The sequence below is a fragment of the Echeneis naucrates genome, chromosome 5, assembly GCF_900963305.1.
Source record: "Echeneis naucrates chromosome 5, fEcheNa1.1, whole genome shotgun sequence".
NCBI lineage: Eukaryota > Metazoa > Chordata > Actinopteri > Carangiformes > Echeneidae > Echeneis > Echeneis naucrates.
The window spans coordinates 21,804,176-21,876,264 of NC_042515.1; the positions used below are offsets into that span (position 1 = coordinate 21,804,176).

General features: G+C 40.7%; 1 protein-coding gene across 1 annotated transcript; it reads left to right on the forward strand.

Moving 5' to 3' along the window:
• Positions 1-3,311: 3,311 nt before the first annotated feature.
• On the forward strand, positions 3,312-40,185 carry chl1b (cell adhesion molecule L1-like b). The gene is made up of 25 exons (XM_029501552.1): positions 3,312-3,446; positions 11,506-11,696; positions 14,070-14,178; positions 14,400-14,590; positions 15,189-15,311; positions 17,672-17,842; positions 18,266-18,377; positions 18,542-18,723; positions 19,503-19,634; positions 20,274-20,414; positions 21,373-21,484; positions 21,780-21,946; positions 22,025-22,190; positions 22,318-22,442; positions 22,770-22,871; positions 23,100-23,297; positions 23,513-23,583; positions 24,780-25,002; positions 26,126-26,241; positions 26,505-26,709; positions 26,842-26,964; positions 29,856-30,035; positions 34,877-35,008; positions 35,975-36,047; positions 37,979-40,185. The coding sequence occupies exons 2-25, from the start codon at positions 11,597-11,599 to the stop codon at positions 38,181-38,183; spliced, it is 3,459 nt and encodes a 1,152-aa protein (XP_029357412.1). The 5' UTR covers positions 3,312-3,446; positions 11,506-11,596; the 3' UTR covers positions 38,184-40,185.
• The last annotated feature ends 31,904 nt before the right edge of the window (positions 40,186-72,089 follow it).

Genomic DNA, 72,089 nt, shown 5'->3' on the forward strand with positions numbered 1-72,089 from the left:
AGTACCATCTGTGATGCTCTGAGGGCCGGCAGCCTGACTGTGAGAGAGCTGGATAACACACTCCTGTTCTCAGAGTGCTGCAATCGCTGCTGCCTTCTGCAAACTGTATTTCTGCACTTGAAGGACCTGGTACCACTTAATACTTGCTTGCAGACACTTTTAAAGTTACACCACCACTTTATAATATTAAGCATTTCGTGTAGTTTATATAAAATACATGGGGGGCGGCACGCATTTTGTTTTGTCTGTATGCTGTTTGATCAGTTTCTTTGTAGTGTGCTGCGCTGAATAAATCAGCTGTCAACAAAGATCTGGAAATAATTGAAGGGGCTATTAAAATGCCGTGGATAATGGAGAACTGCACATAAATGTGGGCAATTTCTTTGCCGGAATTTTGTCTGTTTTTCATTTGCAGTCACAGGTCGTAAACTGCACAAATCCCAATAATAATGGAAATAATTACAATAATGTGCAGGTCTTGGTTCGGTTCAAACAGGGTTACAACTTGTTTGTGAAGAAAATTCCTCAACTGTGACCTGAAATATATGGAGGAATATGTCATCATGTTGGATGTAGCTGCGAACAACTACATTATGCATCATGCCCAGAAAACTTTTCATCAGTGCATGAGTGATCAGTTTGAAGATTGGGCTTGTTACCATGGCAACTCAGAAGACAGCCATACACAGAAATGCCCTGGTGTTCATATTGATCGAGCATAGAAAATAAAGCACATAGTATCAGCCAAAGGCGGGTTGTCTTCCTTCTGTCTGCCAGTGCCAGGTTAGAGGCTTATTGACTCTTTCTGACAGACTGAGTAACAGACGACTTGTTGGTAAAATGGGCTGAATGCCTAAAGTTCAATTAAAAGCTTCACACTGTGTGTAGCCAGCATATTTGCCAAATGGTGAGAAAAGGGTAAATCAGTCTACGTGCTTCCTCAGCAGTCTGATTTGTCCTCCAGGAATATTGATAGCTCTACTCTAACTAATTTTTTAAAATTTCCTTGAATCCCATCAGCGTTTGTCTTCACTTGACAGATTGAAGGATGTTTGTCAGCGTCACAAGAGCACATGCTTTGGAAACACTCGGCTGCTACATTTTGATGTTTTACCATAGCCATAAATTATGGGTGCAACCATCTAAATTTTTCTTTTTTCTAGTTGTCAAAGCTGTCAGTGGGGGAATGGCATGGCTGAAGTATTGAATGTGATTCCGTTTGTGGATCTATCAGTCTGACTTGCCCGTAGGGGCCAGTGGATCAAGAAAGCATTATTTTAATTCTAATGATACAATATGGCTACAGAACCCTATCTTGCAGTGGCCAGATAACGTTTGAAAGAGTTAGTTACAAATTAAATATGTTGCACAGACTTTCTATGGTTGCAAGGATTGTCTTGCTTTAAATTGAATGTCTGAATGACTTGTATCTTAATGAAGAAGATAGATTGTATGCTCAAAATCGCATCCGATGAGAGACATGAAAAATTACTCATCAGGTGAACCAGTTGAATCATTGTGGAATCACCAGTTAAATTTATGATCAAGTAACCTTGATCCACATACAGTTTTCCCCCTCACTTGATGACATTTTAACAATTGGTTCAAAGTGTGAATAAATGTTTGTCTCTCTAAATCATGACCAAATCAGCGAATCAACCGGGTTGGACATGTGAATGAGCCAGAGTAGCAGAGAGAAAAGGGAAGAGGCTTTCCCCGGGGCAGTGCCCAGGACAATGTCAGGTTTGTCTGGCCTGAGTGCATAACACTAAGCCTTTCGGAACTGGCAGCCCGCCCCGGTACCTACCCATCTCCCCTGGCTTCCAGAGCTGTCCAGCCCCGGAGCACTAAGCATTTGTGCAAAGTTCATAAGGCTTCCCTCTGTTTGTGTGGTCATAATGGCAGCTCCATCCTGTTGTAGCTCAAAGAGTGCTTGTGGGCTCTGAGGGCCTGGCGCTGACGCTGCAGAGGCGTGAGTGCTCTCGGTTACCGACTTTGGCTGACTGCTCTCATTAAGAAAAGAGCAGTGTAACCCCCCATCCCCCTCCATCCCACCACCCCCTGATTCCACATATCAGCCTAGAATATCACTACTCTGCTCATCATGTCCTTAGTCTGCCTCTTAAACCTAATTTGTTAAATGGAAACCTTGAACTGGATGAAATGAACAGCCAGTCCGTTCACTTCAATCTATTTATTTGAGCAACAAAATTGAATCTATATTATATCAAGACACTTAAAATTCAGGGGAACACAAAAAAAAAATATATTTAAATTAGCTACAAAACCTGATATATAGGAAGATACATCCATCCAGTCTAAGGTACAGAACCACCTATATGGCATTTCCTGACTGTCAGCATTTGTGAGGTCTGAGTGATAATAGCCTTATTATTCCTGGATGGTAGTTTTTGCCTTTGGTTGTTTTTTTTTTTTTTTTACTACGCCACTGACCCGCATCAGCATAATTCAACCATGACCCTCCTCCCCTCTTTCATTTTCTGCCTTTCTCCCTGTTAAAACCCAGAGCCTCAGACTAGGGTCCACACCATACATCATCCAGACTAGGAGGACTTCCTCCCACCATCCCATCCCCCCTCCCTCTTGTGTCGTGGGAGAGAGAGTGCATTTTTTTCCTTTCTCTTATCGACAGCCTCAGCAGTCTCAGCATACTGAGCTTTCCCCTGACATGTCATCCAGCCTCCACTGAAGTCCCTCTACATAGACATGGTGTTGGGTCACTGCTCACCAGTAAGGAACAATCAAGTCCACTTGAATTGAGAAACACAAAAATCTTATATTTTTCAAGGAAACATTCGTGTTTCAACCAAATATCGTTCTCCATAAGGAACATAAAAGAGGGGAGCGTGCTTCAAAAGCTCCATCAATGTTGGACTAATGCTGGGCGACAGTCTTTAGCTGTATTAGCAATTAAGGAGATTGTTACTGGCTGACAGAAGAAGATTTCAGCAGGAGCAAAACTAAACAGATTTTCACACAGCAGGTTGTCTGTGCTCCCACCCTACTCACTGCACACATTTTTCCAATTGATCATTGCAAATAAACACTTTGCATTCATACTTCAGGTGCAACAAACGTCTTTCACCACACCGAACGCAGGGCAAGATGGAACTTGCATTCCACCACTCTCCTTTGTACATGCCCGCTGAATAGCCTTTAGATCGGGCTTTGTTGGAATGATTGTCAGTGGCTTAATGAGCATCTTTGCCAAGCTAGAGGCTTTGGCAACATATGTGACTACAGTGGCTCAGCTCTTGTCCATCTCCTGCCTGTATAACACAACGCACAACGGGACTCAACGCTTTATTACTGCAGAAATCTGATTTCACTTAATTTGCGGTTTCCTTCTATTCTGGATTTTATTACCTGGAAAGGAACAGCTTCTCCTCACATGGGGAGCAGGGCTGAGAGTGAAGTAAAATCCTGTAAGTATTCAACAGTTTTAAAGGATGTCTATACAGCTGCGGCAGCACATTTGCGTACAGCACGCTTTTGATCTGTTCACACAGAGGAGCCACTCAGAGAGGCCCTCAGTAGATTCTCATCTTGTAAAAGCTTAAAGGAAAATCATTGGTTGATATCCATTTTGAAGTAATTAAAATGTTGTTTTCTTTCATAGTTTTTTGTAGATGTAAAAAATGACATTACAGCATACTACAAAAATTGTGCCTTTTTTTTTTATCATAACTGAAAACACCAATATTTTGTCATTGTTGTTTTTCTCAGAATCACTTTTTGAGAATTTCCCACAACTGAAGCCAAAACAGCTTTAGGACAAAACAAAGTTGTTTTCAACAGCTTGCTTTTTGAAATGATTGTCACAGCAAGAACAAAAACAAGGCAGTGTCTTCATAGTTATCCTGATACCTAGTTAAAATCTGAGGCAGCTGCAAATTGAATTGAGCAACATTGAAGTGCTTGTTTTCCTTTTTCTTTTAAGATTGTAAGGTAAATAGTCTGTAGTAGAGCTTTTCTTTCTTTTTTTTTTTTTATATTTTTGGATTGAAAAAAATATTAGAAATTACACATAAATCAATAATAAAAATAATTGTTTGTTGCAAAACTTATAGCGATCATTCATATAGTTCAAAGTCCACGTATACACTAGTTGCTCAATTGGAGTGATCCAAACGGTTTAACTGTGTGTAATCTGGGGTGACCTGTTTTCAGGACAGTTCATTCATTAAACCTCAAGGGCCTTCAACTTAACTACAACTCTGCTCAGATGCAATACACTGTGTTTGGATAATTTCCAGAGCACTCACTAAACAAATACCGACTGTGTTAACATTTATTGGAGTTCATTCTGTCTCCTGCTTCTTGCCAAAGCAAATGTCCATCAAATAGAAGAGTAAGAGTGATGATTTTCAAACTGACCTCCGTTTGCATCAGTGTGAGCTTCTGGTTAGTTTGGTTTACTGTGCGTTAAAATGCGTAGTGTGAAAGTTCTTGTTCCAGATTGTGTGTAATTGTGTGTGACAGCTTTGCACGGTAGCTACAAACCATGTAACACCTGGGAGCATCTTTCTTTCATTACTGTAGTTAAAAAAATAATGGTTGATGGTACTGAAGAAAAGGAGCAAGAACAAAGCCAGTGCAGAAGAGGTGTCCCATCTCTTTTTTCTTAAATGTGTCCTACAATCTCAATCCCACATTGGAGTATCTTTTTCATACTATTTTTTATCATATTATTTTTAGCTGTGTTGCCTGTGGGTGTGACTTTGATCAGCTTCATTTCAGATGGTGTGAGTTCTTGAAAGGAAAATGTTTTATTAACAGTAAATTGAGTGATTTATTATGCCAGGCTTCTTGTTCTCGTGTCCACAGAATCCAGTGTAAACACAGAGACTGACTTGTCAAATTTGAAAATCTTAAATCTTGAGTGCCTGGTCCTGAGCTCATTCCATTCGATTGGTCTCAACACAACCTCATCTCGACCCTATTAAGTGAAGAGAGGAGCAGGAACTGGGCCACGTATCCGACAGCTGTGTCAAACAGCTTACCTAGAGTGACACTGTCCAGATTCTCTGCTCTCGCATGGAACAGGAAATTCAAATGCTGAATTACAGTCAGTGCAGAGCCTCTCATTTCACAGGCTGAAATGATGATTTTTTTACTGTGTGTAAATTGGACACCTTGAGGGATTAAAAATGGATGAAGCAGCAGAGGTTTTTCTGTAAAAAAACTGGTTTTGCTGGAGCAGTGTGTGTGCTGTAGGATGTCAGAAATTCTTGGTTGTTGGCAGAAATAAATTGCTTCGGGGTCTGATGGAGGTAAGGATTTGGGATATAAGAGCCATCGATCATGTCTGGCTGTGGCACCGTTTCGTCGAGGGAAATTGCCAGCATCAGTCAAACAAAGTGAATGAATGTGGAGAGCGGCACAATGTGTTAGTTCACACAAAATAATATTCCAGTCCCTGCAGTCTAAGTTGGGAATTCATCTTTCTGCCGGCTACTCAGCGAGGATCACACACTAATGTGATTATTGTCCTGGGCAAGGGACACTGCTGAGGCACTTCAAAGAGTGCAGATCAGAGGGAAAACGAAAGAAAGCTTGAAGCTGTGATGCAGACAGGTGCAGCACATTTCATGAAACCTTCATGTAATAACAGGTTCAAAGTGAGGACTGTGAAACATCTCTTATGTGGTTTTGTTATTGTCATGTGGCATGATGATCTCTGATGATCATTGTGTCCATTCAGCCTTTAAATTATGCAACAGATCAGATTTAAAAGTCACAATTGGGAGGCGAATTTAATTGTTAACTCTGATGTGCTGAGGCTACTGCTGGCATTATTTATTATAGTTTTCGTGCTGTGCTTAAATATCCACTGATAAATTTGATATTTTATGGAGACAAACAGCTGCACAATGCACAAAGTGCAATTTATTAGAAGCTGGGGGAGTCTGACACCTCCCTGCTCTTTTCTTGGAAAAAAAAAAAGACAACTTTCAGGAAAATCCACATTACTGACAAGATGGAAAGCTGTAGCGGCTCAAAAGTTTTATTTAAATCAAACTTAAATACTGGTGAATGTTTGGTGGGTGCGGAATGCCTTGACTTTAATTTTAGATTTTTGCCTCTGCGTCATGTGATTTTGCAGTTCTGCTGTGTCACACATGTCCCTCCGATATATAATTTTATCATCATACAAGCAACATAAAATGAACTTCTACAGTGTCAGTGTCTAGCCTCAATCTTTTTTTTACATTTTAGCAGCTACATGTGATATTCCAGGGCCATTTCATGTTAAACAAATAAGAAATGCAATAAATGCAATCCAAAATTCAAGCATCATCCTGAAACCACATGTAGCTAGATGGAGCTGGCAGGACTAGCCACAGAGCCGTCAAGCTGCTGCCATTTTCCCAATGCTTGGTTTTTCAGGGCTGGTGACACTATCGTCCTGCTGTAGTATATGGTGCACTGCAGGATCAATGAACCATATATATAGTGTAACCCACTCTCTCCCTGGTCACGAAAGGTCACATGGGGTCATAAAGGTCATTCTTCATTAGCTCACAGACAACTAAGGGGTGAAACCCTGAACTGTTCATCAGTGTCACTGCTCTGTCCGCCTGCAACCATGCCCCATTCCTCCACAGCTGATCGCTTCAACTCCTTCCTCCACCCTCTTGTCACTCAGTGTGCCCAACTCCAGATCCTGTCCCCACAGCATGCTAAAGCTGCAGACCTCTGAAATGTTAATGGCGTGATAATGGAACCGTCATGCTTTCTGAAGTGCGGTAAAATCCAGTCCAATTTCAACTAGACAAGCATATTATCTAATATTGCTCCCACTTCCTAATCTCATTTAATGTCTTGTTTCTGTTACATCTCCCACCCCAAATATTTTAATAACAGAAGACTTGCATTACCAGGCTTGAAGCAGAAAACTGCGTGTTTATCATTACCAAAGGTCAGATCAGAATCTAGTGCAGATTCAGTAGAGCTCAGGGGGGAAAACAAAGTCACTTAACAATGAGGGGACATCAAAAGAAAAAAAAAAGTTCCCCCACTTTCACAAGCTTTGTTTTTCACAGAGAGCCAGGCAGTGTGTCAGATGTAGTCACGAAATGAGCAGTTTATTGGAAAAAAAAAAAAAAAAAAAAAAAGACGACAAATAAAGAGTGCACTCATTACACACATGAGAAGCAGCACGAGTCAATTGACGCTCAGCATTAATCAGCTCGGTTGTTGTTTTAATTGTTCTTGAACGATCAAATAGAAATCCGTGTGCAGGCATTATCAGGAGCGTGAGAGGGGAGTGTGGAGCTGCTGTTTTCGCGCTGCAGGTCTTTAACGAAGAGAATATTTTAATCCGGCCTGACAAGACGAAGATCTGCTTAATCCTATTACAGGCTTGCACATTAAACTACAGTAGGCCCACACTTCTCTGCCTGTTGTCTTTGTGCAAGAAGGGAGCAGATGGTGCCAGTTCCAGAGCTCGCTGTGGTGAACTTTGAATGGTTGAGCCTGGACCCCACCCCAACAGCAAACAACACATCCACAAGTGTGGGAAACAACTTGCTGGTGTGTATGTTTGTTTTTCAGTTTTTTTGTTTGTTTGTTTTTAATTCTTACTCATAACCTCCCCAACAGTGTGTGATAGGTTTCATATATTTGTACATTTATTTATGGAGCTCAGTGAAAGTGTAAGACTAGAACAGACGGCTGAACTATAGGAGTCAAGGAACAGACAGAACTTGCCAGTTACAGTTTAGCTGTGTGCCAGGATTGTTTCCTTGAGGGGAAAAAAAGTGAAAGCTGGACAGCAATCGCAGATGCCGTAAGCAGTACCACGAAGAAGAGCTGAAAGACTTTTCGATACACTGACAGAAGAATGCAGGTGAAGCGGTGTACAGTAAAACATACAAACACAGGTTGCAATAGAAAATTTTCTCATTGGAAAATCACAAATTTACTTTTAACAAGTATCAAATATTAAGTGTCACGCAATCTGCCAGAGGTAACAGCCTTATACTTGGTGCAGAAGGCTAAACTCACCACATGCTGACAGAGATGAGCGCTCCCTCTGACGGCACTGTTGCTGTTGGCGCAGGAAGTCACGGCTCAACATGCACGGCAACCTTACATGTAAACATTAGTAAACCGTCTGGCCGCTCTGAGTTCAGTTTGCTGACTCAGAACATGTCTTATCAACAAAAACTTAAAGCCTGTGCCAGCAAATGTTAAAAGTACTGAGAACTTAATTTGTTATGAGATGAATCACGGTACCATAAAGAACACAGACTGCATAAGCCAACACTAGCAATTAGACACATTCGTGAGAATTATTAAACACATTGCACTAGAAATGAAATGTTTGGTAATCAAGCAAAATAAGGCCAAACAAATTGTGTCCTTTTGCCCTGTTTGTGATCGTTTGCTGCTTTTCTGTGTTTTACAGAATAAACTTTGTCTTTGGACTTTGGTTTGGTTGCTGAGAAAAATTTAAAGGGGTTGAGAATGGACTTTGTAATGGACATTTTTATATTTTATAAGATTTAATCAACGGATGAATCATTTATGAAAACAGAGGTTGGTTGGCGCCTTAGGTACATGATCTTGCTCTTTTGATGCCAAAAAATTGACAAAAATCCATTGACATCTACAACTAATTATTACTTTGATTGTTCCAAAATTTCAACTAAATCATTAAGATTATGAAATGAAAGTGGAAATTCCTCCCATTTAAGAAGCTCGGATCAGTAAATGTTTCACTAGTTTTGAACCACCAACAAATGACATAGTAAGTGCTTTTTGATTGTATTTTATTGACACTTTTTAGCCACATCGTTCAAGGTGAAATGTAAGAACCAGCTTGTAGCTGGGAGTTGAAAACTGTCAAAGATGCATTATATTTATTTTATTTTAGCAAACACGTTAACGATGACAAGTGAAATTAGGTTGCAGTTTCCATCAAATTGGTCGACATTCAAAAATGATTTAGTCTTGTTTACAAGGAGAAAGTTTGTCAGGAACTGCTCTGCATCTGTCACTCAGTGGGAGCTTTAAAGTATGCAGACAGATTTTTTTTTTTTTCTTGGCCCACATTGCTTCATTTCCCTCTCCAAACCCCCTTAGTGGCTAGCTTCTGTCCCCTCTGAGTCTTGGCTAAGTAAGGTTAGGGTTCATATTGGACTTCCCACAGTGAGCAGCTTTTAACCTCCTGCCAGCTTCATCAATCTCAGGCTGGTGTGATCGCTGCTGAAAGGGGCGGGGATTAAGAACAGCCTTGTGGTCTGTAAATCAGCCGAGCTGGATGGGGGCCCCCTTGGTGTGCTTCGTATAGGTCCAATACCCTCTGACTTCAGTGTAGACATTGTCAGCAGTTAAGCTCTTAGCATACCTCCCTCAGCCAGATGGCCGAGTTGGTACTCAATAAATGTTTAACGATCGGAGAACAAATTAAATCAAAAGGCAAATGATCAAGCACAGTTTGAAATGTAATCCATCTAAGGTGTTGTTGGGCTGGTAAAGGATTTCAGCCAGCACAATAGGACAATGAGAGCACATTGTCTTGTGGGAATATTTACTCCCCTCTCTCCTCTTAACCAGGCCAATCTTACCAGCAGACCACAAGCCAATTAGCACCAAGCCCTTACCTTTTGACTTTAATCTTTTTGGTTTTGTAGCATAAATCACCATGTCTGGGAAAGAATGAAACAAAGGAAAGCCTCAGGCATTTGTGTCGATGACTTATAACTCGAAGAGAGCAATAAGTCTGAATAGTGATTGAGTCAGGTGGATTTGTACTATGTGGAATTCACTCAGCATCTCAAACCTCACTGATGATTCTATCGGTGTGCGTGGCAGGGGTCACAAGCTTGTTCAGAAAGGTCAATATTGAGTCACAGTCGGTGTTAATACCATTACAATGAGGCGTAGTTGAAAAGTTCAGAGTGCGTGCTCATAGTTCACTGAGTGAATGAAATTGACTCTTTTGTTCGTTGGTCAATTATTCAATTACATCTCTGGAGGGGGGGACTCTGACCTACGTGTTTCCTGTGGAGTTTGTTAAAGTCAGTGAGAAGATTAGAAAAGAGCAAGTGTTTGATTCAAGCTCCAACATGAACAGCAAGCTCTTTTCTGGAAATCAAACAGCAGGCTGAAGATGTACTGGTTACCGCTTTAGTTCATATCTTCATTATGACTGCTTGAGAACACACAGATGCTGTCGTTGACATCAACTGGTTGCCTTGTCAACAGAAATGCAGGAGTCCCCCATCATCCCTTTTGCTAACCCTTCTACTCAATCTTTTTTTTTTTTTTTTTTTATTTAAAGACCTCTTCTCTTTAATGTACCTAATATCTGTCCTGCCTCTGTCTCTGTCTGGCCTTACCTTCTGGCTTTCTTTTTTGATAGATCCGCTTCAGCTTCTTGCATGGTATAGCTCTGTGAACTTTGTGCTTCAATGTTGATTGTAGTAATGGCGGTCCTTTGTATTCAAGTGTTAGTTGATAGTGGGCATAATTGGCTTTCTCTTGATTGTTCATGTCATGATGTAATAAAATTAATTTGTGTTTTGTGTCTTTGCAATTCAAAAGCATTATGTTTTTGAATTACTGTAAATTATCATTTTTTTTGTTATTATGGTGTATTTTAGCTGTTGAGCAAATTAGCACAGCATGACCTCCAGAGCTGGGTCACAGCCAACATGAGGAAGACTAATGAAATGACACTCCACAGGATTTCACAGAGAAGAGACACTGAAATTCCCATACACTGCTCCCCTTCCGGTCTCCTCCCTTTTCCATTTCTGCACTCTGGACTGATCATGTGCTCATTATGGCCCAGACTCTGGGCTGTTAGCTGGAAAATGATCCAGAGCTCTGTACTCCACAGCCTGTCCACAGCCAGACGGCTCACTCTGGCTGTTAACTATCTGTGCGATTTGTGGCTCACACCCCTGAGGCAGCAACACTTGCTGCAATAATAGATAAATGTGTAGCTGCATTGTTAATCTCTTTGAGTCATTGTTATCACAAGCATGCAGGCACTGATCAAAAACAGCAGGATGATTAAATCAACTCCGATGGTAATTTTGATTTTAAGTCTTGGCTATGTTTTGAATTAAATGCTTTTCCTCCCTCAGTTATGCTGAACATCTGCCATGAATTAATAAATCCACAGGCTCCTCCGTTTATTTTTTTCTTTCCACCGTTGCACGACAATTACACTTACCTTACACACTACACACTGCCACAGACATCAAACTACAAAACAATTTGAGTCCCAGGGGAGGGGGTGATAGGAGGCTGTACTGTGAATATTTCATTTTCATAGCAAAATTTAAACTAGCACAGAACAGCCCCTGTTGATGCAAATGAAAATGTTCGCGTGCCTGGCTATGCCTGGTTGAGCAGAGAGCAATCAAGCTCCAAGTCACGAGGGATTTGTTGTGTTTGGGGTTTGCCTCTGTCTGCCAGGCGCGTGGGTGGATTCATGGGGCCCTCTCCGTCTGTCTGCCCTTGCAGGTGCAGCATCTTCAGCGTGCCAGAGAGATGAATTGAGGACACAGAGGAGAGCGCTCATTTGTTGAAGACATCTGAGATTTACAGCGAAACCATGAGGTTGCAGAGGAAGCCCGGAGCAGTCGCCATGCTGGGCTTGATCACCTGTATTTGTGCCTTTTATACCAATGCCGCCATTGACATCCCACTGGAGGGTGAGTGCCGATTTTGCACTGTAGCACATCACGACTAAATCAGGTCTTCACAAACGATGTAGGACAGTGAGTACTGGAGAAAAAGGGACAGTTCAGCAAAGCTCAGGAGCATATTTCATTATTTCACTCACACTGTGCGCAGCTTTACTAAAGATTGCAATTAAATCAACATCAATTGGCTGATTTTTACTAACCTCCACCCCACAAACGGCACATTCATCCAGAGAGACAGATAGCAGACACAGTAAGGTCAGAATGAGGTCGGCCAATCTATGTCTGATACCAGTCACTTCTTTTGGGTCTTGTGGCAGCTGGTTCAACAGTTGGTCAGTCAGTTCCAGTCAGTCAACTTGGCTTTGTAGTGTACTGGGACCTCCAACTAGCAGGAGCATAACCTGATGTACGGTAGATTCCTGTTCTGTCTGCAGTGTGCTTGTCTAAACATAACATACACTTGGGTTACAAAATCTGACATAATCCACGCGGCCAGCATGTTTTGTCATCCACCAGGGCAGTATAGAGTACAAAGTGGCAGGCGAGATTACACTACACACACCTCCGGTGATTGGTTTGAAAAGGATCTTACTTTGAGGCATACATTTTGATCTAGCAGTTAATTCAGCAACCTGGTGAACTTGAACTTGAAATCATGCAAGGTAATTGTAAGATGACACGATTTGAAAACTTTATGTCAATGTTGTAATCACAACAGTTTTTGTAAGGCAACAGTGCTAACCACTATGCCACCATGCTGCCCAGCTCCCATCATATATATTGAATCTTAACCCTCTGCCAATATGCTTAACATGATTCTTTAGCTTAGGGAACACCGATTTTAAATTAAAATCATAATTTCAAGTCACCCAAAGAAAAACTTCAGTTTTCTTTAAAATGGCTCTCAAAAATGACGTGGAAATATTTTTGGATAAATTAACTAAAGCTGGTATTTAGATTCGGTTAAAGACCAAAGATTCATTGATTCCACAGTTTAAACTGTAAATGTTTTGTGATGTTTTACTGAGAGTTCTGATGAGCCAGCTAAAAAGACTTCATAAAGACATTTCCTAGATGACTCAAATACTCAGGATCAAGTGTGATATCTCAACAGGTAGAGCTTTTGTCTGAGGAGCCTCGAAGATCTTCATCCTTCTCTAAAGAGAACCTGCTTTTGGTTTAACTTGAAGTGCTTTTATCAAAGTGTTGAATAATTAATAGGAAGATAAATCGCACCATAGAGAGCTGTAACACTCATCAAGCATTCTGTGAATGGGATAACTGTATCTATTATTATCTTGTTTGAATTAGGTTACTTTTTTCCTTTCTGCTGGATCAATGTGTGCCCCTGATTCAATTGAGAACACACATCAAACCTCTCCCTCTAAATAATTCATAAAAATGTCTCTTCGATGCTTTTCTGAAAAGGCAAAAGCATCTTTGAGGCTTATTAATGTCAAAATAACTTTTTTATTCTGTCTTTTGTATGTAGTGCGCAGTACTAATATATGTTTAAACAGTTTTCTGTACAGAGAATACTTGTGACAAGTGTGTTTGTTTTGTTTATTCTCCCCTTGCTGCCATGGATTGTGTAGTTTTAGGACATGTCAACAGTAAGTTCCCTCTGCCGCACCGTTGCCGGTATTAGTGACATTGTCAGCTCTGTCACCTAATCTCCTGGTTTGCTCGCCATTGAGCTGCAGCAGCAGCTTTACTTGTAGCCATCCATATGCACTGGATCTGATTCTCATGTGTCATCAGCCATAACCTCATACGACTGGCATTTTAACTTCTGATATCCAAGTCATGTTTTTTCTTTACATTAATCATCATATAATTTCATATATTCCATACTTACTATGTGTCACAGTTCTGACATGAACATAATCATTTGTGCCTGAACGAAGAGTTGAATGCCAAAATAAAAACAAACAAAATTAATGACTTTTAGATCTCTAAATCATCCAGAATGCAAATAGAACCTTATAATATAGACAATATACAATATAAAAAAGATGATTATTTTCTATGCTTTGGGATAGAACTCAGCATATAGAAACATACGGTAATAGACATTGTAGTGCAGTGGTTTCCAATCTGTACCAAGATGCTTACAGATGTACGTTTTTCCTTTTAAAAAGTTGACAGCTTTGCCACTAAAAATCCTTCATCCTCTCCTTTCGAACAAATAAAGTTCTTCAGTTGCTTACACTTGTGTTCTCACTGAGGTGAGAAGTCACAAGAAAGCAATGCATTGCAAGGAATCACAGGCCCGGAAGGTTGGGAACCACTGTTGTAGTATCATGTTTGTTTGGATCTACTTTTGAATGTTTGAGTATTTTGCCCATCTCAACGCTTGCTTGTCTGTTTGTTGCCCAGTTGAGCAGCTGCCCACTATCACAGCTCAGTCGCCCAGCTCTCTCATCGCTTTCCCATTTGATGAGAGCTTCCCTGTGACGTGTGAGGCCAAAGGGAATCCTGAGCCAGAGTGAGTACCAAGCCTTGCATCACTTCAGATGGGAGGAGGAGAGGATGAGAGAGCTTGTTAGCAGCCGAACAAACACTAATAACAAACATCAACAGCAGCTGGCTATTAGGATGATGCACTGTGTTTTGTTGCTCTGGGTATGTGCACTGGCTTTGGAAAAAAGCTGTGCTGCAGTCTCAACTGTAGAACTTGACATTTCAATACTGGCTTTCTTTATGTAGATTCAGATGGACAAAGAATGGCCAGGAATTTGACCCCTTTCTAGACCCCCGGCTCTTGAAGGAAGAGAATTCTGGGACCTTTGTGATACCTAATAATGGGAACCTTACCGAGTACCAGGGAACCTATCGCTGTTATGCCTCAAACAACCTGGGGACTGCCATATCGAGGGAGATTGAGTTCATTGTGCCCCGTGAGTAACTTACATCTGTGTGTGTGTCTGTGTGTGTTGGGCGGGGTTGGTGGTGGCGGAGGGGAGGGGGCTCTGTTACAGTGCTTTCAAAGTGATTCAGGGCCAGCAGTCCTGTGTAATGACTGCAACTCTCCATTGTAAGCTTTTGATTGTATTGGATGTGGCAGAAAGTCGTTCTGCTCCGCCCCCCCCTCCACAGCATCTCATCTGTAGCTCTGTATTGGAGAAAGCACTGAATAGGATTCAGCCTCTCCATCTTTTCCTTCGCTTCATTTTTCACTTTGTTCTCATCTTAAAAAGGAACACACTCTGTATGGGGTACATTGACAAAATTTGACTAGGGCTCAGCCAGACTTCTCAACAGCAGTCACCAGCCACACACAATAGTCAGTGATGTCCATCTTGTTTCTGGAGGCCAAGGGAAAAAAAAAAAATATATATCATTCCAGTCTACTGAATACTCAGCTCGGGAACTGCGAGCTCATCACAGAATTTGAGAATGTTGTTACTGCCATCTGCTGGAGATGAAGACAAGTACTCTTTATTGCACTTGTTATCACTCGATGTCTATTCACTGCAGGTTTTGTCTTAAATCTAGATGTTCCGAAGTTTCCTAAAGAGACATTGGAGCCTGTCATGGTTGAGGAGGGCGAGCCTTTCACCTTAAGATGTGACCCACCTAAAGGAATACCGCCACTGCAGATCTACTGGATGACTATCAGTGAGGGATTGTGCAATGTATTTCAAAATGCAAATGTAGGCAGTCTTTATTCCTGTGGTACGCTCCATTTATGTTCATTGACAACAAGGTATTTTAGCTTCTTCAAAAGTTTTTGATCTCAAACTCATACTGAGCAAACACACATTGGGGAGAGAGACAGAGTCTAATTTGTATAGTGGAAGTTCCCAAAGGTAAGAAATATGTCCTGGTTATATAAATAAGTCCTGGTTTTGCTTAGTTTTAAAGAAGAGGCCAAATGGTTTGGAAATAAGATGATTTTTGTCAGGCACTTCACAGATGAAAGGTAAAATGAGTATTTTCCAAATTATCCCTCAGTTATCAAATTATATTGCAAAACAATAATCTAAAAAAAGTCAATTTGAAAGTAAGACTTTTCACTTACAGTAAAACAACAATAAGTTGTTTTGTGGTATTGTATTGTGGTTCTGGCTCCTTCTGTCCCCATTTTTGTTCCCATATTGAGCGATGAGGAGCCAATTGCAAAAGCCAGAAGGAGTATATCAAAAAATGCATTTGCGAACAGAAACTTAGAAAAGAACAAATGGCAGAAACAGACAAACTAAAAAAAACATAGATACTCCAATATAGGGAAACACAGGAGCATGAAAGCAAACCGGATTTGAGAGGATGATATGAGGAAATGAAAGAAGTGCCACACAGACAAACTGACCAAGACAAAAGGGAACACAAGGTAAAACGCACACAAGGTTATTGAATGCAGGTAAAACACATTAGGCCTGGTCAAACAATCAAACAGCAACAAAACAAAGAGAAAACAACAAGAGACACACAAGGACAGAGATAATAAGACAGAAAATTACAGTGATCAAACATAGAATCTGGAGTAATTTTAAAAACTCTATTTCCTTTATATACTTTTTGATTAGCCCTTTTTCAAAATGTTTGAGGGGCCATTAATGGGGTGTGAAAGAAGAAAATGTTGCTATACAAAGCATACCTGTATTTGTCTATTTGTCTTTTTTTTTTTTTTTTTTTTTTTTTAGATATATTGGAAAATATGTGAGGTTAGAAGGAAACTTGTTCCTCAGTGTAACATAGCCAAAATAACAATTGAGAACCCCTTGTTGAATATATAAGAATTAATTTTGTTTCATAAATCTAGCTGTTAACTTAGTCAAACTTACTCAGTAACTACTAATGTTGATTCTTTGCTAACCAAAGTAATCCCTCAAGCATGTCGCATTCCTACTAAGATATATAAAATATAGTGAGAGTTTAATAGATCACAATAAGAAAACATTTACATGATCTATCCGGCGGAGGTCTTATTTCAACATTCCTCCTTACTGAAAGTTGTCCATTGGATGGCACTGTTGTTCCATTGCTATGTAACAATTAAACCTATTTCTATCTTGACTATACTTCATCGAGGAAAGTTCAGAGTTGGACCAGTTTGGCAGGCAGTACTTAATGAACAATAATATATAGATTAGAAGATGGTCATGTACTTTGGGAACATTGAATCAAACTTCTGGTTTTGAGGAACACACACACACACAAATTCAACTAGGCTTAACTGAATTTATGACAGGTCTTTTATCTGGAGTCAGGGTGAAAGCAACAGGGGAGGATGTGCTGAAACTTGGGTTGATAAGGATGTAGCAGTTCTTTGGTATCATAAATTCTGCCTGGTATTGTCCCACACAGTGTTGGAAGAGGTGAGGAGTCAAAACTGCCACTTTAATATGAAGGAAGGATTTTCAGTCTACCTGAGAATCTTCCAGACAAAGTTGAATATACATCTATGCTCTTTGAGGCCAGGGACTATTGTTGAATGAGCCCAAAACTTCTTTTTGGCTTCCTTTGGAAGATTGCAGGGGAACAAAGATCAACTGGTTCTCCTACACAGGTGGCAATAAAGATTGCAGGAGTGTTTTTCTTTTCTTTTTTGGACAGTCAGACACAAACCTGCATGGCACTAAATCCTTGGTGAGTTTCAATGTACAATAAGTAACTTCAAAAGTTTTGGAAGAAAAAAATCTAAACATTCAACTCTAACTCAAAAACCCTGCCAAAAACCCAATCTCTCTGTCTCTGTCTGATCTGATCAGACATGCTTGATTGCCAGCTTAAAAGAATCTGATTTTGTGTAAGATCTAAAATTTGAAATGTTAATCACAACTGTGGCTGTCAGAGAAATTCTGGCAATTCTGCCAGAAATATGGCAAGTAGAAGTGCAAAGAAATACACAAAGAAAATAACAAGGAAATTGTACTGAAGATGGTACATGAGCAAAGCTTTAGTACATACACTCTTATGCTTTAAAGTGCTCTGATTATACGATGAGTTCTGTCTAAACTCGTTTTGTGTGTGCTCAGATCTTCAGCACATAGAGCAGGATGAGAGGGTTTCTATGGGCTTGAACGGAGACCTTTACTTCTCTCATGCGGTCGAGAAGGACAGCAGAAGAGACTACTGCTGCTTCGCTGCTTTCCCAAGAATAAGAACCATCGTTCAGAAGACCGCCATGTCTGTCATCGTCAAGACAAGTAGGTGCCACTTGGGCTCCTCTGTCTTCCCTCATTCGCTGTTTTCCTCTCAAACCAGCCTTACACAAACGTTTGACTTTCCAACATGTTCATTGATGTCCACACTCATAGCAACACTTCAAAAGCCATCCAGGTGTCACGCTCTCTTGTTTGTGCAGCTTTTTGGTTTTACGTTGTGATTTTGATCACTCTGATGTTTGTCATGATGCATCCACATTGTCCTCATGTTCATTGTATTTTTGTCTCATTCCGCCTCCATTTCAGAAAAAAGTCACGTGAATCCAGATATGGGTAAGTTTTGTGAATACCTGTGCTATGCCTCATCTGTTAAGAGCTCTGTGCACAATGTCAATGTATGAGATATGTTTAAGTGTAGTGTCCTTTAGGACACTGTCATACTAATGAACTGTTGCTCCCCTGCAGCTAATGCAATCCTTGAGAGAAGGCCCTCTCTTCTAACGCCCTCTGGTGGCAAGTCACAGACACAGCTGGTCAAAGGAGATGACCTGAAGCTGGAGTGCATTGCTGAGGGAATGTAAGTAGTAACATGCTATTATCAGTAAGTTTATTCACTTTGACTGTTGGTGAATTTAGATGAAAAAAAAAAAAATCTATAAAAAAGTTAAAAAAAAAAAAGTATTCGTGACCTAACATTTTTTTTCAAGAATTGCGACTCACTATGTGTTCCCTTCCTGCTAGTCCAACTCCACAGGTAGAGTGGGTGAAAATGGGCCACCAGCTCCCTGTTAAAGCAAAACTGGAGAACCATGGAAAACTTCTAATTGTACCAACAGTCGAACAGGAAGACAGTGGGAAGTACATGTGCAAGGCAAAGAACGTGTTAGGAGAAACCTTCCATTACTTCACAGTGACAGTGGAAGGTAACAACATGCAGCAGCGCTGGTGTCACAGCCAGCATACCTGAAACAGTTTCTTATTTTCCATTTGGATAATAGACTGATCCTTCACCCACTTAAAAGAGATATTTAGAGCCGAAATGTAATAGTATAGCCTTTAGAAGGAGCCCGTTTAAGTTCTTGAGTTGTTGTATGAATACAACAACAAAAAATAAAAAAGATACTCAGACTGGCATTAGTGTGACATCATCAGTTGTTTATTTTCTTTTCTCTGATGTTTGTTTTTTTTTTGTATGTATGTATGTATGAATGGGGAACTTGCTGTTTTTGCAGAATGCTATTGTCAATATATATATGAAGTCCAAGCAGACCCTACTTTCTTCTTAGTTTTTTCGACAAGTTTTTTCTTGAGTCTATGATCACTTGGTGAAAAATAACACCTATTACACAATGAGATGGTGACACAGCTAGGTGTGAAACACGTTCTGCTGAGGAAACCAGAATTCATTATGAAGGTGTTGTGTTTTCATTAGACGTTGTCCAAATAACCATAACATCTCCTTTGAATTGTTCCTATTGATTCCTGTTCTACTCTGTGCTGGATATTAACTCAAAGGGTGGTTGGTTTATAAACAGTCTTAGAAACTAAATGAGGTAAATTACACAACGTCCATAATAGTACATTTATATAACATTTATTGCACTGCTGAATCTGCGATTGTGTCCTCTTAGTAAATGCTTATTGTGTTTCTTTAACTGACACCCTTCAGTTTGATAACATCAGGCTGGCTGTGTGTTCCCAGAGCCTCCGGAGTGGGTGTTTGAGCCTGAGAGTCAGCTTAACATGATCGGCTCAGAAGTGCTCATCAAGTGTTCTGCCAGAGGAACTCCTCAGCCAACTATAACATGGAGGGTGAACGGCATACCTCTGCAGGGTGAGGTCTACAACCCCTTAACCTTCTGCAGCTCTTTTATATGGTGCTAGTTGATGCTGATGTTTTTTTTTTTATATCCTATGAGAGTTAGTTAGAGGATTGAGCAATCCACTGTGAAATGATGTTTAGAGTAATCCTGAGCTGTCAAAGTGTCTGGTTTCTTTAAACTGAATCCAATCCAGTGAGGCACAGACATCACATCTAATAGTAAAAACATGATGCTTCATGTCATACACACTTAAATATGTGGGGTGTAAGAACAATGAGAAAACTGTTGTCCATGTGAGCAGGAGCGATAATTCCACCACAGGAACATCAGGGTGGAAAAGAAATAAGTTTTTAGCAATGATCAAGGGAAAGATTGTCATTCAAGCAGATATAGCCAAGACAGTACAATCATGGTCTTAATTAATGGAGATGTTGTGTCACAGGACGGAAGAGCCACCAAGACGCAGTGAAGTGTGAGTAAGATAGTTGGAAGTGTGACAGTGACAGAACTTGAAAACAATGAAGATGGAGATTTAAAGCCCTTTACATGTTAATATTCTATTACTCATATTTAATATAAATGCAGTGCTGCAGAATGAATGCTGTCTTAAACGCTGGTGATTTATTGAATGTTTTTTTGATTCATCACAGAAGCCCCAGCGACCAACAGGAAGACGTTTGATGACACCATCATGCTGCATAACGCCCAAGTGTCAGACAGTGCAGTGTATCAGTGTGAGGCCTCCAACAGACATGGAACTCTTCTGTCCAATGCAAACATCATGATTATGAGTGAGTATGACAGCCTTTAGCCTTTCCTCAGGTTTACTATTGTGATTTTATCACCTGCACGAGAAACACAATCAAAAGATTTACCGTGAAGAACATTTGTTTCACGGTGTTTTTGAGTGAGTGCAGTGACTCCTTGGGAGATGTGTCAAGCTAGAGAGCTTGCGCTGATGTAGGTATATGCCCATAAAGCAGTGAGGAGCCCAGGGAAGGAGGGCTGTCTACAAGCTACACTCCTTCATCCAGACTAACGTCTCTCCCTCTGGAGCAACAAGCTCTGTTCCCTGACATTTATATGCTAACAAGTTCTCCCCTCAATTCTATACTGATTCCAGCACACCACAAGACAAACATATGCTGCTTTATAAGTGCAGATAAAGCAGAAAAAACAACAACAAAAAGTCAGAGAACTTTCCATTGCTCCTCACATAACGTGGAGAGTTTGTTCTTGGTGACACAGGAGTTAATAAGGCTGGACAGTCTCTGAATGCTAAGTCCCAGCTGCTGTCTTTGTAAACAATTAGGGGAGACAGACCATTTTAATGGGAGGCTGTGGGTACAACTGATAAGATGTGCACGCTCAGCTAACTCATTATTCCGCAGCTTTTTTTTTTTTTTTTTTTTTCCTTGTTTGATTTCATTTTAATGTTTACGCATTTCTGACAACCTGTCAGCTGAATCTTTTTTTTTAGACGTAGGAGTCCACAATTAACACACAGTAAAAGCAGCAGTGCTGTCACCTCATTTAACCCACCGCTACCTTCCTCGTTCCAGTGCTGTTTAATCTGTGTTTAAAATGGCCAGCCTGCAAACTTGATAGCATTCATTGTTGTCTGTTGCCTTCTAAAATCTCCTGAAAGCAGTGCAGTCATGGGCCACACCTTGTTCTGTCATTGTTGCATCAGCTGCTTTCCGTAACTAACTTTGATTGATTGCTAGATTCTTCTGCTACTCTTTGCAGACCTACCCCCCATGATTTTGACCAAAGAGGGGGAGGATTACTCCGCTGTGGAGGGCAAGGTAGTAATGATGCACTGCAAGGTCTTCAGCTCTCCCCCTTCCACCATCACTTGGTAAGGATGCCAGTGGTTCTTGTCTCCTACCCACCACCAGAGAGCAGTAGATCTTAAGAGCTTGAGGCATACAACCCTCCTGCTCCCTGTTTCTGTATAGGTGACCTGCTGTTTCTTTAAAACATGCCTGTTCCTCAGAACTTATGTTCTATTCACAGCAACTTTTATTTCATCCTTGCTGCTGCAGTGTGGTGTTTATCCATTTAGACTGCTGCTGTGTTCATATTTTATTGGACCTGAGAGAATTTGCAGACCTGAAAGGGTGGGTTTTTTTTCCTCTCTGAATATTTCCCAGGAGCAAAGATGACTCCTCTGAATCTGTGGAGGGGCCCAGGTTTACCGTTCATGATAACGGTTCGCTGGAGATCTATAGCATAGAAAAAGACGACATGGGACAATACACATGTTCAGCTAAAAACACAGAGGGAACATCTACCATTGATGCAATGCTTTATGTGAAAGGTAAATGGTTTCAAAATTAACAGTGTTGCAGTAGTTCACAGTCCTTGGTTGTAAGTAATGTGGTTTTGCCTATGAAAGATCCCACCAGAATAGCAGTAGCCCCAGAGGACCAGCAGATCTTAATGGGTACCACGGCCCAGCTCTCATGCATGGCAGAGTACGACAAGTCCTTCAGCAACGACTTTGAGCTCCTGTGGGAGAAAGATGGTGTGGAGATAGCCCTCAACTACACTGAGAATTCAAAGTAGGATCCTCAATTTTATTTTCTTTTTTTCTTTTTTTAGACCTTTGCAGATTCACTACCAGATGGAAAGTTGTTTTACTTTCCAATTTCATCATGCAATACTGTGTCTCCATCTTTCTGCCTACAGATACTTGGTGGAGGATGGCATTCTTCAGATCATCAATGTAAGCCACAGGGACCAAGGTGTGTACACATGTGTGGCAAGAACTCCTGTGGACCAAGACATGGCCTCAGTGCTGCTCATGGTGTTAGGTGAGCTAACATTTGAACAGTACTTTTGTTACAGATCCAAAGGATCAGAGACCCCTGGTGCTATATCAATGCATACACAGATCAATATGTCAGGAAGCCAAAAGAAATCACGAACATGCAGACCATAGATTTAATAGCGCAGTGCTGTGTCTCTCCACTTGCCCCTTTCAAGATATTGTTGACATCTTGAAGAAATGCTGGGAGCCCGCGCAGTAGTGCAGCTTGTTCCGCATCCCCGGACTCTCAGGATGACTCGATTGAACATTTGTTCCTTTAGATTGATGTGTCTGTGATTTTCCAAAGCCACGTTGTTGTGATGGTTTTCAGACGTCCCAGATGCGCCTGAGAACTTGGTGCTGTCTGAACACAAGAGTAAAACTGTGAAACTGAAATGGATCCCTGGGGATGATCATAACAGCTCCATCATAGGTAAAAGGAAAATCTATTTCTGCAGATGTCAGTTTATATAGTGCAGATCGTGTTGGCATTAATATGTTTTATCATCATTTTGCTGCTAAATCAGTTGTTGAATACCATTTCTTACGCCGGTAATCTGCATTTGATTGATCTGACATGAATTAGTATAAGGGTTAGTGATTAAAAAATTAGATGAGCGAGAAGCATTGCGTTGAGGGAATGTCTTTTACCTGTGAACAGAGTTTATTATCATGTACGAGGAAAGCCAGTGGGAGCCGGGTAACTGGAAGGAGCTTCTCCGGGTACCTGGGAACCAAAACTCGGCCATCCTCAAGCTCCACGGTCATGTTGACTACCGCTTCCGCGTGTCCGGAGTCAACGATGTCGGGACGGGTCCTCCCAGCGAGCCCACAGAGAGATACAAAACCCCCCCAGCAGGTCTGCACCGTCCGCCATTCATGTTTATTATGCTTTCTGATAAGGTCCTCTAGGCCACTTGAGCTGCCAACACTCCTGCTCTGTGAACTTTAAAACACTCAGACCTGTTACATAATTGATTTCACTCTTGTTGAAAATCTGCTCTCCTGTGCTCCTATTTCACTGGAGATTTCTTCCACAATGCCAACACAATCTATATTCCTTCTTTTCTGCAGCCCCTGACAGGAACCCAGAAAATATCAAAATCGAAGGTCATTTGCCACATGAAATGGATATTAACTGGGAGGTAAGACATAGAACTTGGTCTTTAACGATCGTCTTTCTGCACATTCTGTAATGTGCCCTTACCTTTACATAGCAGCTTATTCACATCTACTGTCTTCTGTGAGTCAAAGAATTTCTCTAAGAGAACAGACATGAGGTCTTAACAGTGATTCATAGGCAATTACCAATAACGATTTAAGAAATAGGAATGTTCCACTTTTGATATTTCACTCCGTGGTTCAGATCTTTAGAAAAGCCATTTCCTGGGATCACTGTAAAATAGCCCACATTGAAAGCTGATCCTTTTCTTTGATTAGAAAGAGAAAGGAGGGCTATGAAAAGAATAATTTTCTTTTAATGTGTACAGTAATATATTCTGTTTTATTGAAAAAAGATGAATCTGTCATCCACTTATTATATGCTTGCCATGTCATTGTAACGTATGGGTGGATTCAGGAGCTCTCCCACTGTTAATGATTTGCTTTTGTGGAAAATGGTATGCCATTGCATTTCTCACAGTCTGACTTCTGTGAAAAGAAAAATCTTTTCATCTGCAGTGATGTTTGGAGTCCATTATCAAAGACAGGCTCCTCTGCTAGACCAGGTCAATTGTTCCATTGTTTATTAGATAGCAGGGTAAAACATGGCAACTGGTCCAAGCACAGTTCACTGACCCGGTTTGTCATTTTAATCCCACAGACACAGTGACATTGAGCACCAAAACACAAGAATTTTCTTACGCAACTGTGAAAGTCTGGATGAAACCCTTTACTCTATTGTTCTTCCTTTTTATGCCTCTTTGCCAGCAAAAAGCATTTAGTCTTTGGGTTGTATGTCCGTCTACCCATGCCACATTACGTACATGCATACGTCCACCTCTTTATTTTGAGCTGAATGTTGCAACTAAACATCCTCTGCTAATTTGGTAGAAGAAGATGATTTACAGATGAAATGCTTATATTTTTGTGGAAAAAGTCAAAGATCAAGGTGACCGTGACGTGAAATATATTTTCACTGGTGTTACAGAATTTAATAAACATTTCTAATAAAATTGTGAAACCATGAGATTTCATTTCTTAATGGTCAAAGACCAGCCACACTTTGACATCATTACATCATGCAAAACATTCCTGGCCGAGAACTAAAGTGGATTTTGACCATATGTTCACGTAGCTTGGCGCTAATTCAAGTTGGTTCTGTCATGCTGTCATCATTCAGCCCCTGTTGCCCATTGAGCACAATGGTCCTGGTCTGGAGTATAAGGTGAGTTACAGAAGACAGGATGTGGAGGGCGACTGGAAGGAGCACATGGTGAAAAGACACTCATTTGTTGTGAAGAACACACCCACCTTTGTTCCCTATGAGATCAAGATCCAAGCCAAGAATCATCAGGGCTGGGGTCCCGAGCCCAAGATCGTGACTGGATACTCTGGAGAGGATTGTGAGTAGATGACATTTCATTGTTTAAAGTTGCAAGTTCTTTTAAGTTCTTTCCCTCAACTCTTCTGCACGTCCCTTTCTCATATACATATGTCTGTCTGACAACAAGTTTAGGAGCAGAAAATGAAATCATATCACAAGCAGTTACATGTGACAGATGTGGAGATGATTCATAAAGCCAGGTGTGAAACAACATGCTTACAGCTGTTGTCCAAATGCAGGTTTCAAGAGGACCAGTGATGCTTCCCTATTTATGCACCCACATTTGTGCTCATCTCACCCCTAAACATCAGTTACTGCATCTTTGAAAATACTGAAATTATTCAAGGAATGCTGGCCAAAGAAACTAAAAAGAAGAACACTTCATAGATTCTCTTAATGAATTTTTGATGATAAAACTAGAAAGCTAAACCTATGAACTTTTGTTTCCTTGCCTTTTGCTTACCCTTTGTTTTGTAGCCATTTTCAAATGTAAAGTGATTTCAGATCATTCTGATGGATAAAAGTGATTGCCTGCCCAAAGTTTATGGAGATGAACTGAAATGCTCTCTGTGAGAACATTAACTTGCACAAACCTCCACTCAGAGCCACTGCTGCCTTTGCATGTTATTCTATAGAGGAAGTTTTAAGTAACATAATAGAGACGCCTTCCTTCCCTGCTTAGCATTTTCACCTGCTGCATTCAGACTTACGACTTCAAGTTTGACTTTGAGAGATTAAAGGTCACTTGCTCAGGAGATGCACTCTTGTAAAGGGTTGTTGTATTCCCCATGTTTTAGCTTTCTTCTGGACTTGTCCCCAGGAAGTCACCTCAGGTCATGATACGTCTCACCATTGTACTCTCACTCATGTCTGGTGTTAGAAACTCCAGTATTTACTCCCTTTAGCCGAGCTGGTTTTAGGCAAAATGTTTTGATACGTTGAGTTATTAATTAGTTCCCAATAGCTGTTCCTGAAAATATGTGATTTTTATTTTTAGTGTTTTATTGACCTTTGTTTGAATATCTCTTGTCACTTTAATATCAAATTCTCTGAGTTATTTTCAGGACCGTTGTTACAAGTCTCACTTCACTGTCCTGACTCACTTTTAGTTTGTAGATTGTAATGTGTGTTTGCCTTTGCAGTTCCCTCTGCTGCACCTGATGATGTTGCTGTGGAAGTGATGAACAGCACCGTGGTCAAGGTTAGCTGGATGCGTGTACACAAGGACAAGCTACATGGACATCTGGGAGGCTACAGGGTAATACCTCAAAAACAGACCTTTGCTTTTAGACACAGTTTAAAAGGAATGGCCCTGACCTTGCTTTAAACATTTGCTCCTCTCACCTCACTCTGTCTCCTTTACTTGGGTAGCTCAATGTTTTTTCTTCTCACACCACCAGGAAAAAAAAAACAAAAAAAAAGAAAACAATAACTTATTTAACATCCTCTCACACATTCAGTATTGTACAAAGTTTGATCCCTCCACTTAGGGTGGCTCGCTGTGTTTCTCTCCTGATGTAGATAAACTGGTGGCGTCTGCGTCGTCTGGTTGACTCAAAGAAAAGCCACGGGGACAAACACACACTCACGTTCCCTGGGGACCATAACCATGCCACGATACCAGGACTAACACCCTTCTCTGAGTATAGCCTCATTGTGATGACCTTCAACGGGCGGGGAAATGGCCCTGGCAGCCATCCCGTCAACTTCAAAACCCCAGAGGGAGGTAGGACTGTAGAAAAACAGCATGAAGTCTATTGATTCACAACTACTGAAGAGAAAATCTAATAATAGCCAAGGAAACTGGGTTGGAGAATTCAACTGCTCTTTGTGTGTATTACCTTCCTTGGCCCCACAGTCCCAGAAAAAAATCCGGTTTTCAGGGTCACAGACATACAGAAGCACACTGTCTCTCTGGTCTGGGCTGCGCCGTTGGAGCCTAATGGGATTCTCACCGGGTACCTCCTTGAGTATCAGCTCAGTAAGTATCCTTACGCATCATACTTATCCTTACTTAACTCAGATATAATGACAATGCTCCCATCTTGCCAACAAGGGATATTGTTTTTTTTTTTTTTTTTTTTTTATTGTGTTCTCTTTTCTTTCCATTGTTTTCCAACATAACAACAAAGAAATTCAGCACACACATAACACGCAGACTGCATATTTCAGTGTGGCAACACTTAGAGTAATTTAGAGACCTAAATAGCCGCAAAGTTTTAAATGCAAAGTCTCTCCCTCCATACAATATGCAGGCAAGCACATGCTCTATCTCTAGAATGTGTGGGTAAAATAATGGTGGTTTCTCTTAGGCTCGCTGGTGATTGTTGATGGTGTCTAACCCATGATCCTCAGCACAAACAGGAAAATCATTGTGTTGCTCTAATATAAGCCAGGTCATAGTGAGGTCAGAGTGTGTGTATAGGAAACATGTCAGAATGATGTCTGCTGGCCTATGTGTCACAGTTATGGCTCAGCTCCTGCTGACCAAAGCTACTGTGTCACCGTCTGTTAAGGTCCAGTTTTACTGACCCCATACTGTCCGCAGGGAACATCCTTACCATAGCTCACGGCCTCAAGAGATACCGTTCCTGAACATATCCCATGTGTGCACACACTTTGCTGTCCTTAAACAAAAGTCATAATGAAACTAATGACTAACTTCCAACAGCGTCTTAGAGCCGCATTTCCCGGATAATTGAGTTTGATGTGGCGGCGGCACAAGAGGGCCAAGTGTCATACAGTATTTCAGGAGAGGACGTTTTCATTGTGCCACAGTAATAAAGCTGATGGACTCTTTGAAGTGTGACTTTTTTTGAAGTCCCCTTGAAGGAAGTCATGTGCGAAATGTTGAGCACCAGTGTATCATCAGTGACATAAGTGGAATCTCAAGCTGCAGCGCAGCTGTTTGAGGGCTACGCCCACCTTCATAGTACCATTTAATAGCTTCACATCTCACAGGTTTAACTATTTTAACATTGTGTAGGACATAGAGCATACAGTAACACCTGGGTGTTTAAACACCTTCAGCTCAACTGCTTTGACATTGCTCATTGCATATGTGAGAAATCACCCGTACTCTGTATTCTTTTCTAAACGACTATATACATTTCTGAATGTAACAGCTAAAGTCCCCCTAATCAACGAGTAAGGTTAAACTCCTGCTGACCCATTCCACAGCCTTGAGCACAGAAGGCCATTAGACCTAAACAACCAGGAGCCTCTCTTCCGGCAAGTCTGTTGTAGCTTGTTACACTTGGTTACACCAAAGTGAAGAAGAGGGCTAATAGTCTGCTTATTCTCTCATGTTGAAAAATTCCTTGTGTTTGTCAAGAGCACTTTACTGACTACTTGAAGATGTTTTATTTTTTTTTGCTTTGTGGCATAAAAGAGATTTTCATTTTTGTGAAGATTGTTGGTCTTTTTGTGCTGTTGTGTATTCACACTTATCTCTCTGATCAAAGACCATTTTACTCTATATCAGAGTTACTATGAAGTTTGCACTTAAAAAAAAAAAAAAACATGGTGGGCAGCAAAATGACCTTGGATTCACTGTATTCTGTTTTTTTTCCCATTGGGCTAAACTCACGCTAGCTGTTGGGCCATTGTCTATTTCAGTGCTGGTAAGACTCTGTGTGCTTCTTACTACACAAGGTGAACCGTATTTGGCCCAGGAGGCTGAAGAATATTTGGAAATATTGTTTTCTGAAGTCAGTGGAGGAGCCAAAGTGTTCAGCCTTCAGCCAATTTACCCCGTAAGATCATGTACTCTGGCTGCCAGGCCTAAGTCTTAGAAAAGTGAGAAAGTAGAAACAGTAGAAACATGATTTTTATGGCCTTTTCTCAGCACCAGTGTGGATTGCATGATTTACCAAAAATGGATAGTTGTCATCCCTCAAGGCATGACAGAAAACCATGATGTCTGATAAGAGTGGTTGGTGTCCAGGCAAAAAGAGAAGCAGACTGATACATTCTAGTCAAAGAGACGCAGTATCACTTTCACAGCAAAGGTCACCTCAACACCTGGTGTGTTTGTTTTTGTTTTGTTTGTTACACAAAAAGTAAATGCCACCCTATAACCTCCTGGCCTGCTTTACGTAATGAAAAATGAGAGATCACATCACAGTGCTGGCAGACTGAGGGCAAAATTATTATATCATTAATTGTGCAGGACAGGAGTGAACATCATTTAGTGTGTGGCAAAGTATAGTAATCACTCAATCACAAGTAAGTAAATAAATAAATATATATATTTATTACAAATCATAAAAAAACAAATAATGGTCACAGATGTCTGAGATATAAAAGTAATTAAAAAGAAAATAAAATAAATGTGGATAAATGTGGCTTTTTACCATAAAAAATTCTAATTGGTACAGTGATTATTGGTGGGGAACAAAATATGAGCTTAAGACAAGAAGTCACCATACGATATTTGATTTAGTAATTGAAATCATGACTTAAAGCTGAATGTGGTCCGATGATTTATCATCAAAAAATAAGGCCCCTGAATATTTTCTTTTTTCAAAGAGCACATCTAAGCTAAAGGCAGTTGTAAAATAATGCACTGTCTTCTTCACCTACTTTTTCTGTAACTAATATACAAAACAATGCTGTTTATATGTAGGGGTTGGACTTTGGTTATAGATCATTGCCCTATTACAGTGTTAAAACAAATAACACTAATATTGATAACACTGTACAGTCAGGAGAAATAACTATATATATGGACCATAAGCTGCTTCCAGTTTTGAATTTGTTTCCATCTTACTTTCTGATTTCATGCACCATGTTTCTCTCGTTATGGGCTCAGAGTACAGTATGCTAGCTCTGAATGCAATCTGCAGCCTTAACCCTGTGTTTTATTCCTAGTGAATGACACAGAGGACATGGGTCCACTGCAGACAGTAGACATCAGCAACCCTGACATCACTGAATGGATTCTGCGCGACTTGGAACCAAAGAGCAAATACAAGTTCTATCTTCGCTCCTGCACCACCGTTGGCTGTGGGCCTGTCATCAGCGAGGAGTGCACCACCACCCTAGAAACAAGTGAGTGATTGGAGGGCTCAGAAAGCAAGCGGCTGGGTGGCATGTGTCTGGATCGGCATGTGGGTGTCAGGATGGGTGAGTGAGCACGTTCTGAGGACAGACAAGCTTTTAGGTGCAGAATTGGCTTAGTATGAGTTTGGGCAAAGCGAACGAGGTGACAAAGCTATTCTACCATTTGAAAATGGCATTGAACTAGCAGAATATGATATATGCTTGGGCAGCCAAGCTTTTCATATCTCCATGTAAGTAATTTTTGTGGATAAACTATTTCATACGCGTGTAGTGGAGGTTTTCATTTGTCACTGTCATGAGAGAGCAAGTGCTTATTGATTGGACAGAAAGCATCCATGAAACAATCAGCTAAGAAAGAAAATTGCTTTTAGCAGGAGGGAAACTGAAGGTTTTGGTAGTGAATTGTGTGATCACAAACAAGTTGGTATGTAAGTAATCATAATGAGCCACCTCATAGCATATCATTCTTTTCCCTTTGATTACATATAATTTATTGGGCTCTGCATGCCATACTTCAGCTGGTCCCAGTTCAGATCAAGCTTCTGTGTAGATTAGGGGCAGCAATGTGCACAATAGGACAGGAAATGAAACAGGAACCCGTACGTTCCAGACCCACCTAAGTGTCATTCGAGCAGTCCCCATCAGATACTCTCCACAGAAATATTATGGCTAAAGAAATTTGTTTTGTCGCTTAAGCTGTGCTGTGAACAAAAGAAAAAGCTGTTGAAACACACTGCAGTTCCTGAATACGCCAGTGACTATTTAGTACTGGGAAAAAAAAAAACTAATAGGCTCTTTGGGGTTGTTTATTTGCATGCAAAAGCCAGCTCCAATGATGACAGGAAAGGCGACTAATTTTTTATGTCTAGAGCTTTTACGTGTGTGTGTGGGAGAAGTCTTTTGTGACAACTGTACCTCCATCACTCTCGCCACTAAAACAGTGCTTCGCTTTCAACATTGGCTTTGATCAAACAGTCTGTGTTGTAAATGTGTGCAAAAGTGGAAACGTCTGCTTAGCAATGCAATGTTGTCCCTTCTGTCTTTTTTCTTTTTGTTATCTTTCCTTTTTCTGCAGCTTCCACACTGGCTCCCACTGTTGGCCTCAGTATGTAGATATCTGGTAAAGTAGAAACAGTGACATGTCGTACCTGCACTCACTCAACTGCTTCCCAATTGGAAGTATGCGTTTGCTGGTACGACATGTTTCTCAGCCACAGTAGTGTTAGGTAGCGAGTGCATGGTTGGATATAGACAAGTGGACAGATGTGGATGCTGTAAACCTCAATAAATCAGACATCACTGAGTCTCCAGCACATTTCATTTATTTATTTTTTGTGCTCAGAAATAATAATTGTGAAACACTGTGCTCCTTTGCACATAATTGACCTTGTCTGCTGTTTGCCCTTGCCATCAGCAGAGAGCACTCTGATGCCTCCTTTCATTAGAAAAATGTCAAATTCTTTCTAGATAAAGTTTGTGGCTTTATCGCTATTAGCAATGGTAATGAGTAACCTAATTATAAATTCATATTAATCTTGGCTCATTAGTGACTGTAAACGAATATTGACTTTTATCCTAGCAACAGCAGACTCAGTGCAACACGTCTAGCTCAAGCTGAGGAAGTAAATGATGCTTTAAGAGCCAAACCTAGGAAGAAGATCAGATCATGCCACACATTCATCCGTTCCCCATTTAATGATGTATAAAAAAGAAAATTAACTCCTTTTTGAGAAACAAATTAAGAATCCCAACATCTCAACCTGAATATTAAAAAAAATATATTTTTATTATTTTATTTATCTGCATGTTTCATTGTAGATGATGTAGTTACTAATCTTATAGTTTAGCTTAAAATAGCATGCGTGCTAACAGTAGAATGTAGCCCCCACCCCCGACCGGCAGAAGGGCGGCTACCTCAAACGATAACTACAATAACTGTCTTTCTTTTCAGGCAAGTCAGCTTCACCCTCACCTCCAAGCACTCCAAAGTCCCCAGTGACCAAAGCCACTCGTTCCACCATAGGTAGAACTGCAGCACATTTTGATACAACAAGCATTAAACCACAGAGTCAAACAAAAGCTGTGAAAAATATATGAAATTATAGATGGCAAATATGTGTTTATGCAGTTCCGAACATTTCTACAGTGGGCTCCGAGTGAACTGTCAATGCAAAAGCACAAAAAAAGATACGAAAGTATGTCTGTATTGTGCAGGCTAATTATTTACTTATTTACTGTTTTTCTTTGACAGTTTAAGTTTTTTTTTTCTGGTGGCAATTGGAGTCAAGGTACAAGGAAGCAGCTCCATTTTATTGTTTATTTGTCAAGTGCATGCTAGTGAAGAAGGTGGGTTTAATTTCTATGTTGTGCCACAGGGAAATCTAGGATGTTAGATCTATCCTCAATCCGAACAATGGAGCTGCAGAGTCCAGCAGCTTGAATTGGACAAATATGTCGAATTGTTAGTGATTGATTTGTTGGGCCCCAGTCCCCCTGTACACAGCAGCATATCGACCCAACACTCACCTGAAATTTCCATGAAATCTTCAAGTGGGTAAACAGCAACACAGCTCTGGGACACAAGTCTGTCCCAGAGCAGCTGAGAGCGAGGAGAAATGTCCTTCTGGGCCATGGGAAGTGTGAGCTCACACTGGGAGGGTGATATTTACAGGACACTGAGATAAGTGGATAAGTGGAGACTGTTGAAAGCTCCTATATCAAAATATTTTCTGGTCTCTCCCTATAAAAAAAAAAAAGCCTCCTGACTTTGAAGGGGGCGTCTTCCAGGGCATCAGCACCCCGCTGGGTGAGCAGCTGCTTTCTGCAGCATGTAATAGCAAGCTGAGGAGTGTGGTGACAAAACACAGCAGACAGCCTTGAGATATTTTCAGTTCAGGGGCCTTTGTCAGTTGAAGTTGTTGCACAGTCCTAATAATCGGAATTACCATAGTTGCAGACTAATCCATCAACATTAGTCAGAAAGTGTCATTTGCAGTGGTGGGGGCGAGCAACGCAGACACAGGTGTCCTTGTGTGCTGAATTATCACCTGAACAAGTAATGCACCTGAGGTAGGGCATGGCACAAGATTTGCATGGGGAAATGAAGTCGATTGTGCTTTGTTGACTAGCTTAGACAGCTGCTGTCAAATTGTACTTCTCCCATACTAATGATGCACATCGTTCAGTACTTGTTTTTTCCTGTTGTTGCGAATCAAAAGGCTATATCACATGTCTAAGTCAGATGTAGCTTTGAATTTACTTTAAAGAAAATAATTTGAAGGCATAAATAAGTGGATATTACAAATAAAATAACCAGAGCATTATCTATGAATTTATGTCGTCTGTGTTGTTTCTGGGAATTAAACAATGCAGACAGAAACATTTTTGATGATTGACTAAATATTTATTTACCCAGTTATTAGCTGCAGCCTGATGAAAAAATCTTCAACCATTCAAAAGTAAAAAACAAAATCATAAGCTAAAGGTACTTTACCAGGTAGTATGCAGTATGCTGAAGTGCAGAAGGCAATTACATCATTATGTGAAGAGAGGAAAAAACCAAAGAAATGGAAGTGAGCTGTGAAAATCATGTTATTGGATTTTTCTGGCCTGTTAAAAGAAGGAGTAGTTCCTGGCTACAGGTTTACTATCAGACAATACTACAGAACAAGTGCTGGACAGTGTGATTTGTAAAATGTAATGCCCTGGCCCTGACTCACGCAGAAATAATCCTACGATTGTGATTGTAACTCCCTTCAAGATTTCCGTAAATGTTCAATTAGCTCGCCAGGCTCCACCCATGAATCCATTTTCACATTTAAAATCTCGTCTCGTCACTCGTCTCATGTCGGTTTGTGTTGAGCGATTCATCCAGTTTCCTGCTCTGTCAAGTGTAATTGATGTGTCCTTACGACAGTATTACGAAACAGAAGAGCAGGCTCAGCCCTTTCGTCGAAGGTGAAGAACAACATCCTTCATTCCATAATGGCATCACTCCTAACTCCTGTTCATGAGGACCTTGGCCTTCTTTGTCCTTCACTAATCATTCCTTGCTGTTTCCCTGTTCTCCTCATCTTCTCCCTTTATCCGTCAGCATCTGCCCTGTCCAGTGGTAGCTCAGCTGTTAGCGAGAGCTTTGCAAATATGTAGATATATTTCAAATACATAGATAATAAATATTTGGAGGAGAGCATGCACATTTTTATATTAGTTTTTTTTACTAGTTACTGGACCTTGTTAGAGCCAGTGAAGTAGATTATATAGGTGAAACATGTTGAAGAGTTTTTTGTGTCCTTGTAAGTACTAACCCATCCAGCTCATTGATCCTCTGCACTGGTGAAGGTAACTAGAAGGTTTCAGACGCCTTCAATGCCTCTTATAGTTTCCACATAATTAATGGGTGTGAACATGAGACTGAGTACACTCGAGAATTCTAGTATAGAGATGGAAGATCTTATCACGACTGGGTCAAAAGGTGGTAACCAGAATAAATAAATCAGTTTAAAACACAAACAGAAAGACAAGCATCAGAACTGATTGATCTCTGATTGAGTGCATGTTGAGTGTTTGAGCTGCGACTCAAGCCATGGCGCATGGTTCTTTGTGGTGTCACTAGGATTTAAACTCGCGGAGAGGAATTGCCTTTGGTACAACGTCCCTTACTTGATTAATTAGACAAGCAGGATTAGCTGTTTAATATTAATTTTGGACCGTCTCCATCAGCAGCGTGCTCCAACATCAGTCCCGCCTTTGCATCAGATAGGCTTTGTCGATGTAAACATTCAATCAAGCGTCCCGATGAAAAGGTCATTGGGTATTGTTCTCCTCAGGTCTGGCCAGCATCCATGGAGGAATATCCACCCAGGGCTGGTTTATCGGCCTGATGTGTGCCATTGCTCTCCTCACACTCATTGTGTTGATCGCCTGCTTTGTCAACAGAAATAAAGGAGGAAAGTATTCCGGTAGGTGCTCACTCACACACACTTAATCTTGCTTGAATACTAATTGCTGCATCATTATAATTCCATTTCACTGTTTGTTGCCAGGAGAGAAATTATCAATCATCCTTGAAGTCACGGTAGGGGCAGGGATATGTAAGCTGATAGGTTGTTTTTTTGTTTTTTTTTTTGCCTCGGCCTCAAAATTATTTTAATGCAAATTTATACATAAAATAGCATTGTGTATTGATAGGAAAATGAGCATTTTCACCGTATGTCCTGCATTTGAATGTTGCATTATTTAGACACGCAGCTTTTTCCAGCGGCTATCCAAACAAAGTGCAGCACACAGCGAGGCAAAATGCAAATGCTGCACATGGAGCGGCTGCACAGGGAGCGATGACTTAAGGTCTGTGGTGTCCCAGTGTTATCCCTCCTGTCGGGGACATGAGAGTCCTTATCAGCTTTATTATTCACAGCTAATGGCCATCAGGTTGTCGTCTGGGCAGCCATCGCTTCACTCGTCAGCAGAAAAAGAGCGAGGCACAGCTCTGTCCTTTGTTTTCTCATTAAGTTCTCATTATCGCCCGTAGCTCCAACAACCTTTTCTTTGATTTGCCTGAGCCATTTGTTGTTGTTTTTTTTTTTTTTGTTGTTTTTGTTTTTGTTTTTTTCCTGTCAATTCACAGTCTTCAACATGTTTATCATATTCAGATAATTCATTTTATTTGAAATATTTTACACAACAAGAAACAACATTTTTCGTTGGAATTACATTGATACTTGGGAAAAAAATCCATAAAAATGTACATTTAAATTGAAAATTTGCAGTCTTTTCTATAGCTTACATGGAACTTTCATCCAGTGAATAAGTGCAGGGAGTGAGGGAATGAGAATCAAACAACATTTCCGGTCAGGGGACAGAGTGATCTTCATTGGCAGGAGTCTCCTGAGCAAATCACTGATATCTTCTCTTCATTTTGTGAGCAGTAAAAGAGAAAGAAGACCTTCACCCAGACGTGGAGTCCCAGGGCATGAATGACGACACATTTTGCGAGTACAGGTAAGCGCAATCCTCAGAGCACTATTTCAACACTCCACTGCAATTCACGAGCAACAGTGTATGAATTTCTTCTTCTGCTGCAAGTCGTTTCCGTCTTCTCTCAATAATTCTCTTTGCCTTTCTTTTCTTCGCTGAAAAGACAACCCAGAATACACCAGGTTCACGTGGAGCCTCACACTTCTGTTTGACGGCCTGAGTAACGGGAATGTATGTGATAAACAGCAGCAGCATCCCTGAGCTGTTTACACATCCGTGTTGTTGGATTGTTAGCTTCCCTTTATAGGCCATAATGACCTTAGTTACAGTGTTGTGTTGGTGTTAGAAGTGGTTTCATAAAAGGAGCATCAGCGACAGTCCAGTGCTGTCATTTCCTGTCCACATGGAGCTAAACGCAGGCTGCCCAGCACACAGCAGGAGGATAAAACCAATCAGTGTAATTGAAAGCAGCTCATCTCCAGGGCAGTAATATCTGGGCACGTTTCATTAATCCTTTAGTGGTCCAATTCATATCAGTCCACAGCAGCATGACTCTCAGTCTAATTCCCCAATCAGTGGGATCTGCACGACACAAATGCTGATATGGTGAAGTTAAAATATAAACCTTGTCACAGTGAGCCACTTCATCATGTTTACTCTGTCTGCTGCATTTCGCTCTGAGAAATAACTCTTATGAGATCATAATGTGAGTGAGTGGTAATTAGGGCTGGGCGATAAGGCTTACAAATAAAATCTAAATCTAACCAAATTTTGTTTTGCCATACATAGCTGTCAGGAGCCATATATTTGCTTTTTATGCTTGTTTTTATCAATAAAAAATAAAAAGGCTCTGACTTCAATTGGGGAGTTTTAGTTGTTATGCTAACTCTTTGGTATTGCCTCATATTTACTACAAAAACATGAAATTGTTTCGTTTTCTCATCTAATTCTGGGCAGAAAACTAATTCATACTTATGTCCAAAATTATGGTGAGAATTCATTGACAGAAATAAGGAGAATTTGTGCGTTCTCACTCATAAACAGTTTCTCTTCCTATTTGTAAATAAACAGTGTTCTGGTTACTGTGGGTTGTAGCCAACAGTAACACATCAAACATTTCCTTGTGTTGCTAACTCCAAGATAAGCGCTCACTAACACTGTAGCATGAAGAATAAACAGTAAGACAATGCGCTGTCACACAACTGACAGTGTCTGAGTTAAGATGTTCATTTAGAAAGGGTCTTCACTTAGAAACATCCATTTGCACAAACTTAAGCAAGGCTTCTTTTTTTGGGGGGCGGATTTTGCAATGTAATGCAATGTTTTACATGTTTATTTTTTACATTGTAAGCTAATTTATTCACTGCCATTTTGGCAAAGGAATGAGGCAGTCAGGGATCTCCACTCTGTCCTCTGGCATTCGCAAAAGCGTGGCGAGGGCTCACTGGTGTTTAAATTTAGTGAAGTGTAAATCTGCACTTCGTAATCACCCGTTATAATTAGGCTCAGTTACAATTTAACAAGAATGGACACAGCCGACTGCTGACTGACAGGGCACTCAAAGGCAGTATTGGGAAAGTTAGTTAATTATGAGCCGAATCAAATAAAAGTATTTAATAGTCTCACAGTTGAAGTGCAGTTAAATTACAGACCCACATCGTCTGCAGCCTCAACGTCAGCACCAGTTTAATGTCTCCTTCAGTATCTCAGTTCTCCTTTAGTCATCAATTTGTCAGTCGCACTGATTGATGTAAAGCATAGCGATTAATATTGTCTCAACATGTGCATCTGTGTGATTATTGGTTCAGCCAGTGGTAAACACTAAAGCCAATCACACTGGCTCATCGTACAGCCAGTGATTGCTCAAGCCTACAAACCCCATTCCTCTCCAATAAGCCATAGAGTGAAGCCATGAGTGAAATGAGGTGATTCTAAATCCACTGTGCCTCTCACAGCGACAACGACGAGAAGCCGCTGAAGGGCAGCCAACACTCCCTGAGCAGAGAGATCAAAGCGGGGGACAGCGGAGACAGTCTGGTGGACTACGGTGAGGAGGACGCTCAGTTCAATGAAGATGGCTCCTTTATCGGCGAGTATGCAGGGCGAAAGGAGAAGAGGGTGTCTGCCGAGATCAAAGCCACCATTCAGACCCCGGCATGAGGAGAGGAACCGCCATCCATCCTCCCATGGACACCATTTTCATTAACCCTGCTGGGAGGGAACAAACAAAACAGGAAACAGACATTATCCATACTGAGCACACGTTTTGTTTTTGTTTTGTTTTTTTGTCAAATGTAATGTGTCATTGCCAACTGCACACTGCCATTACCATTTTAAGAAGCTCTGTTTTGTCAAGTTGCAACAGAATGACCATTACTAAATACTGTGTATATATAGTGTATATTCTATGTGTGGAGTGACTTTTTTTTATAATTGTTATTACGCAAACATTTAGAGGGCTTGGATTTTCTTTTTCTTTTTTTTTTCATGACTTCAGCTGCAGTACTATTTGTACAAGCATTAGCAAAATTTTACTCCCCATTGCACATGGTTACATGTAGCTCTGCCTCTGATGTCATCTTGTAGCAAACCACACGCGAGTGGGGACACGACACTGATATTTTGCAATTGGAGCAAATATTACTGACCTTTTATATTTGAAATGGATTCATTAAATATGATGTAAGATGTGTATAAAGGTTGCTTATTAACTTATTTTTCTCAGTGGTTTTATACCTGACAAAATAACAAGGAAATTTACATATCATTTCATATTGTAAACATTGATGATTGAACCATAAATTGCCCTGTGGTACTAGAGAAGATATAATTTAGTTGTTATGCCTTGTTAGTGAACATTTAAATCCATTGGACTGTATAAATTGCATATGACTTATCTTCAAAAAGTGTACTCCAACACACATCACACCATTTTCTTGGATCTACAGTGATGAACTTGTAGTGTAAATAGATTTTTTTCACATTTCTATCAAAATCTTGAAAACATTTCCAATTAAAACTACAAGTAGAATTACAATTTATTCCAGTTTTTTTGAGAAATGATTTTCCAGTACTACAAGCTGCCAACTGCTGGTTCTTAAAAAAGTGAACACAAATTTCTCTTAAATGTAGCCCCGATGAGAGTTTCCGTTTTACGGTAGTCACAGTAGTCACATGAGTCTCATTGAAACAGTTTGACATTTTGTGAAATGCACACACTGCTGAGAGCTAAATGAGGATGTTGATGCCGGTCTTTGGTGTGTACTTTGCAATTACGGGGACAAATTTTTTCTTTTTTCTAAAGTTAAAAAAAGAAGTCCATCTCCCTGCACCTCTAAAACTCATAAAATGCTTTAATTCCTTTGTTAAATTTGTAGCTAAAAATAAAGCTAAAATAAAAACAAATCAAATATGGCGTGTACTAAGTGGGTGTAAAGGTGGCGCGAGGTGGATTTATTGCTATTTTATAATAAAGCCACATAAAATAAGCTAACAGCTAAGATAGCTGTCTTTTTATATTAAAACACACAGTGGCATCTACATGCTCATTGCAAGAAAGCACGTATAATTTTTTTCCTAGGAAGTCAAACTGGGGGATTCTCTGAAATGTTCAAGATAGAAGAGTAAAGAAAAGATTGTAGCAACAGAGGTCCAGATATCCTGACTTTAAGCCCTCAGCATTGTTCGGTCTCCAGAAAAACTACCAGATATTTCTCATAATGCAACTTGATAGCATCTTTCCAGTTCCCTGGATTGTGAAGCAGACTTTGTGCACATAAAACTGTGGTTCCCAAGTCCAGAGTGAGATAACCCTGTGAAAACACAACAACCTCATCAAGGTTATTCCTCGGAGTCAACTTGAGCTCCACAGACACGCACCATTGTGTTTGTTGGCTGAGCAGCCCTCCATATTTTCACTGTATGTATTACGAGGTGTGACATTGCAGCTGTAAGACATTGTGGGTTTTGTAATCAGATTACTGTTAATTAATCTGGTTGCATATTTGCCAACCCTCAGCCCTGCTGATCCAATACTTTGTGGCCATCGACCCTTATTCTGTAAACTTTCAATATGCTATACTGCTCTTCCAAACAATCAATATGCTGTTCCGGATTAACATTAGGACAACCGTGACCCGAACAATTGCGATGTTTTGTAAAAGTTCAGCCATTGCATGGTAAGAATGTTAATTGGTGTTTTTTGTTGTCATTAAATTGCTTTACTTTCCTACACTCTCATCTTGGTTTGACTGCCTGTTTGGCCGCAGCCGTCAATAACAGAGGGTTATTAATAGACTTGGTAGCTGCAGTGCTCTATGGAGAGTGATTATATGAGCAACTGCATCTCTGCCTTTGTCTCCAGTCAGTGTAAAAGGTGAGCGTGGGGAAGCAGTACATGGAGAAGCGTCCTCGTTCACTCTGTATAAAATGGCAGATATTTGACAGATTGTTCCCATTTGCAGTGTGACTTTAACAAATGTCGCACCAGGGTCAAGTCTCTCTCTCAGTTGAGCATCTTGTTTGATTACTTTGCAGGAGAGATTCACGAGAAATCAAAGGAGTGGGCTCAGTCTGGCACTGGATCAAGGAGCGGCAGCTGTAATCATGTCTGATGGTTGATAGTAGGCAGTGGAGAGTGTCGCTGTGAGGGTTCTCACTGCATGTGTGGGTCACATCTGCCTCAAATACTCTCTCATCACTCAGCCAGGTTTGCTTTAGCCGTTGCAGATAGAGGCCTCGGCTTCCGTTGCGACCTTCAGGTGTTCTGGGTGGACCCTCTGATAGAGGGCTGGAGCGTCTCAACAATTTGGACAGCTGCATTTGTTTAGACACATGCAATGAGTGTCAGAGGAGCTCCTTCCAGAGGACAATTCTCCAAAACAGCAATATTCAGGCAAACACACTTGTCCTGGAGAATAGATCAAAACATATTACATTTTAAAGCAAAACATCTCACAGTACCACTTAATGTTTATTATAGATTTTCCGATCAATGGGATGATTTAATTAGTCCCTGAATATTGAGATGGATGATATCACAGCTCAGCAAAAGTGCAGCCAAATGCTGCTGATTGACCTCTGGTGGCAGTTTACTTCGTAAACCCGGCCACTCCATGCATTCATGAAAAATCTATCTTCACATTGAGTTCATTTCCCCAAATAGCATTTCAAAAGCCACGTTCACCTGTTCATTCACACAGCTCAACACACAACAATGATTTTTCTACAGCACACTAATGTTACGTAGTAGTTTGGGTTTTTCTGTCTTTCTCCAAATGCAGGGAGAATCGAACATCTGACTTCAGATCCATGGCTGACCGAGCTTTCATCGATTCTTTTAGGTTTAGCTACACAAAAACAGGGTTGCGACGTCATGACTGACAATTGTGACTAATTTCCAAATGACTCTGGTGGAGGCTTACGGGTGCCTTCACTCCATCGATCAGCACCTGGACGAGGTGGAGACGCATCGTCCATCTCACTCAGACCACAACTCCTGTTGGGGACAAAACACTCAGCTGAGGCTTAAAGTAATCAAATAAAAATTTATATCATGCTTTTAGAAAAGAGAGCAAAACCTTCTCACCCTGCTATTCACTTTGTGGCTGCATAGTGGTTAGCACTGTTTCTTCACAACAAGAAGTGGGTTTGATTCCTGGGCCTGGAGCCTTTCTGTGTGGAGTTTGTGCATGTTCTCATCATGTCTGTGTGGGTTTCCTCCCACAGGGCAAAGACAAACATGTCTTGGATGATTGGTGACTGTAAAAAGAGTGTGAATAGTCGTTGGTCTCTGTGTGTTGGCCCTGTGATGGACTGGCGACCTGTCCAGGGTGATCCCGCCCTCACCCAGAGTGAGCTGGGATTGGCTCCAGCACCCCCCCTGACCCTGATGGATAGGCAGTAGAAAGCGAGTGAGACAGTTATTACTATAAGGATCCATTTTTCTTTTGCACAAAATTCCTCTTAAAATTCCTTCCAAAACGTAAAAAAAACTTGTGTGAGACAATGAAAAGCAAAGAGTTCTTCTTTGTCTGTTGTTTGTCTGGCAGCGTTTTCATACATCACCTCATGCATCACCTGTAAGTGTCTTTAACTCAGGCCTGAGTGAACAGTGCTCAGTTCCAGGTTTATTAGTTGCAAACAAAAAAGAAAATTACAACAAAACTGTTTTGGCTCCGGTCAAAATAACCAGATGTTTTTCTTTTTACATAATCATCAACCATCCATCATAATTCATGGTGCATTGTTTCCACTGGCATCTCTTATCCAATGTGTCATTGTCAAAGCTGTTACTGTCCTATGAGTCATCAAAATGTCACTGCCTGTGACGCCAGGCGGCTAACAGTTAGCTGTCATCATTGGTCTTTTCTGAAGAGCCGCCAAGCAACAGCAATGCTGCATGTGACGGGGTTGGAGAGCACAGGCTGATTGAGTGACAACTTACTTGCTGTGTCATGCAAACGGTCACATAAACAGACCTGAAGAGCTGAATTTTTTTTTTTTCATCTGAATATTCTGACCCTTGCAGCCAAGACCAGGTTTGTTTTAGTTGCAGTAAAGGATTCATCCCATAGAAACGATAGTCACAGGTGGCTAATGTGTTAGCATTTCCAGTTACTGTGTAGATGTAGAAGTGTTGGGCTATGAGGATTAATCTTTGCTCCTTGTTTCTAAAGAAAAGACAAGTGCTTCGTAGCAGTTAAATGTTGGGTGCAGACATCATCAGGATTTGGATTTACATCGGTCTCAGTACCCGACCATATAGCACTTCTGTTTATCACATTTTTTTTATCTTTCCTTTTTCTATTTGATTAAATTCATCCTGTGTGCGAATATAAATTAAATTTGCTTGTTTGCCAACTGTCAACATAAACCTTACAACTTGTTCTGTTCAGCGTGGGTATAAATAAAATGGAAAATCAATAGTTAATTAATATATCTGTAACTGTTTTTAATTTACAATATGTCGTTTTTTTTGTAGTTCCTGAGTTTTCTTTCTTTCTTTTATGGGGCTGCCCCTCTTGCTAGAGGTCCTATATTTAACTTGTTAAGTGTTTTATTTGAAGTATTAATATCCAGAGGGGATATATTTGTGCTTTTAACCACTTTTCTCTGGAGGTGGTTTCAGGTAAGGACTCAGAGGTTGGATGCTGCGTCCAGGTGGGCAGGGCAGGGCAGGGCTTATGGCTGCGGCTCCAGGAATGGAGCATTTTTTGTGCCACCACCAGAGTTCCAGAAGTCCTGAGAGCTGGTTTTCAGGCTCAGTTTCTGTATCCACGCTGTGACCATTTCTCTGTGGACTGAGACCTATTAATATGGAGCCTAGAACTGCTTTATAATGAAGACATGGCCATCTAACTTTAGACTATAAAGGACTTTTAATACAAAGATCTCAAAAATCATAACCCTGAACACTGAAATTAAAGTTCACTTCACAAGCTGTTTCTGGACACATTTAAAGGCTTTCCTTATTATTTAACAAGCAATGAGCCAGTTGGGAAACACACTGTTCGCCATACCGGAAGTGAAGTTCTTCAGTTAAGCTTTCTCTTTGCTTCCACATTAGCAAAAGTTAATAATGCGTGTAGTTTAAAATAAAAAAAAGAAAAAGAAATCCATGATACAAAACAGTCAGCCAATAATGAGTCTTCTATGCTTATAACTTCCCCTGTGCTTCTTATTATTGCATCTAGTTGTGAGTTCTCCAACCCGTAGATGAAAAAAAAAACATGATATCATATTGCAGTTGCAATTGTTACATCAGGTGTTTTTCAAAAACGGTTTCATTTTTGAAGAGTTGATGTTGCGCATTGCTAGTGACATTTTGTCTTATAAAATGAAATATCTCTTTGACTAGTTCGTAAGAATGCACCAAATGAGGAAATATGTGTTTGCTGTCACCAAATATTTCCAAGCACCAACACATCTGCTTTGCTTTGTTGTACGTCACTACTTAAAATCTAAGAAATAAAGCAATGTGACCTTTTCATTTTGCATCAGCAACCTTCATTGGGAGCGGAGTAGTTCACCTGAGCTGGAATTTGGATGTAGTTAGTCTATTTTAGGTCTGAAAGCAAGTGGAAATGGCAAGCAGAGATTGGTTTAAAGGCAAAAAATATGCCAACCTGCAGCACCTTAATTGGTTTTCGTGGTTTCATTTCAGACAGAAGTATAGTGAATCATTCTTTTTTCCCCTCAAAATGAAATTTAAGTAACTGCTCCGTCACAAACCCGTGTATCCATTAATCTCGCCAGATACATTTAGTCAGGACAAATTTTAGTTTAGGGTTAGTTAGGGTTAGAACTCAACCAAACCTGCCAAATTCTCAGCAGTAAATCCACCTGGCATGGCAGCACTCTCTCTGCATCTGGCTTTTGTTTACTAAAAGGGTGCCCCGCTGTACAACTTTACACAACTGACTGCATATAAAAATGAAAAATAAAAATTCTCCCAGTCTCGTCATAACCCTGAACACAGAAAGTCCTCAAAACGACATGATGATTATTTTGAGGAAAATAGCCCATAAAGCAGGGTATGCATTAGGGCGTGGCTACTGCATGATTGACAAGTTGTACTGAACAGGATAGGATAGGATGAGGATGGAGAACAAGGCAGGTCAGATCCAGTCTACATTCCTCCTCAGCTCCTCCTTCACCTCCAAACATGGTTTCGTCTGATTTCAGAAAGAAGAAATATTGAGGGCCAAATTACAAACTGGAGACAGACTTCGCAATGGCTGCTCACAAACCAATAGGTGACAAGATTGTGGGTTGACATTGCAGACAAACTGTTAATCAAAGAGTTTTTTTCCACTCATAACGCTAAGTCAAGCTCATGTGCTATGCTAGTGTACAGCAATGATCCTTTTCTCTGGAGCACAGCATCATAATGGAACAGCTTGGCTCAAACTGTCCCAGAGACCCTTACAGATAAGTGGCAGAAAATGAGTGAGAGTTACACGTATGCCTATGATGTTCTTAAAGCACCCACTCATTGGTTTTGTATTCACAAGAGAAGACAACCTTGGGCATAATGACTTATAGGAATGTCACACTAACACACACACGCTCACAAACACTGGTCCATCGCAAATGTGGGTGGGATCACGTCGGTCACATAATTAATTTGACAATGATGCATTCTGGTAAACTCTAATGTGACATCCCTGGAGCAGTGCTGAGAGTAGAGGTGAAAGGCTTCTCCGATAATGTGAGGGCCTACAGTGCAGCCACATGTATTCAACCAGTGTTTCAAACATTATATCCTACTTATCATTCCTCGACCCCAGCACCCCCAACAGCAACGTCAAAGAAATAGCAAAATAACGCTCCATTGTGTGTTTGTACCTAATGGAATTCACAGCAGGCGCTAGAGGAGAGTCCTTCTTGGGACAACGTGATTTCTTAGGCCATGAATAAAAGAGAGGGAAGGCCAATGACTGAGAGCACAAGGTGGACTTTTAAGCTCTCCAGTGATGAGAGAGCGCCTTCTCTCAAACAAAGCATTCCAACAATATTTCATCCAAACCAGAGCTATTAATAACACGAGTCTCAAATGAATGGAAGAATTCCCTTGAAGGTCCTGCATTGAAACAAAGAAAGAAGAAAAAAAAAATAAAAAAGCTGCATTATGTAAAGAGGAGAAATCCTTCCCCTGCCGTTCCCATGTTCGCCAAAAAGATGTCAGGCAAGGCAGACATCAGAAAAGCACAGGAAACCAGTGCATCCAATTATCATTTCACAGTGTGGGGGTGATAAATCAGCTGCATGCTGTTGCCTCGTGCCAAATGACTTTATGTTCCATGGTAAAGCAGGAGATATTACAATCTGTTTCTCCAGTGAACAAAAATGTAAAGCCACTAACTGGCCTAATATGGTCTCCACAAGAAATTACAGGAGGGAATTAAAGCAGGGTGACTCTGATTCATGATGAGAAAACCTGCATTACAGCGGCAGCAAGGGGCTCTACGCTCTGAAGCACTGAGTCATTTTGGAGAGCTGCAGAATTTCCGGTGCCGGCACAGACCTGAGACTCTCTCAAAGCACTGAGGCATCTGGGACATCTGAGGGACTGATCCCAACATATCGCACACGCGCTGCAAATGAATTGGTCCCCCAGGTCTCCAGAGCTGTCAGCAACTCACTTTGTATGAGAACTTCATTCATCAACACATTTTTTTTTTTTTTTTTTTCCCGAGCAGCAACTTAAAAAAAAAAAAAAACAAGAAGAAGAAGAAGAAAAAGGCAAAAGGCAAGGGTGCGAGAAATACAGCAACACTTCTTTTTTTTCTTACTTGTCCTTCTTTGGTGCTGAATATCCACGCAGCAATGAGGGACGTCTATGGAACTAAATCAAAGACTGAAGCGTGTCAGGACACTATATTTCTCTAGTGGCCCAGTGCTAATATTCTGGCCCCTTGGAATGATGAAAAACACAGGCACTTCATTTCCATTGATACATACGAGTTTCATCAGGTTAATCATCTTATCGTTACGCGTCATTGATTTCTGAGGCTGTTACCTGGCAGAGACAGCGTGATTTGGTTAATGTCATATATGGAATAAGCCCAGATATAACCAAGAAAATATAAATTGTTCCCCTAGAACTAAATTCTGTTTATTTTCTGAACCTTGCATTTTGTTGAACATTGTTTCTGTCTATGAAAAAGTAACTTATCTTACTCTTTCCCTACTTTGCTGATGGTCCGACTGTGACTGGAATTTTAAACTTTCGACTTCTTTGTCGAATTTTTTTAGAGTTTATTATCTGTCAGTCAGGTTTAGGTTCCTTCGATTTAGATTAGACTGAAGAATGTACATCCAACAAGCCTTCATTTATTAGTATGCTGTCTTACTTACTTTTCTTTCTTTTGGCCAGACTACTTTTCTTGATTGTCCAGTTATTATATTAATTACATTCTATTTATTAAGTTGGAGGAATGATTGGGCTGTGAAGGCTACAAACTACAAAAAAGTCTTTTTGTTGACAATTTTGCAGCCAACGAAAAAAAAACCCACTCCTTTTTTCATGTATAATCATTTAGCATGTGTTTCCCCTATCATCAGCACAGCGTTAAATACTGCTGGACCCGACCAGGACATTCTGCAGTGTTTAGGTTAAAGTGTGACTCAGCCAGTGATAATGAGACCACACATGAACTCAACCACTTAAAATGATTTTTAAAATTTCTGTGAAAAAAAAAAAACAAAACAACGTAATCGACTGACCCAATGACATTTTTTATTTCCTATTGAATCATGCAAAGTGCTCAACTACTTTTAAGGAAAATTGCATGTGGTTCACTGAATTTGAAACATTGTACATGCTCTTAGAAGAATAAAGACAATTAACATTCAAAAGTACGGTCCATTTTCTCAGGCTGTACGTATCAAATCTATATATATATGCAGCCATTCCCTTTCCATTGCCACAGTCTGTCTGCTTTTGTGATTTTCCTCTAAACAGGCTCTGAAATACATGCATTTTCAGACAGCACTTCTAAGATTCAAGCACTTAAACAGAATTTATTGTATGATACTTCAGTGCCGACTTCTCAATGACCCTACTTGAGAGACAGTCGCAAGGGTAATGATGATTACACAGCAATGTCAACTGTCTGGGCACAGCCCTTGATGTTGTGTCATCCAAACTCTCAGGCATAGCAGTGCTTTCTTTCTGGGGAGGTGATAATTTACTGGAGAAGTGTGGGAAGCCTGGAGTGCAAGAATATCCACTCGGTATTTGTTGAGAGCCAGCACGAACTGACGTATCTAGCACAGACAGATGCGGAATGTGGGCTCAGCTGCCACCGATTTGGGAATGTAGGCTATGGGGGAACACATGGCGGGGCAAAGGTAGCAGGGGACCCAGGGGAGGCAGGCAGATGGGCCTGTATTAGACAATTCACAGAGCTTCTCTTCCCGCTGGATGCAGCCCAACACTGCCAGGTCAGAAAGTGAAGCTCTGGCCTCTTCACATCCAGGTGGCTTCATGTTTGACCTCACTTCTCCATTCATCTGCAGCCATGTGTTCCTATCTCATCCTGCAGTGCTCTGAAGAGATAAAACTAGAGCCACAGTGGCATTTCAACCGGAAATCTGCTTTTACCGCGTTTTCATTTGAACTGTCTCACATTAAAGCTGTCTTATCTGATTTTATAGAAACAACATAAAAATACAATACTGACACATAATGAACTTTTAAGAGTTTATAAAAAGCACTATTGCCCCGCAACAAGAAGGTGGTGGGTTCAATTCCTGTCCTGGGGCCTTTCTGTGTGGAGTTTGCATGTTCTCTCTGTGCTTGCATGAGTTTAAAAGAAAAAGACATCATGTTTGGGTTAAGTGGTGACTCTAAACTGTCTGTAGGTCTGAGTGTGAGTGGTTGTTGGTCTCTGTCTGTCTCTGTGTGTTGGCCCTGTGATGGACTGGTGACCTGTCCAGGGTGGACCCTGCCCCTCACCCAGTGTGATCTGGAATTGGCTCCAGCAACCTGGGACCTGAGCTGGGACTGGCTGAATGAGTTTGGGTTAGGGTTAACCTTCCAGTTCCCTTGGCATGAGGTCTTTGGGTTTTTTGAATAAAGACTTGCGCGTTTCATTTTGTGACATACACTGATCTGTAAAACAAAGTGGATGCCAAAGAGCGTTAAACTTGTTTTTAGTTTAATGACTATGAGGGTGAGACTCCACTGGGTATAAAAAGAAGTAAGATTGTACGTAAATATGGAAATGTCCCTCAATCTTACTTGATTTATTGCCTCAGTAAAAATTTACCTAATGCGTCTCACTCTCTTATTTCAAGTCTCTCTACAAGCTGAGTTCATTTTCAATAGATAGTCCCATTTAGAGGAGAGCAGACCATAAAGCAGAGGACACATTGTGGAAATTCTTATAATATTCTGGCAAAGAAATTAATGGTTTCAAAATTCAAAATTATGCCAGAAAATAACCAAGTAGGCAAAAAAAGCCAGGGACAGAGTTTTTTTGCCCCCTGAGGTGGTTTAGAGAAGTCTGACAATGTGTAGTTTGAGCTCAGTTTTATACACGGAGTATCCTGTCTGTTGTCTGATGGAGGTCGACTTTGTCCCTCCTGTTGTGAGATCATGATACTTAGTCTGACAGCATGCTGAAGGATGTTAAATATTGCCTAATCAACTCAGACCATTGCTTATACAACTGGAAGTAATCAATTCAGGACATTCAGTCCAGAGTTCCTCTGCAGTATGCATCGGGGTGTGGCTACAGTGCGGCTGACAGACTGTACTGCACACAGTGAGGCTTTTGGGGGGCCGAGAACCATCCCAGCAGGCATTGAGTGATCGCTCATCCTGGACGGTTTATCAGAGGATTGACATACAGAGACAAACAACCGCGCACACTCACAGCTACAGGAAATTATCCTAAATCTTTGGACTCCCGGGGAAAAGTGAGAAGCTGGCAGTAACCTAAACAGGCACAAGGAAAACATGCTAACTCCACAGAGAAAGACTGCAGCAAAAGACTAAAAAGTAATAATAACAATAATTACACATGGCCCATAATGTCAGGTATCACCACTGAAAGTATTAACCTGTCACAAAAAGTGGCACATGAAATCGGAAAAACACTGTTCCAGCACTTATTACATATAATGGGCAGATTAGTGGATAGTTACAAAAAGGCAAAAGTTCTAATGATGATTACATCCAATAAAACTCCTCCAGAGTAAATCCTCCCCATCTGTGTGTAATGTGATACATGGGGTAAAAATGTAATCCAGGAATTGCCCTGAGCTTGCATTCGATAACAATGCAATTTCAGAGCTTCTTGTATTATTTATTGAAGTGCTGTTGAGGGCACTGAACAAATTTTCTTTATAGTCCAAATGGCTCATTGCAAATCCTGCTTCACTGTATTTGGGTTTGGCAATTATTACCCTGAATACAATGTCGTCTGCAAAGGACAAATACAGCTCTCGATGTAAGTGTGTGGCGATCCATATGTTAATCTACTGAATCTGTTGTCATAAGCGTCTCAAGGCATTCGTGGAACAATTTACAGGACATCTGGGGAGCTGTAATCCAAATAGTCTTATTAGAATATGTCGAGTTTTGATGTGAGTGTTTGCAGCTCTCCTCCAAGTAAAGTTTTATGTCAGTACCGTGAGGAATGCTGGGGAAGGGGGGGAATCACGATTTAATGATATTCCACCTGTGCTAGATTTTATTTTCAAAGCTGTCCAAGAGGTGCAAAAAAAAATAAAAAATCCATCTTTGCTTAAAAGTCAAAATGATGCATCAAATGTGCAGTGTTAAATCCTGATGTTCAAATGAATGGAAAGCAGCATTTGGTTGATTGAACCAAGACATCAATCGAACGTCTTCTTCACTGATGTGATCAGCGCGTCTCGTAAGATGAACGTAAGTTGTTACTTCAGCTTTACTAATGTGTAAGAACTGATGTAGCATAATCAGTCTGCCTCTTTCTGATACCTTCTGAGATTTCAAAGCTCTGGTCCACATTTCTCAGGATGAGCTCTGAAAGGATCCCTTCAAACTTAAAGAGCACTTTAAAGAAAAACCTCACCCTCGGTGCACTTCAGTCATAGCAATTCAGATTCTGATAACTCTGACCTTCAGGAGGAAAAGAGGCAGGATATAAAAAGCAAGCAATAATAAGCAAATAATAAACAAGCATTCCTTTTGATTGAAAGTTCCATCAAAACAGCCATGATAAATCAGCAGGGGACCGGACGCTGTCATTGGTCAACAGCCTAAAAATTCAGGTGAGATCTTTACCTGTCAAAACTCACTTTCTGTCCTTTACTCTGTCTCTTTAAGCGCTCTTGCCAACTCCAGTGTCCTCGGCCCGTGGTACCTTTTCCACTTGACATTAGCATGCTGCTCTAGCTCCGTTGTTCATCTTTGGCATGCATATTAAAATCCCATTTCTTTCTCCCACACCAAAAATTTGTTATGCATGGATCCACTCCAATATGATGTACCACTCTGTCAGAGCCGACGGCAAGTCCGTCATCGTGAGCCCATGCTCCGCATTTAGTTATTTTGAAACTCACATGACTTTATTTGCTTCAAGACAAGAGGCCAAGGCCTATATACTGTTTGTCCGACGTACGGTATATAAGTCGTGGTTTAATGAGGCATTATTAATTTGCTATCACGGCCGTGTACCTTCGCTCACTTGATGGACGCTGTAGTGGTGCACTGAGGTCATTTCCTCCCCTGTGCTGGTTTGGTTGGCCCTGAGCTCCAGTGGGAGGATCTGTTCCACCTGCACCCTCTGTCAGGAGGGAAGCTGTCACTATCACATGCATAGCAGATCCGCTGGTCCAGTTTCAAGTTACCCACACAGAAGTGCACACAAGCCTCCACATCAAACCTGTCATTTTTGTTGTCTTGTAATTATTGTAGACCGACCAGCGCTGAATCGTTTACAACCTCAATCTCCTCTAATGACTTCCTCCGGACCGTCTGTCCTTTTCTCCTCCCCCCGGTGTGTCACCAGGTAACCAGAGCGACATCTGTGCCCTCCATCTTCTTTTTAACAACTCGAGGCGAAGAAGCCTCTGGAGCTCTGCATGTTTATTGCAGAAATGGACTACCCAGATAGAGATAAGGTGTTATTTTTCAATTCTTATCATCTTATCTTTTACATTTTACTAGCATTTGAATGAAAACAGGATCACATCGATATCATAATATGACAATTATTAGAATGTTATTTTACCATGTCAAAGAGACAGTGACTGGAGATATGTGGCTGTAAAGTGAAGCCAATGCTGAAACGTGATCGGAGGAGCCAGATTGTATTGAAATCAATGTAAAAATGGCCATATTTCTCATTTGATTTGTTAGCGCACTAAATGTTTTCCTCATGAGTTCATGGTCATTCATTCATTCATCCATCTTCACCCACTTATCCGTTTCCGGCTCACAGTGGTTCTGGAGCCGATCCCAGCTCACAGTGGACAGGTGGCCAGTCCATCGCAGGGCCAGAGTTCATGGTGTCGGTCTCTAATATGCCAGACTGCGTATTAGGGGCCGTGGCTACAGTATAATTGGTTGACCATACAGGTCTGAACCTCACCTCACTCCTCTTCAGCTTTGGCTTCTCCTCCAAAAAACATTTCACAAACAAATTAACGTGACGTTATCCACCTCTTTAATTCTCCTTTCACTGATTTTTTTTGGCAGTATGGTGCCAGGAAACTTTAACCCCTTGGTCCCACGACTAGATCCTCTTCTAAGTTTGAAATCTGGATGAAGTGAATCGCAAACTGTTTAATTACCAACATCACATGTTGGAAATGAAACATTTGTTTATTTATTTATTTTTATTTTGCCTGACCTTGTAAATAGAAGCCTTTGGAGCTTAAGGATGCCCCTCAGGTAGTGTTTTTCACCGCTACCTGAATGTTCCTCTGTCAGGCCTGGAGACCAGCTGCAACGCCTTTATTTGTGTTGGACTGGGTGGACTTCCGGCAGTCCTACAATCCAGCCCACCCACAATGTGTTGTTCTTTTCGTGCAGTGCTCATCCACAAACTTTGCAACACTTCACAAAGATGGATTAATACACCGACAGTGGCACTGGAGAGATTGTTTTCAGCGTGTTCAGGAATGATGACCTCCTTGACATTGATCCCATCTACATGAGGGGAGATGAAACAAGCTAACAGGTGAGGCTTATCTGATGTTGGGGCGGATTATCTGATTTCAATGTCTAACTGACCGGAATCCTGCTGCTGCTCTTTTTCTCCTGCACAGCTCACATATCTTAACCTGATCTCAGTCCATAAATCAATCTGAGGCTTTGTGTTTATTTATATGTCTTGAGAATCTTCAAGCAAATGTAAAAGGTTAATCTATATAAATGTAGCTCAAACTTTCCTGATGATATGGGAGATACGATAAGAGGGATATTATATTACTCGTATAATGAGAGTCGTAATATTAGGGAAATTAAAAATAAATTGTATTAGCAGGCATGACGCTAAGACAAAATAATACCTTTTTTGGGGTGGTTAAAATCTAACACTTTTCTCCAAGAAGGATGAAGTTCCGTCTCATTGATAAGCTAATGATGTATGCCATGGGTCAGGCAGAGAGAGGCAATAATGATGATAGTCATTTAACATATTTACTGCCGTACACTGGATTACCATCTGCAATTTTATGGTTGATTTGAAATCACTTTATCCATTACGGCAGATATTTCACAATCGAATGTGCATCAGCCGTCCTTTTATCATCTCATGTTTGCTGAGCCAGCAAAGAGTGATTTATTGCCACAAAGTGTTTCATCACATCCCAAAACAAATACTTTTTTGATTTATATATATGATTTATATATATATAGTCAAAGTCTCCATGTCCTGCTGACTTCTTGGCCAGTTCCCATCATCACTGAACTTTCACCTGCATGCTGCAGCTACTGGTATGAGAGGTAGTGAATTGAAAGTATAATACTAATAATAATACCACCCACATTTTATATTGTGAATGTAATTAATAGTGAGTATAACAGCCAAGGACAGTGTGTATGCATGCATTTGCTGGGGGAAAAAAAAAATCACCACTTTTAAGATGATATGCCAACTTAAGTCTAAGCCAGTCCTGTTGATGCAGTCATTACATAATGACTGCAGCCTTTAGCCAGGAGGTTGTGTTGTCAGATGGTTACCAGCACTCACTTGGTGTTTTGACACTTAACCATTACAACCTCCTGCAGGCGGGTCAGCAGTGGTGGCCAGCCATTACTCAGTACTCCCTCCTGCTCCATATCCAACAGGAGGCTCTCTCTGCCGCCGCCCCCAGTCTTAGTACCGCCTTCTTCCACTCACTTCCTGTCAACAGCTTCCAGGCTGATTGGGGTGGGAAGCCTCTGCACCCGACCTCAATCGGGTACAACTACGTCTGCCAACCTTTGTCCCTGCAGTCCTGCACCAGATCTCTGTAGCGCTCCTCCCATGGCACAGTAAGCTCGACGAAGAAGATCTTTTTTCCTTCAGTGGAGAACAGGACTGCGCGTGGACGTAAAGAAATGTGGAAGACATCCGGGAACTGGAGCCTTCTCTGCAGATCTTCCCTTAGCTCCCATGCTTGGGCTGACTGCAGGAGATTTGCCCCTCAAACTGTTATAATATGGCCAAAGTTACAAGTCCTATTAATGGGCTAGCAAATTTACAGGCCTTCATACAGGAAAGAGAGCAACTACATTTTTTTCAACTATTATTTTCATACATATATATTTACCAGACCCCCCCACCCTCCCGTTATTACAACACACTGAGCGATTGCTGAAAGGAGCTGTTTCACTCGTCTAACAATATTCAATATTTTATGAATGTAGATCTTTATGAAAGAGTTGGTTCAGGTAACTTGATTTCAGTCACACACACCTACAGACAATTTACAGACACTAATTAACCTAAACACAGTGTATTTAGACAGTGGGAGGAAACCGGAGTACCCCGAGGAAACCTACACAGTCACAGGGAGAATATGCAAACTCCGCACAGAAAAGACCCAGGCCAGGAACCAAACCTGCGCGTTTCTTGTTGTGGGGCGACAGCCCTGAACGCCAACATCACATGTTGGAGCCACCTGGCTGCCTGGCTATTTATTTATAGTTAGTTTTTAAATTAAGCAAGAATTCTGACACAGAAAAACTTTGACAACAATATTGATTATCATTAACGTCCGATGTCTGTAGTCTACAGTCTACTTTAAGGTACCACACAAAGAAGAATCAGAGTGTCTGGTTGTCGTGTTCTGGCACGTGGCCAATTTCTAAACCCTTTCCCACCTGTCAGGTTGCGAGCTACGCAGAGTGCACTGTGGTCGTCTTGAAACTGAACAAAAAATAAATCAGAGGCAGCAGATGGGCAGCAGGACCTGGGTTTACCCAGATGGCATTTGAAATGACAAAAGGGCAAAAGACTTAAGCAGCGACTAATACTGTGTTTGCTGTGAGATACAGAAATTGTGTTTGTGTTTTCTTTATCCTCCGGTTTGCACAGGAGCATAAAGCTCAACATTATAATTAAGGATCCAAGTGTTATTAAAGGCTTTGTAACATCTGAAAAAGGTGATGCCAGCACTGTTGCAGCAACACAAACCTAATATATCCACAATATCACACTCCGTAACTCATTGTAGCCGCCGGGAGAACCTGTCACTCTTGCGTTGAATTTGGACCCTCATCTGTGATCCTGGCAAATTATTTTCTGACTTCATCGCTCAGGGAAAATTGACTATTGTATTTACAGCTGTTACTCTGGCAAAATAAACCCAGACAGCACACGTCAGAGCCTTCTTTGTTCAGAATTACTGCTTTTCCTGTCAAAGACTGATATGATTGTGAGAAACAAACTAAACATGTTGGAGTACCGGTGGCATGTTGGCCTGATAAATAAAGCCGTTACCAGACTCTCCAGCAGCAGAGTTATATTTAAAGCTATTCTGCTCTGAGAACGAAAGACAACCATGTTCCATCCCATCAGTTGCGGAATGGATGAACTGCTCACAACACAACTTTGAAATTGAAGTTGTAATAAATAAGATTTCTAACTCTTGGGTGGGGGGGAGAGAAGAAATCTAACAGAAAAGTCAGACCAGAAGCCAATGATCAGAAGAGACAAACCAAACAAATGTTTGGAGCCCCCAACTGGAACAGGGGACGTTGGTGGACAGTCTCAAAACTAAACTACTAAAAACAAAACAAAACAAAACAAAAAAACAACCAATAAGCCCTCCTAATAATGTCTCACTGATATTTGTGGGACTGTTAGCTAGCTCATTTGCAACAGATACGGCCAAAAAGCATGTCCCTGGTCCTTTGTTTGGACACTGCGAAACAGCTGGATCTGAATCTGGGGGCTGCACACACTCTGATTCTGCTGTTTTGTTCATGCCCTTGTGTCTACTGTCTGTGTCATGGCGCTTTTGTTCACCCCTGTCAGTGCTGCCACTGGGGCCGAGCTCGCCCGATGATGCTTTGAGCTAGCGACATCACCTTCAACTGAAAAGTCAGTTTGCCTCACCTCCGTGGACAGACTTCTTTTTTTCCTCCTATCAACTTTTTATGCACTGATACACAGACTCGGGCTCTGGGGGTTTGGTCCTATTCTGATGGGGAGTCGGGGCCGGTCCCGGCTGGCATTCATGACTGACCTATGGCACGATCTCGTGTGCCATCCAAACCACCTTTCAACAGGCCTTTTTTTTTTTTTGTCCTGATGTTGATACTTATCTTTCCAATTGTCCAGTTTCCCACAGGGAAAACTCCTGACAGGCTTCTCTTGACAGCCTACCTTTGCCCTTATGGCAAAGCCCCTGATGGGCCCCTGGTAATGTGTGCTGTAACAAGTATCTGCAGATTGCCTTCATGTGAGGTGCACAGGACAAACAAAAACAGTATCGCTGGATCCTTTGCTCACTTTTTTTTTTTTTTTTTTACTGTGAATGTCCTTCAAATATGTGTTAAAGCATTTTGAATCCAAGGGGGGAATGGTGGAATCTGCCATTAAAAACAACAATCATGATCATGTTAATGCCTAAAAAACAAGGCTTGATATCTTAGAAAATGTTAAGGATTATAACTTGAACATATGCTGTAAAAGACCAATGTCATTTTAGCAGGATAGTGTCAAAGAAAAAGGGGCTCACTGATGCACATTCAGGGTGTCTTTCATCTCAGTGCTTTCATCCAGGGCTAATAAATATGCTCAGATTGTCGTTGCTACCTATTTTATGTGTCCATGGGCAGAATTTCCCCGTGGATATCTCCATCTGTAGTATTTTGATTGGATTTTAGTCGCAATATTATGTCTTGAAAAGGATGCCGTCCCACCCACAGCCAGCTAACATTAGAGGAGTTACTGAAAATGAGGAACGTATGATTCAAAGTCCAATCCGGGGGCGAGGCAGCAGGAGCCAATGTTAGAAACAGGAAGTCTACACATTAACAACTATTAATGAGTATCTCAGTGCAGCGCAGGACAATGCCATGTCCCGTTTCAGCTCCTGGGTAATGTATTTAATTTAAAGATTCGACTCTTCCATGCCCTTCTCTTGTGGCTCATTTGCAAGGGGAAAAACACTGGTAGATTTACACAAGGATGAATCTGACAATTATTATACACCTTTGATCTTAAAATGGGTCATTGCTATCAGTTATATGCCTATCTGGGCCCGTTTTCTGCTCTTTTATTTTCTCTTGGCCTTATTATTTTTATTACTTTTACGTGCATTTAGTTTATCGTTCATTAGTGGCCTATTCTCATACCGTACTACACTAAATCCCCCGCTATTATCAAGGTATCCTGCCCTGTTCTGCCCCGCGCCGTCCCATCCTGCCCTGTCCTCCATTCTAACTTCAGCAGACAGAACAAGGTGTAAAAGGATGAGGCAATAAAGTTTTTTAGTATTTCATATCATAAAAAGAGAGAAATCTCTACTGCTGGTAAAATTTACTGTTGGAAACTTAAAGCGTGTTTATCACCACCATTTGGTTGTTTGCTAGTTCAATTTATTGTGCAGCAAGTTGTTGTTTCCAATCTGCATACATTTTTTTTTGTTTTTTTGTGCGCTCTGCAATCTTGTGATTGCATTTGTATCCTGATGAGCAGGGGAATAAGATGCTTAAAAAAACCTGAAAAGAATTGAAATGTGTCTTGATTATACACCTTGTTTAGCCAAATTAAAGTTTGCATGTAGGGACCTTTTACTGTGACAGCAGAAGATAAAAGAACTGAGACTCTACAAACATTTAAACTACAAGGCATCATCTTGGCACAAGGTTGGAGTCACATTGGCTTTCATGAGAGTGAGGCTGCACAATCTGAATTTGCAAATTAGAAAACTTGATGATTTAACTAACAATCAGGTGTATGTGTACTTACTCCCTAGTCCCCAGTAATCCATCAGCTTTATGAAAAAATACAATTATGTATTTACCTCTGTCCTATATATATATATATATATATATATATATATATTGTCCACCAGTAAAAAGAAACTTGGCCCATGATGGCCTTTATTCAGCAAAACAATCACTAAATGAGTTCGCGTAAATTCATTGTTTATTCATTGTTATTAAGATGGCGATAAAAGGACCCCCCCCGAAAAAAAAAACTAAAACAAAAAACAAATAGGAAATATAGCCGAAGGACTTAAAATCTGTCCTGAATACAATATTTTTTACATTTACGAGCCTCCTGTCTCGTGTTGAATACATGAGTTGATTTCTTTGTTTTTCTCAAAAAAGTAATGCAATAGTTAATGAAAAGATAACAAAAAAAAAAAAAAAAACATTGTGGCTGTAATTGTCTCATACAGCAAGACAGTCTGTGAAGACATTTCTATTTCTAGCCCTTAAATTGGGCAAAACTGCAATAATTCATCTCATGGTTCTCTCTGTCTTTTTTTTAGCTTGTTTGTTTGTTTGTCAATGCTATTTTTACATTTAAAACAGATGCAGAAATTTAACCACATGTACTTTTAAATAGATATGAAATGACAGGTGGGACATACAATGTATAAACACAGTTGGAGAGTTTTTCTGTTGTAGAAAAAGTATTATTGGACTAAACCTCACTTCTCTGTCTAAAACGTGTGTATTTTGTCAGTTATCTCTGTACTATTTTGTACTTCATGTTCATATTTTCTCAAACAAACTAGTCAAACATCAGCCTAAAGACTAAAACTGAACCGTGTCACTGTCATGCTACAATGCTGAAATTACAATTTGCACTGCAATTTGACGTCTGGCATATTTGAAGATAATGATATTATAACAAATAACGCAAGTGCGTCTCATTTAAATGATAATTTTGTGTAATTGTGTGGTTTTTTTCGGTGCATTCAGAGAGCTGGGACAGAAATGTGGGTCATGTGAAATTATGCATTTAAATGACAATGGACGCTGGGACGCTGGGACAACACGAAACGGCTACATTCAAGTTTTGCCTAATTGAAGTCAAAAATCTCTCATCGGCTTTCGAGGTGATGAATGAGAGAGCAGCTTGGGTGTGAGCTGTACTGTATGCCAATGCACCAAAAATTGTGACAAATGGCAGTGGGCCCAGTGACTACAAAGCACAGTAAACAGAGTCAGTGTTTCCACCGCGCCGCACAGCCCCAGCTTTCCACACGGTTTCATCACACATCATTCGTCTTCTTCATGGCAAGATGAAACTGTAGAGCGCTCCCAATAAGGATGGCGTAACAGTTCATACTGTATATGCTGGAAGACACAATTGTTGTTTTGTTTTTGTTTTTTGCTTCCTCTCTGAAATACAGCATTTGTGCAGCACAGTTTTCTGCCGCGGGTCGACACGGAGAGGTTCATGTTATGGATTATTGTAGATTGAAAGGAAAATAGCAGTCATGAGGAGTCATTCACTGAGGTCTCAACTCTGACTGAGCCAACTTATATGTTGTTGCTACAGTATGTCGCACATATTGTAAGTTTTTTTTTTTATTTTTTCAAGGTACATATATAAACTAGTCTCAGACTGACTCTTTTAATAATTTCAATTGAAATATGTTCCACTCTCATTCTCAGCGGCATTGAGGAGATATTTCCTGAAAGGTTTGAGCATGATTCTCTAATAGCACTAAACTAAAAGTAGACTATCCTTGCAGGAGGTCCAGTTCCCTGTGTTTTAAGCTCAGTGCAGGGGTGGAGACATTTTTTTCTGACATTGTACAGTTGTCATCCAGCTTCAGGGTTTAGTTCTTTGCCTCTATTGTGTAGCCAACCATGTGTTTAGTCCATAGCATCCTTTAAATAAGATATGAAAATTTTAAAGGATGTGACTGACTCTTTTTATGGCAGTACGTGAACACTTCTGAATTTCAGTCAGTTGGGAACCTTCATAAGCAAGAACAATTGTGCACCATATTGTGAAGGGCAATCACATCCTGTGCAATCTGAACCATCTGTGAAATAACTTCTCCGAGCTGACAAGATTTGGGTGTGTGTATTGCTACAAACATGGCTGGTGCTGCCATTACTGCAGGAAGACTGTGAAAATGATAAAAAAAAAACAAACAAACAAACAAAAAAACAAGTGATCAGTCACAAAACACAATTGCAAAATGACTCAGAAAATCATTGAAAGGTGGACAGCAACACTCTGTCCTCTCATTGTGTTCTCTCTTGTACCTGTTTCCCTCATGTTCGTTCTGGAAAGCAGTATGACAAACTTGGACAAACACTCTTATAAACCTAACACCATGAATAAATCTGACTTGACCGTAACCATTGTTGCTAAGCAACAAGGTTTTCAAAAGGCTTCCTCAACGTACGTCTCGTCAAAAGGAGATACACAAGCAGAAAGAAGTTTGACTGAAGGAAAGCCTGTAATTCAAAAACAAACTGGGAAATATGGGAAATGTTGTGTTTTCTCCTCCACGGACGCTTGCTGAATGAAATTCTCACCAGGTGGTTTAAATCAACTCACTTAGGAACACAGTTGCTGTCCATTCCCTTCAACATGGTTGCCAGCGCAAGGGGTGCACCGATCTCTCTGTGAAGCCAATTTCAAAATGGAGAGTCGTGACTCCAGCTCAGACTTCTGCCAGAAGGGTGAGATGAAAATTGCTCCTCACGCACCTGCCAGGATCCATGTGGTAGAAACATGGCTTTTTATCTTTTTTAATCGACTAACTTTTGCAACTCGCAACCGTGTTATTTTCTTTGTGCTGCTGGAGCGACATGCAAAGCACAACTCACCAAGCCAATGAAATGTGGCATATCTCGACAGAAATAAAACATGAATATTTCCATAATTGCATCGTTGCTTTAAGATGAGGCATAAAACAAAATAATACTTTCGTAAATGCCTATTAAACGGGTGTGTTCACGAGATAATCACTGCCTGCAGGTTGAATGAAATGAGGTTAATTACAAGGCCACTGAAGACTGGGAATTTTATGAAACTGATGTCATGATGTGTTGTGCTTGCTGTGGATAACATAAAGTTGATGAACTCGGGACAAATATTTAGTTCAGAAACTTGGGGGACGGCTGTGGTTCTTTATTTTCGGTCAGAGTTCCTCCTGCCGCTCCTTCCTTTTGTTTTAATGGGGAAGGATAAAGTCAGCTGTCAGCAGTGTCAGACCACTCGGTATCTGTTGTCAGGTTTCAGTTCGGGTTTTTGTCCTCTCTTCTCATTTTTTGCTTTGTTTTGAAGCTTGCATCTTACCTTTGTCTTCCTGTTAAATTCCTTCCCATCTGTGTGGCGTGTACCCCTTTAGTGTCTCCTTACTTACTATCTTTCTGATATTTGGCACACTGTATTAGCGTGCAACTGATTAGTCAGTGTATCTTATTTAGGCTGAATGTTGTTTCATTTATTTAACATTATTGGGGTTTTTTTTATAATAATGGGCGAGAGCTGATATGGGAGGAACTGTGCTTCCACATTTTATACTTTATTTCAGTTATTGCCTCCCTTGTTCGGTGTGACAGACTTCTTGTGTTGCACAGTCAAAAGAAAATAGACCTGTGAACACATTGTCAAACAGCTGGTGTGGTAAATGGTGTGACATAAAGAAATCATGATTTATATAGATGATGTATTTAAAATGAAAAAAATGTTTAGGTTAACTGGTGACTCTAAATTGTCTGTAGGTCTGAGTGTGAGTGGTTGTTGGTCTCTGTGTGTCTCTGTGTGTTGGCCCTGTGATGGACTGGTGACCTGTCCAGGCTGGACCCCGCCCTCACCCAGAGTGAGCTGGGATTGGCTCCAGCAACCCCTTGTGCTGTGGAAATGGAAAAGCGGTAGAAGATGAATGAATACAAAGTTCAATTGCAATCATTCCCCAAAAACCCCTTTTGGTGATAACTTTTTCTTGCAGTTTCAAATGCGGCTCCTTTTTGATAGCAAGAAGACAGTTTAACTGGAAACTTGGACAATGAGTGTTAGCACTCTATCTTGTTTCTGATTGGAGGTGTCCTGTGTCATTGCTACTTAAAAGCCGTGCTCCCCGTTCCTCCTGTGCCAGATCATCTCCCTTGCGTCAGTGTTCCAGCATTCCTCAGTGTGCCTTTCTAGTGTATTACCTGATTCTGTTCCTCGCTCTCTAGTCTGAGCCTAGAGATTCAGTACCTCTGCCTGATTTTGACTGCTTGCCAGGTTTTGACATCCTTTTTGGAAGAAAATGACTGTGATTAAGCTCAGCTCCTGTGTCACTGGTTCTTGATAATCATGACAGCTGCTGCTTACAGTCAGACAAAGAAGACCAAAACCGTTTTGCTGTTGTTAAAGATGGTCAGACGGATTCACTTCAAAATTGTTTAGTAGTCTGCTGATTAATGATTTTTATAATCTTAGTTGAGTTGGACAAAACAATTTGATAGGTAGCAGATAACATGTTGAAAATATATAAGCAATTAATAAATAATGAAATACATAACATAAGCGTGCATTGCATGATCTTCTATAACTTTAGCAGCTTTGCAAACAAGCTGCATTCAACCGCTTCCTCCAGTCTGGCCAGCCTCATGCCTGTGATGCTGTGACGTTATTTGCCGTTGTTGGCGTCGATGCCTGCAGTCCAGCACACCACGCCAAAGAAGATGGTGCTTTCACCAATAGATTGCAAGCCTCTTCTTACTCTTAATGAAATGGAGCCCGAACATAGAACTTTCTCGAGTAGAAGATCGCGTCAGGAACCACCAAGTTACTAATTACTTCTTTCAGAGTTAGTACAGCCATATGAAAGTAACTATTGTGCTGCTTTTTTGTATGTACTCTTTGATGAAACTTTCAATTCAGCATTTTATTAAATTATTTATAATAAAAACTGAATATTGTATTTTCATGTAGAATGAAATGGACACCTAATACAATACATTATGAACAGAAACACTAATGTTCGCACGTCCAGTTTGTAAATGCTACTTTTGAATTGTGTTGACAGTTTGGCTTCTGTCCCAGTTGTTAGTGTGCATATGTGTGTATGGGTTTGTGGATCACGTGTGTACTTCACCTTAGCCAATCATCATTGCTTATCATACCATTGCCCATGCTCAAAACAAGAAACAAACACAAAATACAAACTTTGCAGCTCCTCTTAAGGCGAGAGAGCTCAACGCCATTGTAATGATGAAAATGATGATGATGATGAGTTAGATTACTTGTTATTGAAAAGGTAACGCTGTTAATATTTTAAAAACCTTATTCCCATCAACCAGCAAAGCAGTTTTGTTTTTTTGATAATGAATGCTTTTTCCAAACCTGACCTATATGAGTTAATAACCTTATCCCTGCGGAGGACAAAACATGCCAGCGATACTGTCCTGTCCATTGCATGCTCATTCGTCCACCACTACTTTTTTTGGAGGAGTTGTGTGTCGTCCAGAAAGTTTTGCACAGCAAGGTGGGTGTGTACTGTAGCACGTCTGACTTTGCATCAGCATTTGCATTCTGTTTTATTTTTTATTTTTTTTGCTGCAATTTGTTGATCATGAACACGACACTTCCCAAACCTTTAACATAATGTGGCTGCTGTTGATAGATACTGTATTCAAATATTAAAAGATGCTGCAGCTGGATGGATTAAAATGATCACAGTTCAATTCAACGGAAGCGACGCGTGCCATCCCAATTATTTTAAAACCTGCCAAAGTCTCTTTTTGTTTCAGAAAAACAGGGATGTCTCAAACTGAACATTGTGACACACAGCTAATGCGCCAGCATCCTTTATGTTGGCTCCTCCACCTCTGAGTTCCCAACACTGTCGGGACCGTCAAATGACACATTTTTAATCTCAGACAGAAATCCTTTTTAATACGTAAATAGGACACATGAGGAAGAACATAAATTCTTTGCAAGGTAAAGTCAAGACCATAAAAGACAGCGTTCCTGGAGACAAAACATCTGAATAAACAATGCTTTGGAGTGAGTAAGTCTACTTTTTCAGAGAATAAGAGTGCTCGGCTTCCCAACAGTGTCATTTTTCATTTTTCTTATCTTCTGCACCTTGAAGGCTGCCACAGAGGAGAAGTCTGCAGCCTGGCGCCCCAGGAAGGCTTCAGTGGTCTCCTGAGAAAAAGTCTTCGTTTAGTATTGAACAGTCCAGTAACCATGTCTTTGAGCTGTGTCTGAGGCCTTTCCCTCCTCTCTGAAAACTCCAATTGTGAGCTTAGGGTTGGGAGGGAAACGCAAGAACGTTTTTTCTGAATCTCTGCGGATATCAGCGCTTTTTTTCTCGACAGAGTCTGGGCTTCAAATTGCTCGCCCACAAATGTCATGAAATTGAAATTCTCCTGGATCTGTTGACAGACGATTTGAGGAAAAGAATCAGGATGAGAAACATTCGTCAGGGCTGTTCACTGTTTTTATGCAACTGACACTGGGGAAATGGGAAACGCCTTATTTGCTGTGGGGTGGGATTTGCTTTTGCTGACAATTTCCACACTTTTGCGTTCGGCGCACTTAAGTGAGCCTGAACCACTTGATAAAAGCAGAAAAAGCTATTGCCACTGTCATCTGTAAAATGGGATTTGTGATATATAGGCAGCTATTTCTTATCCACTGTCTCTTAACTTACGGTATGTGCAACAGCACAGCCTGTGTCATCGCGCTGCGAACTCCAGTATACCCACATGGGTTTATCCTGTGGATGCTGCACATTTTCATGTACAGATCATCCCTGACAGTTCTTATCAAGAATTTATGTATAATGCTGCTTTTATATTTCAGCTGTGTCTGCTGAAAAGCCGCATTTGAATGTGTCATCTCTGACCCTCTCTCAGATGGTGCCATGGGTACAGGGTAAAGGACAGCCGAGAATCAAAGACAGTTAACTGAGTCCATTCTTCAATTGCTCTTTGTTAAGGAAATGTATTTTTAACTCTATGAAAGGACGAGTAAAGGTTGCGACTCGTTGTCAGATCTTTTGATAAATCCATTTCTTTGAAGGAGAGCGGTCAATTTGTGTACCCTCAGTTGAAATAATCACATATAGAGTCACAAAAGACACGGCTGAAACAACCTACTTTGTCTGGATGTTTGAAACAAGTACAAAAGCTTCAATGCCAAATCCAGCCCCACATGGCCCCAGGGCAGACGCGTCAGACCGTTCATTCAGCGCTCACAAAACCCGAACACAACCGACCTTGACCCCGTTCCGCAAAAAAATGTTGCTCATCGCTCATGAAGTCAGACAGAAATGTGTGTTGATGGAGCCCCTGGAGGCCGGTGGGGTCTCTGTTGCTGTGTCTCTCAAAGGCATACAATCAACCCCTCAGAGGCTCAAATATCTGGAACAATATGATATAATCCTCACAGAAGCAGCGTTTTCAACAGGATTATTTTCGCCCTAACTGATAGACATTATCCTTGTCAGCATTGTTTTCAAAGGCCAAATGACTATTTTGTAAAACGGGTCGATGATAATGAAGAACTTATTTGCTAATTACCACCCAACTTCTCAGTTTGCCTTAGCTTTAAGTTTGTTGTTCTCTGTTCATTGGTTTGGTTTTAGAGCTTTAATCTGACTGCATTGGTTCAATAAAGTAGTAGTAATTACAAACAAAACAAAACAAAACAACAAAACACTGCAGATGTATTTAATTAAAGTGTGACTTCTTATGTCAAGACTGTATCAAGAAGTAACCTCCTTGACAGTACCCACGGGTTTCTGAAGAAGGTTTGAGGTTCAGAGTGACAGTCTTGGTTCCTCACTTCACCAAAAAAGAGGCAAATAGGTGGAGCCAGTGAAGAAAATGCTTCTGTGCATGCCAGTTCATGGTGATCTAAAACCGGAGTTTGATCTGATGACCACCAGGGCCTAGTTTTTTTGTCAAAAGAAGATACGCAGTCTTTGCTAAACAAGTCAATTTACCTTTGACCGCCTCAGTCTGAAGTTTCAAATCTTTGTCAATGTCACAGGATGTTGTATCTTTCTGTGCAGAGTTTACATGTTCTCCCTGTACCTGTGTGGGTTTCCTCCGGGTACTCCAGTTTCCTCCCACCGTCCAAAGACATCATGTTTGGGTTAACTGCTGACTCTAAACTGTCCGTAGGTCTGAGTGTGAGTGTGGGTGGTTGTTGGTCTGCGTATTGGCCCTGTGATAGACTGGTCCTGACCTGTCCAGGGTGACCCCGCCCTCTCCGAGAGTGAGCTGGGATTGGCTCTGGAACCCCCCGTAACCTGGAAAAGGATAAGCAGTTGAAGATGAAAGAATGAATGAATGAATGAGTACCATGTACCAAACCATCCACCTGTCACCCCTCCTCAGCTCCACCTGCTCCTTCAAATGTGTCCTTGCAGCTTTTCCTGCACAGTAATCAGGGCAGAGAAGCTGAAGACCAGAGCCACCGAGTGTCTAGCATGATTAAACTCACATATTTGTTATTAGTTATATAAGTTTTCTGCCTTTTCATCCATTTCATTCTACCTAAAGTAAATAGCTCATTGCTCATCAGCATTGTTGGTGTAATTACTGTACTGAAAATAATAATAATAATAAGGTTGCTCCCGCCTTTCTGATTATTTCCTGAAAATGTCTGTATAAAATATAATATCAATACCAGATTTCAGAGCTGAGTTGGTTGGTTGCATAAGAGATGCCACAGTGAGATTCAAGGTCTCAAAAGATAATCTAAAATTAGCAAATTCATGAGTCAAGATTAAATGATGTCGATGATCTTGTTCATCCCTTGTTATGAAAATGGTCACCAGATAACCCAAATCCTCAACAGTATGATTGTGTCAGGAATATTAAATGTTTCAAATACCAGTCTCTGAGTGCCCATTCCACAAGTCAATTGTATTTTTTTTTTTTTTTTTTTTTGAAGGATTTGTGTTACTGAAAGTGTCGATTCCACACTTTCACTGTCAGTGTCAACACGTTATGACACCTGGGACATGGTTTGGATTTGCTCAAAGAACAGTTTTTATGTTTCGTGGTATGAACAGGGACTGACTGTCAAAACATACCACTTCCTATCACATCATATAAACTGAACCTTTGCACCAGGCACGACAAGACATGTGGCTGTATAAAATACAGAGAAGGAACGACACGAGGTGGCATTCTCTGGTAAAGGTTTTGAATACATTTTCATTGTGTCGTGAAATTGATGAAAATTGTGGAACGAGGTCTCAAGAAAACACAGTAGACACAGAAGTGATATGGTGTCAAAGAATCCTCAAGGTTCCACTCAGACTGATGCTGCTGCTATTCTCCGTTTTCCTGTCAGTAAGCTCCATGTTTGGAACTGTTGCTTTACAACATGAGCGCCAAAGACCAAAGCAAACCTATTTAGTCTTAATTTTGTAGTTTTTTTTTTTTTTTTTTAATTGGTAGTGACTGCAGTGCAGATTCAAGTTTTTTGCTCAGATCTGTTCACGTAATATGAGCAGAAAACAAAGTAAGCTTTCAGACAATCAGGGTGTAAATAAGACCATTCAGATTATTTAAAGCTGAAGTTAACAAAGTAGAGGCCTTTTATTGGAACTCACTGTAGCTCATTCTCTGAGTAAGAGAACGATATAATGTATGATGATTTTAGTCATGGTCTGTGGTCTTTGATGTGAATAAGGAAACAATGGTAATGTCCTATTTAAATTGTACTTTTAACAGTCATGATTATATAATAATAAAAATCATCATCATCATCATCACCATAGCAGACAGCTAAGTGGGAAAAACTGCTCCCTTGAAGTTGTAATGCTAAGAAGACTGCTCCTTTTTCTGACAGCTCCTTTTCACCCATACCAATATCAACAATGTATTATAATGGCTTTACTCTATATTGTTCTGCATGTGGTATCAGTGAATGGCAAATGTGTGACCTGATGAAAATAGCCACATCTATTTGGTGGGAAAACAAGGTTATAATTTGAGCTAAATGACTCGCCATGAGAAAGTTTTACAATCCACCGTCAGACAAGCAGGAGCAGGTCTGTTTGAACAAGTCTGTTTGTTGTAAACACTCTGATAGTTTTACATCTCAGTTTTATTTTCAACTTTAAATGGGTCCGTATGATCTTACAAAAGGTAAAAACAGCACTTTCCACAACAACCAGTGCAATTTCATTTCTATTGTGAAAAAATACTTCGACCCTTTGTATGTATCTACTTACCTATTGTGTTGTTGGTGTAGCTCCTCTACTGTGACCCTGGTGCACCAACCTAGAACAGCACTCTTAATATTGCTGTATTTTGCACAGTTCAATGACAATAAATGCTTTCTATTTCTATTTTACTGTAAAGGGATTATTGGAGCAGAAACATCACCATGTTTTCGGTGGACATGGAGAATGTGAATGGTATCAAAGAGTGTTTACACACCAGAGCCCATAGAATAACATTAATGTTCTTATAAAAATATATTTATGATCATCCCCCTGACATATAGCCAGCATTCACTGCTTTAGTTGTTTGTTTTTCCAACTCTTGAAGTGATGGTCGCGTATGTTGGCCAGCAAGTCAGGATTTTAGCCAAGGCAGCTAAATAATGAGCTGAAACAAACTATGAACTCCAATGCAGCTGCAGATTCATAAAATACTTCTCTATAGGAGGTGCGGAACTGTTATGCTGTTAACTGCTGCCACATGTCACACGATGTGAAATTGAATAGTGTGATAATTAATCCTAGTTCCTCCAACAAGAAATAACGATATCATTAAAACTCAGACTCCCATGTAAGATAGAAATTTTTAGTTCATATTCATAGTGATTGAATGTATAAAAGGATTAGGTGTGATAGTTCAGTTTGACATGTAGTTTATTTATTGTCATTGCACATGGAATGCTATGAAATTTTGTTTGGCAGTTTCACTCCAATAGCAGCAGTAATAGCCCCGGTTTGTCGTGAAAAAGAGAGCAGCCTCACCCTTTTGTTTCTCGATGACAAATGTTGTGATTTAAGAATATTGAAGTTGCTCACCAAACCATGTAATACAGAGCGAATAGAGCACTAAGTAGTGAGTGTTTCAATAAACACTGTTAAAGCATTATTACCACCCTCATTACACAACACATAACAAGTTCAAGCCACAGATCTATGAAGTTTAACTCGACTCAGCATGGATAGCTCAGCAAGTGAACTCGCCATCCACGGAGTGTACCGGTCATTGAACAGTGCTGCTCTGCAGCTGCTCGAAACAATTCTTATCATGGCCAAACAATGCTGCGATTCCTTTCTATTTTGCTGCAGTTCATCCATCAGAGAGCACAATAGTGTTCATTTACAGGGGCGGCAAGAAGCAGAGCCCAAGGTGAATTCTCACAGTTTAAGGTGGCCTGACCCCAGTCAATGATTTGTGGCTGCTACATAGGCCACCATTTTCTCCTCCAGACTCTTTGCTTTGTTTACAGGCCTTGAGTTTGCGAGCAGTGGCTGGACGTGGTGACAACAGGAGTAGTGGGCCACTTGGTCATGACAGGAATTAATGAGACGTCCACGGGTAATGAGATTACAAAGATGTATCACAGGGTAAGTCTGAAAGGAGGAATAGGTATATGGCGTCACGGCCTTCCTTCTGCAGAACAGAGACGAAACGCCTGAACCACAACCTGATGACTGACACTCACAAAATCTCATGGCGTGGCAGCTGGGCGATCTCATTTGTGGTGTCTGAGACTCCCACTACTCTCAGTGGCGTCAGGTTCATGGCAAGCAAAGCAAAGACATCTGCCTGGCTGTCTGCTCGTCTTCTGAGGGATTTCGATAAAGCAATGAGTACAGTCTGCAATGAAAAAAAAAAAAAAAAGATATTACAGATCATCAATTACCAGCAGAGATTTTCAGACCGATTTGTAATTTTTACTATCATGCATGAAACTATTTGCCCAGCGACTTCTAGCATCTTGCCAAACATCTAAAAAGTACATATGATACCGCTGTTCATATATCATTTACACATGTAGACACATTGTATGATAAATGAGTGTGTGCAGAAACATTGGCCATGACCTTTACATATTGCATCATCAACGTATTAATAATGCATTCAGCAGCACTTTGCACGGTGCCATTACTGCTTCATACTGTGTGTAGAGGAACAGCAACAGTTCGTTCTCCTCCTTTTGCTTTCCAGCTTTGTCTGTCAACCAGGCCTTAAGGGCCTGTTTAAAAATTAATGAGGAGTGCTTACACTGTAAATAACTGCTGGTAATGCACCGTGGGTTATTTGAAATGTAAAACCTACTGTCATGCTTTGATTATCTATGTATCTGCCCTGAGCATGGATCCGAGCATGGAGGCAGTGTTCCATGCAGTCTGGTTGCTGGCTGACTTATTAAGGCTCACTGTCACTTGTGCACATGTTGAACGAGCTCCCTTGAGTTGCGAAGCAGTGGGGTTATTGTAGCAGCATTTTGAGAGCACTTCATGTATAGACATAATGCAATGTGCTTCTGAAGAGGTAATTATTTCTCGGACTCCAGGGACTTACTCGGGGTGCACTGCTGTGCCGAAAGTATGTCAGACAGGTAGATTGTTTCTGCAGAAGCACCCATCCTCTAATTTCACAGAAAACATTATGGCTACATTCATTCATTTGTCTTGGATTACCATAACAGGAAAAGCATTATCCAGATGCATTTTGCACAAAGAACTACATTCGGAGAGCAGACAAATAGCTGAAGGACTCTGCCATCAATCAGTGTCATTCCTCATTAATTTTCTTCTGGATCTATCCTCCGACAAACCCAACCTTGTGTCTTTGTAATTGTGTGTCGAGCCACTGACACCAGGCTCCGGAATAGTGAATAATTAATTGGGAAAATTGTGCTGTTTTAATTTGGATTCCTACTGTACTAGTCTCATGGTCACCCTTATTCTATATCAGACTGGAAGTCTATTTTCTGCCCCATATCAATTTTTCATACGCAGCCATTTGTCCTTAGGGGAAGAATGTCATCTCAACACTGGATACTGAGTTTTCACCTGTCCCAGTGGCATTCCACTGACATTTCCTGGACACTGGATGACACGAGGGGGAAAGACTTGATTATACTTACACTATTCTTACTTAAAAACATGCCCTACTTCTATCTGGTGTAGTTCTATTGCTTTGAACTGGCGGGCTGCTTTGAGTTCGCAGAGCTATTTCACCCATGCTGCATAACAATCATCTTTTCTTTTCCCTTTTTTTTTGTTTTCATTACTTTCCATCCAGATGATACATTTCACCGGCGGCAACAACTGACCCTATGCAGAGCAACGTGAATGAGTTCCGGTGTCACCTGATTATCAACCTGCTTGATGAGTCTGGGCTCTGCCTCCTACCCAGTTAAAAAAAAAAAAAAGAAAAAAAAAAGAGGGAGGTTGGCTCCAGATGGTCATGCCCTTTAGAAGTCTCTCTCTACCCTGCAATAGAGCAAGTTGGCTCAAACTCCCCAGACTGAGCACCGGGATCAGTCCAGGCGGCGGCTGTTAATGAGCCTCGGTGTTCCCTACTCTGTCATGCTGGGGTTTCTGGCTCATCTTATACTGTGCCTCAGTTTTTTCTGCCCATGTTTCTGCATGTGATCAAACAAGGGGAATTGAGAATGAAATAAGCGGCCTCAGTCCGTCCCATACATGCTGCAGCGGCTGACATCCTAACCGAACCGTGTCTACGCACAGCACGATTTGAAAGTTTCCAAAGTTCAGTTGAAGAACAGTCAAAAATATGATGTGGCAATGCTAACGTAACTAGGACAATGAAACGCTGATGCAGATTTATAGAATCCTATATATTTGGGTTTGTTGAAAAGTCAGCCCTGGTGATTTTTTTCAGGGGGGTGGTAAGTGTTGTCTTTCGGTCTCTTCAAAGAGTAATTCTGATATAAAACAAATGCCTTTACCCACACAGCGCTAACATATAAAAGGTTTTATGGCTAAGATGTGAAGAGATGACATTTTATCAGGAATTTGATTAACATTAGACTGTGGATTTGTTGCTGTATTTTAGAGTACCTGTTAATTACTATTGAATACAAACCCCTTGCATGTAAATTAACAGCTAAATCACTCATCTAAAAATAACTGTAAATAAATTATTCAACAACATAAAACAGTATTTACATCATATTGCTGTAGCTTTGTGGT

Bases quoted from the DNA above. Each gene is read 5' to 3' on its own strand.
- chl1b (XM_029501552.1), top strand. From the start codon at position 11,597: ATGAGGTTGCAGAGGAAGCCCGGAGCAGTCGCCATGCTGGGCTTGATC. The intron at 17,843-18,265 runs GTAGGTGCCACT...GCTCCCCTGCAG, and splicing joins GTCTGTCATCGTCAAGACAA to CTAATGCAATCCTTGAGAGA. The intron at 20,415-21,372 runs GTGAGTATGACA...TACTCTTTGCAG, and splicing joins TGCAAACATCATGATTATGA to ACCTACCCCCCATGATTTTG.